This window comes from Phragmites australis, chromosome 24 (genome assembly GCF_958298935.1).
Source record: "Phragmites australis chromosome 24, lpPhrAust1.1, whole genome shotgun sequence".
Taxonomy (NCBI): Eukaryota; Viridiplantae; Streptophyta; class Magnoliopsida; order Poales; family Poaceae; genus Phragmites; species Phragmites australis.
The window spans coordinates 8,561,750-8,633,566 of NC_084944.1; the positions used below are offsets into that span (position 1 = coordinate 8,561,750).

The following is a 71,817-nucleotide window of genomic DNA, read 5'->3' on the forward strand; positions in this document are numbered from 1 at the left end:
GGGCAGTGGCACTGGCGGCTAGGTCTGGCACCCTGATGGCGAGGGGCGCGATGACATCTAACCGGGGAGGCACTAGGGGCTCAACGTGCAAAATAGGTCTCGTTTTCTGGTCAGTCGGTCGGTGAGGGGTGGTCGGCGGCAGAGGTAGGCAGCAGCCGTACTATGGCGTGGTGCGTGCATGGGAGTAGGGAGGACGAACGCGAAAATTGGCTGGCCGAAGGCAGGAGAAGTTGCAACGCACTGAAGTCGACCAGGGGGGTCCTCAGGCCGAGGGCCTGGCCGACGGCGGTAGCTGAGGCACAGTGGCGCTCGATTACCGCGGAGACCGGTGCCAGCAACAGGCTAAGGACAAATTGATACGCGCCAAAGTATTGTAGTGGGTCAGAGAAGCTCACCGAGCACTTGTTGACCGGGATAAGCTATGCAGCAACTGCTCATCGGTGTGTGGAAGAGGATCTCGCTGACGATGGAGAAGACAATGGTGTGAACATCGATTAGCCAGGGAAACGATCGGATCCGTACGGACTTAGCTTGGGATGCTCTTGGCAGGGGCGAAGCTAGAATCAATATCATGGTGGTGCACGCAGGTCTGAACTAACAGCTTTTGATGCATATAGTTAGATTTGGGTGGTGCATAAGAGGTGAAAACAAGATTCTAATAACTGAAAAATCATTGAAATCCTGGTGCCAGTGCACTCGGATGGACTCACCTAGCTTCGCCCCTGGCTCCTGGCGTCCTCTTATTTGCTTCTGGGGCTTAGGCTTGGCAAAAATCGGTGGCGTCACATTAAATTTGTGCTTAGCGGTGGTTGTGCTCTGCTCTCTATTTTGTTTGGGGAGGAAGGCGGGAGGGAACGTGGCGGATGCTTGATGGCGGCTCGGGAGGACGCGCTATATTTGGCATGTGGGGAGGGTGATTTGGAGGATCTTTAAAAATGGCGTGTGCAATAGCGTCTCTGCTAGAGCATGTTTTTGGCATTGCGCACGCTATTTTGGCGATGGAGGGCGTGATAGCGCGTCTTTTGAAGATGTCTAATATGCTAATCTCGTATTTCAAGTATTTGAAACAACTTATTTTTCAATCACCTACTATAAAGCAATACTGGATTTAGTTTGCGACACTATCAAATGTGCCTCTGTTGAAAACTGGAGGTCTTAGATCAGATGTGACCCAAAAGCCGGTAGAAATGATCCGTACTCCGTTTAGAAGCTGTATCATGCTACATTTGTTGATAATACTTCTTTTTTGTGAGGTGCTCCCTAGATTATTGCCCTTTTGACATGCCAATACAAAAGATAAGCTTCATTCTTGAAGAAGTACAGTCGTACAATGCAACGTGCAATACTGTTGGGCACCAGACCTATCAGCCAGGTCCTTTACTTCTTCTGATCAACCAATATAAATACGGTCGTTGATAACGATCATGTCAGTAACGCGCGTCAGATCACGCAGACAATGCGTAGGCCCCTCTGTGTGCTTCAGCCAGGGAGCAGCCTCTGGCTTCAACTTAAATAGGCAGGCTCAGCCCTTGCACGCATCTTGGAGATTTACACTTGGACAGCTAGCTAGTAATTCCTGCTTATTTCCATATGTATAGTTTGGCGCTGTGTTTCCTCATTGCTATGAACATATTTAGTACCACGTCTCGATTCTAGATGCAGATTCATTTTTGCCATAAAGTGGAACTCCCACCGTTTGTAGGTGTACCATGTTTCAAACATTGGCATGGCCAGGCTCCAATATATACGAGCTTGAGCAGTACCTTTTAAATGAAAATGGCAATTAAAATTACAATACATATATTATGAAATATTTTTCGTGACAAATCCATGCTTTCTAGAACGTTAAAGTTCCACTTATGTTACTAGTTAAAGTTAAAACCGCACCTTTCTAGGACGTTAAACATTTCTGAATGGAGGGCACATTGCGTGTTTACAGCAATGCATGTGCTGCCTGTCCTGCTCCTTCACATACCTTGCCGAAATACTACTGCAGATTCACCCGTTTAGCAGGATAAGAATTTAGTGCCCTGGTCATTACATCTAACGAAGGACCAGAACATGGTCCTGCTCCCTGCATGACCCGGTAGAGTAATTATTTGTGGTTGGGTGGAGGTTAGCGAGGGTATTTACCGGCTGCTGCTCCTGCTGCAACGAAACAAAGCTGCTGCTGATCTGCAGTCTTAATTCTGAACCAGCCTGCAGCTGGTCAAAACGGAACCACGTGAAGCCTGGAAATGGTACTCCAGCTGCCATTGCATGCTCTGTTGCATACGTCCAACGTAGCACGGTTGCATGGCTCCATTGGCTCTTGTAGCCTCAGAGGTTTTACCGCAGTTAAATCTGATGAGTGCATGCATGCATGCATGCATCTGTCTATCTATCTAATGAATGACCAACCCAACTCTGCAGTAGTAGCAATCAATATGATAAGGGACAAGCCCTTGTCATACTGCACATTGCCATTGCGTAACAAATAAAACGCTATAAAGATCGCCATGTGTTTGCTGCTTAGTACTGGTACTGGTACCATTCACGGCGAAATGCAATGTATTCTGCGGATTAAACAGTAGGAAATTAATAAGGATCCTACTGTAGCATGCATTTGGGTTTTAAATATGCTTTTTGATACATTGTTCGTGATTAGACAATAAGCATTCTCATGTAATTAGAGTACGCAGGAGTTTGGCAGGAACATTTGTGGGCTTTCGCATGAAACAGTTGAATTCCACGATCGAAACAAGGCCTTGATGCTTTTTGGATGTCAGGTGCACCCGGACACGTACGCGCTGGTGGTGAGCACGGAGAACATCACGCTCAACGCGTACATGGGCAACAACCGCCCGATGCTGGTGACCAACACGCTCTTCCGCGTCGGCGGCGCCGCCATCCTCCTCTCCAACCGCCGCGCCGACCGGGCGCGCGCCAAGTACCAGCTCATCCACACCGTGCGCACCCACCGCGGCGCGCACGACCAGAGCTTCTCCTGCGTCACGCAGGAGGAGGACGACGCGGGCCGCGTCGGCGTCTCCCTCTCCAAGGAGCTCATGGTAGTCGCCGGCGAGGCCCTGCGCACCAACATCACCACGCTGGGCCCGCTCGTCCTGCCCATGTCGGAGCAGCTCCGGTTCCTCGCCACCGTGGTCCTGACGCGCGTCTTCCGCGCCAAGGTCCGCGCCTACCTGCCCGACTTCAAGCTGGCCTTCGAACACTTCTGCATCCACGCCGGCGGCCGCGGCGTGCTGGACGAGCTAGAGCGCAGCCTCAAGCTCAGCCCGTGGCACATGGAGCCGTCGCGGATGACGCTCTACAGGTTCGGGAACACGTCCAGCAGCTCGCTGTGGTACGAGCTCGCCTACTGCGAGGCCAAGGGGAGGATCGCCAAGGGCGACCGCGTGTGGCAGATCGCGTTCGGGTCCGGGTTCAAGTGCAATAGCGCGGTGTGGAAGGCGCTCCGGACGGTGGACGGCGGCGAGGAGGGCAACACGTGGACGCCGGAGCTGGACGGGTTCCCCGTCGACGTGCCCAGGGTGTCGCCCATCGACGAGACCACGTACAAGTTCCCAGACAAAAGCTAATTTGGCTCCTGATCGATCAGGAGCGCACGTTTACATGCATGGTTTAATCAAGAAGCAGCGCCATTATTGCCAAGCTTGATGATTGTGATGGGCCACCGTTAGGGCTTGATTCGGTTACTATTTGCCATGGTTTTTCATGTATATTAATCTCTTCGAACTTGCGAGGAATCCATTTCGATCGACCCATGTACAACATTTGGTCCTAGCAGCTGTCGATCGATCCATGTTTGTTTTTTATTTTAATTATAGATTCTAGCTCCAAAAATAAAAATGAACTGTCACAATATAAAAATTAATTCTCACAATTCACGAATCAATTTGTACTTACGAAATCTCACAGTCTACAATCTGAAGAGAAAGAGATTTCACAGATTCTACAAACTAAACTAGATTCTCACAATCTAAAACTAAAACAAACAGACTTTTAATATAACTAGGTAACTCTGGTAGCTTAAGTATGCACTATATCAAGCATACAAGGCACGAACTGGATGAAAGGTGAGATGGAATGAAGGTAGCATCATGCTTATATAGCCAAGAGAAGCACCATCTGTGCATGTACCGCCAGGAACAATATTATAAAAGATAAATAGTCAGTAAGTGATGTGATATGAAGCATCACTGAATGTAGCAATTTAATATGACATGACAGAACACTGGATACATCAATTGATAGCAAATGTGGGATGGGATGTTTCACGCTGCCTGTAAAATTGTACGAATCTTTAATACCGATAACACTAAAATGATTGGTTGAATGGACAAAGCTATAAACTGAATCTGTCATAGAGCCATTAATTATTACTAATAGAACTGATTAACCAGTAGTAGTATGTACTATTAGTCAGTAAGTGATGTAATATGAAGCAGCACTGGATGTAGCAATTTAATGTGACATGACGAAACACTGAATACATCAATTGATAGTAAATGTGGGATGGGATGTTTCACGCTGCCTATAAATTGTACGAATCTTTAATACCGATAACACTAAAATGATTGGTTGAATGGACAAAGCTATAAACTGAATCTGTCATAGGGCTATTAATTATTACTAATAGAACTGATTAACCAGTAGTTGTATGTACTATTAGTTTATGATTTCCTCTTATATCTTAAAGGATTGTGATGAATATTATAGGATATTTAGAGGAAAAAATAGAACAAACACATATATGGGACACAAACTAATCCAAATTGCCATAGTGTCAGACTAAATTGCACTATTCTAAAATTGCTGCTTGTCAAAATCGAAGCCATAATTACCGTCTACTAATGTGTTTTCATACAAGAAAAGGAATTAGTATTAACGCAAATTACATTGAGATCCGCAATTGTCTGTAACGACTAACAAACATCGCCTTTAGCTTTCACAACTTGCCAGGTAGCCTTTAGCTTTCACGAGTTGCAAGGTAGTAAAAAAATGGCGCCTTTTGAAGAGATGAGGTGCATCCAGTGTAAATTGTTTGGCCGTATCTCACGTACTAAATTGATGAACGACTCAATTTACTATCTGCATGCCTCTCACGCGGCTTGTAAATTGATGGGACACACATTCAATTTACACATTCAATTGATGGGATGTTTCACGTAGCTTGTAAATTGTAAAGGTGATCATTCATGTCAATCTATAGCATCTTCAGAACAACAGCATGTTAGGAAGAACGCTACAAATTATGAACAGACTGAAATTAATGTGAGGTGAAGCAACACTGCCTTGTCAAACGCTATGTCATCAACTTGTGAAAAATAAAAAATTGTTGAGGCCGCAAAATCGGCTGCACCGCACACATCACATCAGACGGCTCGAAAAATAAGACAGACGTGGCCACACCGAGAGGCCGCAAAATCGGCGCGGCCTAATACTTCTAATATAACTTGGGTTTTCATTGCTTGAGACTAAAAAGCAATGTTGCGCTCCATCGATTCCCTATCCTACCTTCCATCAAATCCAATCCTCCACATTGTTCTATTTACTTATCTTCTGTAATGGAAGGGGTCAAATAAACAGTAAGGATTTACCCGTGATTAATCTTTACCTCATCTCATCTCAAAGTGCGCCGCATCATTGACATTCTCATGAATCATGGATCAAACATATATAGGCGACCTAGAACCAGGGTTCACAAATGCAGTACAACACCGAAATGTGTTCCCCAGCGAATTCTTCGAATATCACGAATATTGATAAAAAAATTCAAAGAATTCAGTAAGAATTCAGCAAGAATTAGATCAAATTTTGTAATTTTTTGAATTTGAATTTGTATTCAACCGATAAGCAACGGTTTCGAAATGCGAGTGCTAGCGAATCGACCGATGCACCGATATTTGCGGTATGCAATCACATTTTGGAACCCTGCCTAGAGCAGACTCAAATCACATAGTAGCTTCTTTCCCAGCCATTGGATAGAACTCCAAGCATTCCTGAGGCGTCCATCCCACCACCACCTTCATTCGCCGTATACACTATATAATTTCACCTCCTTATGCCCCATCTGGAGAGCAAGACTGATCTTGTAGGAACTTTTAGCAGGTTTATACTGTTTCTGACGAATTTTCTGCATAATTTCTGCATGATGACGTTCATGTGTGCCTAACCATCCTTCATTGCTCTGCCATAGCTTTTTCCGCATAAGGCCACTCCCAATACCAACAATGTCTTAGTCTTCCACTCGTTCAGAAACTAGTGTAGATATAAACTCTGGTAATAGTTAGTGTCTATTAGTGAGGCGGATCAATAAATCTAGATACTCTATCCATATCAAAATAGATGATATTTTAGCCTTTTCTACAATGTTCAAAATATACGATGTTCTACAATTTTGAGGTCACTTTTGTCTAAATTTTTTAGTCTTACCTCTTCATTAATTAACTTCGTTTCCAATACAAGTCTCATTTTTTATATAATTAATAATATTAAAATAGGGTAAGATGATCATTTTATCTTTTCACTTAATATTCGTGTTCAACTCTAAAATGTTATCTATTTTGAGACGGATGGAGTATTACTTATAGAAACTAGCCTTCATCCCAATACATTATTTTGCCTATGTCTTACCTCTTGAATTACGTGCTAGAGCTCAATGCGTTTCTTAGTTATTTCTTCATGTTAGATTTTATGCATAGCTTGTTTCTTATGAAAGACAATAGCTTCTTCTCTTTATTTTTTAATCACTTATCATATCATCTTTTATCCTATGTATATGGCTATTTAATGTTAAGACACTAGCATTAGGAGTGACCTAAGTTTCTGAAAACTCCATTACCAACAACAGCTTTTTTCCCGTCCAGATCTCTGTAAATATCATTACCAACAACAGTGTGCATGTTCTAGCAGCACTGCTTTGCACTGGCAATTAACTGCATTCAACATATTTCCCCGGCCCTATGGCCGATGAGGGACCAATCTACTTGGGATAGGAGCTGCTCTCAGGCCACACACCACATGCTTGGTTAGTACGTTCAGAGATGTTTTGGTAGTCTCTACCCCAGATCGGACCAAAGCAGGTAGCTAGAAGTGTTGCTCCAGGGAACGACTAGATAGACCCTGCTTTAATCATATAGCATCGGAGCATTCGCGCCAACAAACTGGGAGATGATTAAATAGAGTGGAGTGAGATTTCTTGGGATGCTTGTTCTGCAGTCAGTGGGTGTAGATGAGGAAGTGAAAGTGAAAATACTGCATGTTTTCTCCAATATACCCAACTGACTTCGTTTATCTCAATCACAAATCAAACACAACTTCACTGACCACATATCTGCACCTAAATCACAACAAATCAACTATCTATATACCCAACTGAGGCTTCCAAACTAAATTCTAAAGAAAACAACACCTAATTCATGGGCAACTAGCTCATCAGGTGTCTCTGCAACAATCAAACATAAAAAGTTTTGAGCTCTGTAGGACCGATAACGGTGACAATAGAAGGGTGGATAGACGTCTCATAAATTTCTTACGAAATTGATGATCATCTTATATTTAGACCACTCAACTCATCTCAAAACTCAAGCAGAAGCAAAACGGAGAGAAACTTAGTTGCTATAAAAGTTTTCAAGAAAGAACATGACGCTCATGGGTGTAGATGAACACTAGGTTTCATTTGCATTTATCGCATACATCATTGCCACAAAAGATAGCAACTTTAACGGAATAAAAACTTAGAACCAAATAAGAGAGCACTGGAAAAAGAAACTCTCCGAGTTGATGATTTAGAGGCAAGAGAATTCAAGACCCACTTTTATACATTCCTATGTGAATTTTATGCCTCTAACAACAAAAAGAATAACTTCTCAATGTGAAAAAATTTTAGCTTCCAAGCAAAAACGAAAATCATAATAAAAAACTCACAACAAAGTAAGGGAGCCAATAGAAAGAAACTAGAAGGAGATGAACATAAACATCGAAAAAAATAATCTCTTCATTTTTTGCGAAGGACAGCCTTCTTTTTGACAGATTACATGATGTTTTTCTCACAAAAAGCGCTCACCTATTACAAAGGCTAAGCTCCCATTTCCTTTCCTCTAAAACCTATCTCTCAATGCTCAAATGGTTGGCTCATCTTCTCCCTACATCTCTACTCCTCTATTTATAGACCTAGTGAGGTAGCTTAGCCCTTAAGCTTCCTTGTTCCCATACCTCTCTCTTTCAATGGCCTCCTACTTAACATCGGGGTATTTTGGTCTATTTTTCGCTTCGTCCATTGAACGGTTGTGGCTTCTTAATGACTTAGCTTCGCCTCAATGCATGCTTCGTGATGACGCCATGTGCACTCCATCTTTCCACAGTTTTGAGGTTAAACCGTGAAATCGCCTCACACGCTTCTCAAAGCATGACTTGTTGCTACCTGCTCTCACCTCAAGCAAGTATCCCGATGTCAACGTGTGTACTCCGTCTTGCAATCTTGACCATCAACAAGTCTCTCCCGCTCCCGATCCCGATCACTTGCACCGGCATCCTCTTTGCTTGACTTCGTCAACACGCCATCTTCATCGTTCCTTTCATGCTTTGCTTGAACTCCATGTGCATAGCTAGGATCACGCTTGACTTCGCCCGCTTCCTTGGTCGTTCGGCACCAAGAACCTTGCTTAGCTCTGATCATCCCGTCGTCGGCCGCCAAATTGCATCCATCACATGCACAATTTTAGACATGCAAAAATATATCCTAATTTCATCTCCAGTTAGCTCAAAATTAGAATTCATAATTCAAAGCACATCTCAGAGAAAACGTGAATGCCAGATATTCCGATGTGTACCCCTCCTGAGCACTGGACCATCCGGCGTGTGCAAACCATCAGATCGATCAACTTTTGATCCTCTCTGCAAGAAACAATCTAGCGTTCTCTTCACACGATCGCTAGACCATCCAGTGAGTAGCATTCACCCAGAGCCATTCTTCAACCTCTCTGTAGGAAATGCTCCGGCGTTCATACTCAACATCGTCGGACCATCCAGCGCATGTAAGTCTACCAGAGATAACTTGCACCCTCTCTGTAAGAAATGCTTTGACGTTCACAGTGCCCATCGTCGGACTATCCGACATGTACTCCATCCTTTTCTTCTGAGTTGAAATGCTTTGGCGTGTACACCATTTGAACATCGGACCATATGGTGAGTTCAAAATCCCAGGCATCAAGCCATCCGGTGTGTGCAATTTTTCTGGACTCAGAGAAAAACACATCAACTCTATTTCTTCTGTAACTTTGGTTAGTCATGATCATAATTGCAGTACATATACATACACTTGCAATCCAACAATCATCAAACCAAATGCACAACCTTGTCAATCATTCATCACATATAAACCAAGGTACATTTCAACTTGTTTTCTTAATCTCCCCATTGATGAGTGCATTGACAACCCTTAAAACACAAAGATTTTGGTTTGAGGAAGTCCAACAAGAGAAGCTTGTCCAAGTGACAAAAACTCAATAAAGAGCAGAAAATATTACTTGGCATTTAGAAGGAATGCAAAAACTCAAGAGGGGCAAAGACAAGTCAAAAGCCTCAAAAGTCCAATAAAAGCATAAATGCTCTCTCTTGATGAATGCATATTTTTCATATTTTCTCCTATTATCATGCAAGAATCTTCCTTCTTTGTGGTTTAGTGCATATTTTTCTCCTCTTTTGGCAATGCAAACATCAGGGATAAAACTTCATGAAATGCATAAATATGCAAACCTAATGATCTTTCTCAAGTATATCACTAAGCATTTGCACAAGCTGAAAATATCAAATGGCTAGAGAGTAGAGCATGGAGCTCAAAATGCATAAAGGCTCAAAAAGATACTGTGGTATAAGAACATAAAGCTTTAACAAGCTAATCTTGAAGAATTAGTGGTGTATTTAAGTTCAAGTAGACGAATCATATTAAAAGTGACCACCACGTATAAACCACATGTTAAAAGGCAATCGTTGGATCAAGCCTAGGGCACTCAAACCAAAAAGCAAATCAAAACTCATATGCTCTAGTCTCATATACCACATTCAAAGCTCAGAAGAGGGTTGAACAATTAAGCACCGAGAAGAACCAAAAGACTCAGAAAAATCAGCTACAAAGACTCTCTCTGCTCAAGAAATCTGACAAATCAAAGCGCTCGAGGGATCAAGAACTCTAGAAGTATCGTGCTTGAAGCGCACTTCCAAGTCCTCATCCAACAACTAAGGTACAAAAAGCAAATTGTATCACATATGCTCCATCAAAGTCACATCTTTGAGAGTGAAACTCTTATTCACCTTTATCATACATTTAGCTTTCACCCTTCCTTTTTGATCATCCCCGAAAGTGATGTACTAATGTCGCTTCGTCTGGGTGAAGCTGAAGAACCATGATGCATCTCCGGTCATATAGCACAAATAACCGGAGTCGATGAGCCACTTGTTCTCCAAACCTCCACCTGCCACCTACATATGACAAGAATAATAGGTGGATGACTCAGTACTGGGGTTAGACAAAAATCTCTTGGGAATCTGGTACTGGGTCATCTGCTCAGAAACAGTAAAGGTAGGTACATACAAATCAACACTAGTTCGCTGAGGGCGAGTGCCACGATAGGAAAAACATGGTCTGCTAAAGCGCTGCAACTTAAAACCTCTTACACGTGAACCAAAACCATATGAATCATGGTAAGTTCCACACCGGGCACAACCTCTAAAAGGAAACTGAAGAGAGTTAGAACCTCATGGGCGAGAGCGAAAAAATGACTTATGTACACCAACAAAGGGGTGGTACACGTCCTGAGTACTCCACTCTCACTCACGGCGCTCATCTCTCCTACGACAAAAGTAAAATCCAACCAGGTGACCCTCTCTCTAGCAGTAGGTGCAATGGTAGCGTCTCTCGGGAACTCGACTGTCGGTCACTCTAGACTCTCTCACATGGGCTCTCATCTTGGTCTATGGAGCTCTCTTGGGTTCTAATGTGGATTTCTTCTTTGTTGGTTGTGAAATGGATTTCTTGATGGGTTATGGTGTGACATTAATTTTGAATTTCTCAGCTTCGAGGGTATTAGATGAGGTGAAAATAATCTTGCCAACCCCATTGTAAGCCACCATCTCAAAACCCAACCCCAAATCTAAGCCCGCCTTATCGGTACACATCTTAATCTTAGCCAAGATCAAATCAATTTTTCCTTTGCCTTCTGAGCACTTCTCCACAAGAGAAAAGAGATACTCATTTTCGGCCATGAGCTTCTCAACTTGTCCTCTAACCCAGCTGAGCTTGTCCTTCAGAACGATGCAGGTGGAACAGTTTGGCTGCACATCTTTAGAACTCTTAACACTCTCCAATCTAGACTCTAGCTCCTTTATTACACATCAACATCATTTGAGAGCAAAGGACAATTCTTGCAAGCGTCTAAGAGAGTAGGTCTAGACTTCTCCTCAAGGAACTTCTTCTCAGCAGTCTCAACCCGACTGGTGACTTGAGCATGCAAAGTCTGAAGCTCGGTAAGCTCACTCATGACCACAAGATAGCTATCACACTCCTCATCCCTGACTCTAGACCTAAGCAACTCAAGCTTAGAAGATGAACATTCTAGCCTAGACTTGAGTTCCTTGACTTCACGAACCGCTTTTTTAAGCAATCTGTTCTGGCTAACAAGCACATCATTCAAGGTATCAACTTGAATAGAAAGTTGGTCATAAGAGGGTGATACATCTTAAGAATTAGGCTTAAGGTCATTGTCGTTGTCGTCCACCATGAAGTAAAGGCTGGTGAAGTCCTTGTTCATCTTCTTGTTCTTCATGGGCAGCTCCTCCTCCTCCGAGCTCTCCTTCGAGCTTGAGGAAGTGTCAACGTCGCTAAGTGCTGCCACAAAAGCTCGAGATGCTACCATGATGCCTTCTTGGCCAACTTGTCATAGTTCTCGAAGAAGTGCTTCTTGTTCTTCTTGTGCTTGTCGTGGTCCTGGCTGTGATCTACCTTCTTATTGAGCTTTGGGCAATCCATCTTGAAATGAGTGATATCAAAACACTCATAACAAGCCCTAGAGCCACCTCTCCTCTGATCTCTTCTATTGTTATAGAAGCAAGTGAACTTCTTCACAATCAAAGCAAAATCCTCATTATCAAGTGTGTCCACTTGCTCCTCTGTGATAAAAATTAAAGAAGACAAAGCAAAGCTACTAAGTGAAGGGTTAGCATAAGAAAAGCCAACTCCACCAGAACTACCACCACTAGGTCCTAAAAACTAATACCATGTACTGAGATAGGGAGCTTCCTAGGTCTATTATAGCCGTCTTAGCTATCTCGATAGATTTAAGCTTGCTGAAGAGTTCATCGCAAGTCAATATATCATAACTGGATGACTCTTTAATACTCGAGATCTTTCCTTTCCATATGCCATGATCAAGAGCATAGAGAAGCTTGATCACCCTCTCATGATCAGAGTAGGGCAAAACACTAGTGTATCTAATGTTGCTAATAATTCTATCAAATCTAGTAAATATAGCATCTAAAGATTCTACGGGTCCTTGCACGAACATCTGATATTCTTGGTTGTACGTGCTCTAGCTCCGAGCCTTGATTTGGTTAGTGCCCTCATGAAAGACACTAAGAATAGCCTAAATCTCTCAGACAGTACGGAGGTGCTAGACTCTATCAAGCTCATTACGACTCAGGCTTGTGAACAATATATTTTTAGCCTTGTTGTTAATTTCATATTGTTTGATTTGGACATAAGTAGTACGAGCAGCAGAGATCTTATAGTTGGAGTCCACAATCTCCCATATTACACTTCCTTGGCTCCAAAGGTAAGCCTCCATGCGCATCTTCTAGTACGAAAAATCTCGACCTTCAAAGAGAGAAATTTTCCCATGTCTCTCCATTATCGCATACAGATCACAAAGCTGGTAAATGTCAACAAGTGATCAAACCAACTTTGATACCAATTGTAAGACCGAGAATGGTGACTAGAGGGGGGGGTGAATAGGTGTCTCACAAATTTTTTACGAAATTGATAGCCTTCTTCTATTTAGATCACCCAACGTACTATAAAACTCAAGCGGAAGCAAAATAGAGAGAAAAATAGTTGCTCTGGAAGTTTCTAAGAAAGAACATGATGTTCATGGGTGTAGATAAATACTAGGTTCCATTTGCACTTATCCCATGCGTCATTGCCACAAAAAAATAGCAATTTTGATGGAAGAAAAACTTAGAACCAAATAACAGAGCACTGGAAGAAAAAACTCTTCGAGTTGATGATTTAGAGGCAAGAAAATTCAAGACCCACTTATCTACATTCGAATGTGAATTTTATGCCTCTAGCAACAAGAAGAACAATTTCTCAATGTGAGAAAATTTTCAGCTTTCAACAAAAAACGAAAATCATAACAAAAAAATAAACACTCGCAGCAAAGTAAGAGAGCCAATAGAAAGAGACTAGAAGGAGATGAACACAAGTATCGAAAGAAACAATCTATTCATTTCTTGCGGAGGATAACTCTCTTTTCGGCAGATTACAAAATGTTTACCTCACAAAAAACACTCACATATTACAAAGGCTAGGCTCTCATTTCTTCTCCTTTAAAACCTATCTCTCAAGGCTCTAATGGCGGGCTCACCCTCTTCCTACAGCTCTATCCCTATATTTATAGGCATACAAAGGTAGCTCAGTCCTTAAGCTTCCTTGTTCTCAAAATACATCTCTTTTCAATGGCATTTTGGTCTATTTTTCTCTCCGTCCATTGAACGACCGTGACTTCTTCATGACTTAGCTTCACCTCGATGCAAATTCACAATGATGCCACATGCACACCATTCTTCCATGTTTTTGAGGCCAAACTGTGAGACCGCCTCACACGCTTCTTAAAGCGTGACTTGCTGCTACTTACTTTCACCTCAAGCAATTATCCCGATATCGACGCGTTTACTCCATCTTGCGATCTTGACCGCCGACAAGTCTCTTTCGCTCCTGATCCTTCGAACTGCCTTATCACTTGCACCTGTATCCCTTTTGCTTGACTTCGTTAACACACCATCTTCATCATTCCTTCCATATTTTTCTTGATTTCATGTGCACAGTTAGGATCACCCTTGACTCCGCTCGGCTTCCTCAATTGTCCGGCACCAAGAACCCCGCTTGACCCCGATCATCCCACCATTGGCCGTCAAGTTACATCCATCACTTGCACAACATTAGACAAGCAAAAACATATCCTAATTCCATCTCCAGTTAGCTCAAAATCAGAATTCACAATTCAAAGCACATCTCAGATAAAACGTGAACGCCGGATGTTCCAGCGTGTACCTTTCCTGTGCGTCGGACCATCCGACGTGTGCAAACTATATGACCAACCAACTTATGATCCTCTCTACAAGAAATAGTCCGACGTTCTCTTCACACGATCGCCGAACCATCCAGCGAGTAGTATTCACCCCAGAGCCATTCTGCAGCCTCTCTACAAGAAATGCTCCGACGTTTATACTCAACATTGCTGGACCATCCGATGCATGTAAGTCCACTAGAGTCAACTTACACCCTCTCTGAAAAGAAATGCTCCGACGTTCACAGTGCCCATCGCCGGACTATCCGGCGTGTACTCCAACCTTTTCTTCTGAGTTGAAATACTCCGATGTGTATACCATCTAAATGCCGAACCATCCAGTGAGTTCAAAATCCCAGACACCAGACCATCTGGCGTGTGTAATTTTTCTGGACTCAAAGAAAAACACGCTAATTCTATTTTCTCTGCAACGTTGATTAGTTATGATCATAATTGCAGTACACACATATATATACACACACACACACATATATATATATATATATATATATATGCACATGCAATGCAACAATCATCAAACTAAATGGCACAACTTTTTCGATTATTCGTCATATATAAATCAAGGTATATTTTAACTTAGTTTCGAATTAGGAGAAAAAGGAACATAGTCACCTTGAGAGGAAGAAAACTTGACATCCACCGAACTCCAGACAAGATGCCACAAAACCAGAGAAGTCACCAGCGAAGAATGGGATGTTGAAGAAAAACACACCATCCACAAATACAAACGATGGAGAAGTGATCGGCAGAGGCACCGCTCTTCGGTACAGCCTCAAAAACTCCAACAAAAGGACGTGGCTTGGTTGCTGAAAAAGAGAAAGCATTCAACCAAATACAAAATTCAGGAACATGAATGGGTAGGACAAAACAATGTCAGGTTCGAATTCAAACCTGACAACAAGTTCGGACCTGGCGAAACAAATGAATCTCAAAGAATTTATGAAGCATCTAACAAAACGTTCAACTGCTATTAGAATTTATGAACAAATGAGCAGCCTGACATACATGCCAAATACAGACCGGTCTAGCAACCATGATTTTGGAAAAAGAAAGGCAAAGGAAGCAAATCATACGGACTAGAACAGAAATTTAGAGGTGCTAATAATGTGGTCAATCACTAGATACAAATTCTGCAGAATGAACAATTTCAAGAGCACATACACTATCTGAAGAAAGGGTCACACGCATAGCTGCATTACAGTTGAGATTTATTCTCCATTCTTTCTCCAGCAATCTATGACATTTTATTTAATACTAGGACTGGGAAACAATGAAGCTTGCTAGTAGCTACCGGCGTTGGCCAGCAGTGCTTGCGCTTGTATCTCGTACTTGAACCCTTGCCTCCTAGAATGATCTGCAGCCCAGATGAAGATACCGTAGAGCTTTCCCTGTGACTGCAGAGTCTGGCAAGCGGTCAACGATGTATTAATCGGCACCGATGTCGTCGTCGGCGCCGTGGTGAAGCTGGCCAGGATATTGCCTCCAGGGTAGTTGACAATCTGGTTGTCGAAGTAGTTAACATACTGCGACACGGTTGTGCTCGCGCTGTATGCGTAGAACTGGAAGTTGATGTAGTCTATCACGCTCCCATAGCTCGCCCACAGGGCTTGGTAATGGCGCTGCACGTCGGCGTTGTCGTACGGCGCGATCGACGCGAACTTGATCACGCCGTTGCTCTTGAGCGTCGTCACCAGGCGGCCCACGCACTCGGCGAAGGTGGCAGGGTCAGCCTGGAACTGCTCGTAGTCGATGTCGATGCCGTCCAGATTGTACTTCTGGATTATGCTGGTCAGGGAAGAGACGGCGTTCTGGACCCAGGAGTCGACGGAGGTGATGTTGAAGAACACCGGCCTGCTGTTCACGGTGGCGCCGCCGAGGCTGACGGCCACCCTCACGTTCGGGTTGCTCTGCTTGATCGCAGCCACCGCGGAGGCGGTGAGCACCGAGTCCTGCCAGAAGATGTTGAACTGGCCGTTGGTTGGAGAAGGCGGCTCCGTGGCGGTGGTGTAGTCGATGACGAAGGCGAGGATGAAGTCGAACCGAACATTCGGGTTGATGGGCACGTCGGAGAACTTGACGCCATTGAAGATGGCACCGATGTAGTCCCGGAAGAGGTTGGAGTTTGCTGCTGTGGTCATTGGGGCATGGAGGGCCAGAAGAGCTGGGAGAAGAACAGCTGCAATGAGCTTTGACGAGCCCATTGGTAGCTTTTGTAGAGGAGAACCGGTTTGCGCTGCTTGGTTGGAGGAGGTGCAGCTGCAGAAGGATGCATTTATAATATGTGATGTGATGCAGCCGGCAAATGTCAAACAAGTTTTTTCAAACAGAAAAATAAATGGTGCTGAATGTTGAATGGACTTTTCTCTCCAGTTTGAATGTTGGAGATAAGGTCAAAGATCTCAGCTGCTTCGATTAGTGGAAGCAGAACGTACTCCTCAACAACTGGCTCCGGATTCGTCAGGTAGTAAACGGATATGGAGGATATAGAATACCAAACTTATCAATATCTATATCCTAACGGTGGATATGAGAGGCTCTGCTACTGTAACAGTGGGTCCTGAATACGTATACGTGCATATATGTATATATATGTATACATATATACCTATATGTATATATATACCTATACGTATATATATACATATATGTATATGTATATGTATATATATACAAATGTAATTTTTTTTTCAAAAATTCTAGAAAAATATCGAAATGAATAAAATGCAAAGAAAAATATCTAAAACTCAAAAAAAATATGAATCAAATTTTTTAGGTTAGTATTTTAAAACTATGTGCATGCATAAAAGTACTATTGTTTTCTCTATAATTAATTTAATATGTTTAATATTAATAATTTTATAAATAAATATTGAAATGTACAAAATTTGTGAACTTAATTTTTTAGTCTTCTTTTGTCATGCTCTAGAAAAATAAAAATAGGCGCGGCGTAGCATTAATAATTTTATAAATAAATATTGAAATGTACAAAATTTGTGAACTTAATTTTTTAGTCTTCTTTTGTCGTGCTCTACACAGCAAAATAAAAATAGACGCGGGGTACGCGCGCCAATCAGACTAGTAACATTCTAAAGGTTAGGTGCACTGCTATCTTTGATCTTTCATCTAGCGAGTGTGAAGAATTTAATCCAGCGTCACGGCCTCTTTGGCTCCCGCGACCCTTCCCATCCCTGATGCTCACTACCTCTATGGCCCCACGCTGACACCTACTGTAGGTCCGACAGCCACCTCCCAGGCTGTGCCCTCATCTTCGACGCTGGCCTCTTCCCCTCCCAAGCGCCGGGCTCCCCATTGTCACCGCTGGCGCAGCCTTTCTACCCGGTGGGTCGTTCGAAGGTGCAACGTTGGCGTGACGAAAGTCGCTCCCTTCCTTCTTCTAACGAGCCTCGCATTTCCTATCAAGATGTGGTGGGCAGGTCGTCTCTGTTGGTGGCAGCGACGGCCATCCCGACCGCCCCAGCAGTGGCACCTTCATTCAAGGGCGCGGTGGGCGGAGGTCGGCATGTTCCCTCACAGCCGTTGTCCAAGCTTTGTACCCTTGTCCGTTTACAATCCCAGTTCGTCACCGCCCATCCTTATAGTCCTGTAGGGGTTGGGTGGTAGTTGGTTGAAGGCCAGCGTGCCCGGCAGAGACGTCTTTGCACTGAGCAACGGTCGTGCAAGCAGGTTCTGGCGGACCTCCATGGAAAGTGCTTCAACTGCTTCTTTGTGTTGCACTGGGTTGCTCAGTGCAGACTTCAAACTCGCTGTTTCCGCTACCGTGCTTTGGAATAATCGTTCTTACAAGTGCATGCGCGTCTCAAGGTTCTCTTCATTGCATCCAGTGATGAGGAGGTTTGGTTGGCGCCGTATCACGCCACCGGCTATGGCTAGGCGGAGGCAGCTTCTTTGGCTGGTGATGCTCTAGTCAAGGTTGGTCGTGCTGCTTGTGATGGGCATGGTGACCAGGGATGTCGTCGCCCGCGTTGCCAACCTCGCAGGCGTCGCCCTTCTTCTAGCTCGGGGCCTTTGTCTATGTCGCCTTGTTCGGAGGATGTTCCTAGGTCCCGTGCTCCTTCTCCCGGGCTCAGGTCTGATTTCGCAGAGGAGGTCACCACTGACCCACCTTCCGGGGATATTTGCATCATTGATCATTCTTGGAGATTGCCAGGGCCGCGGAGGATCTCCATCGTGTTGTGTTTGTTTCGGTCGTCAGCGCCAGGCCGCTAGTTTCTCTACAAGTGGTGACGGAGGCTATTGCGGAAGGCTTGCTTTAAATGTTAGTTCCCTATCCATTCATCCTGCTGCGCCAGAGGATTTCTTGGTTATTTTGCCTGATGAGGCTGCAACAGAGGTGGTCTACAATGGAGGTCATCCGGTTCGCGCTTCTCACCTCACGTTGCTCATTAAGTGTTGGACGCGGCAGGCTCATGCGGAAGGGCGTTCCTTGCAGTTCATGGTTGATCTTTCTCTCAATGGTATTCTGGCGCATGTGTGGGATTTGGCGACTGCGGAACGGCTCCTAGGAGCGTTCTGTTGGATTCAACATCTCCATCCTTCTACAGCTAATCATTCTGATCTGTCTATTCTTCGTCTCACTGCTTGGACTCAGTTCCCTAGACGGATCCCCTCCTCTATGAACTTGCTCATCGCTAAGCCAGTGGTGCCTAGGGCCATTGATGATCCATTGGTGAAGATGGATCTTGCCTACAAGATTGATATATCGGTGACTGTTGTCCATGGGTTCTCTTGTCACTCTCTGGATTCACTGTCTCTGTTTGATGATGACGACTTTGATGGTAGGCGATGCCGCCGCCGTACTACCTCTTTGCTGGATCCTTTCTAGCTCGGTTCCTCCGGCGACTCCGGTGTGTTTGGCGGCGTTCCTCCTTTGGCCCCGGTAAAGTCACGGCTGGGTCCCACCAACGAGGGAGGCCCTGTGGATGTCGAGGCGGCATTGTCTCCCTCCATTGCTTTGTAAATTGCTTCGTGCCTTAACTGTTCTCCGGCTGATTAGGTGGAGCCCCCCTAGGACTTTATTTGCGGATATTGGAGCAGTCGAGGTGGACATTTCGCACGATGCGAATTCTGCCGCTAACTGCTATCTATCTGGATCTTCTTGTGTTGATGTCCCCTTGCTGCATGAGGGTTCTAACGGTTCTGATTTTGTGGCTTTGGAGTCTAGCTCCCCTCTTATTGGGCTGCAACCCTCTGGCGCAATGCCTTGCCAGGATGGGCTTACTTCTGATACTGCTCGTTTATCTCTTCATGGGCCTTCCGTGGTGGAGCGTCTTCCATCTTCTTCTCCCGCTTTGCTGGTTGAGAAGTTGCTGGGGTCCCATGTCCCTTCCAAGCCCTTAATAGTTTACCGGAGACAACAGTGTTGACCTATGAGGCCTTGTGCCCAAGTGTCTGGACCGGTCTCCAATGGTGTCTCTTCGCCGATTGGAACATCCTCTATGGCAAGCTAAGATGGATTTCCTTGCTCAGATTTATAAGCATGTGGATTGTTTGCATCCTCCGCCACAAATTCTGAAGAGAAGAGTCAAGAGTCCGTCTCCTGGCTCGTTGCCCAGACAAAGTAGGCGCCTGGCCGGTGCCAGGCCGTGGTCGCCAAATTCGGAGGTTCAATCTGGCAAAAAATTAGTCATGCGTTAGCTCGGCTTTCTTTCTTCAGAGGCGATCACTTAGGAAGCTTTGGATAACTATGACTATTTGTTTGACAAAACTCTCCCCCTGGCTCATATTGAGGCTTTGGCGGCTCTCTTCCGATGGAATGCATCGTCGGATGTTGAGGCCCGCTCCATAGAGTTCTCTCTGTGTGTTGAGCTGGTTCCTCTCTGCTTTCGAGTCGTCTTTCTTTGGTTCCTTGATGAATAATTCTAATGTGCTGATTTGTGATGAGGTCGTTGCTTCTAAGGCTAATATTATTTGTTTTCAAGGGACTAAGCTTTCTCTCATCAATCCTCACTTGTCGATTTCCCTGCTTGGGGCTGAGTTTGAGATTCCTCTTATCTCCCGGCCGCTGGTACACGTGGAGGTGTGCTGATTGCTTGGAAAGGTTCGGTTTGCCAGTGTATTTCTGCTCTGGTGGATTCCTTCTGTCTCCATTCAGTTCGCTTCTGCCAGCAATGAAAATCTCATCCAACTTAATGTTTTAAAATCTGGAAACAGCTCCGGAAAAATGACTAAATCTTCCAAACAGATCTTAGTGGGGCACTTCCAGAAGACAAAATTGCAGGCTAGGTACATAACCCAACTTACAGTTGACAACCAGAGGTCAAATACATCGCTATCTTGGCTTGGAATTTAGCAAAGGTACCAAGAAAAAAAAGTTCTTCTTTGATCTAGTTGTGCAGTTTTCGGTATGGGGCTAAAATTGACAGGAGAAAGGGAAGGACAGCTACTATGTTAGACTGTTTCAATGGATCACCCGTGAACCGAGATATAAGAGTAGGTCTAAGAGTTTGGCCTGCTTTTTGATATATATATATTCTGGTTTCAGGCTACCAACTTTGACTCAGAACATGAAAAACAATAAAATGGAAAGGACATGACAACATTACTCAGAAAAACAAATGAAACCATGCATTTCTACGATGACTTGACAAGATCTGCACTAAATGAAAAGCTGATGTATCATGTACTGATTGGCAGAAACAGTACTTACCTGAAGAGGGCCCTCAGCATGGTTGCCTCACGACATAAAGAGCAGATCCTTATGAAAATTGATTTATATTTAATAATTGCCATCACAAGCTAATAACCTTGACCACGAAAGCTGCCTATTTGCTTTGCATTTTGTGAATTAAGCCCACATGATTGTATAAAAACCCGAGAGAGAACAAAAGAAGTACATGTCTCATTTTGCAGCAGTACTGGTGTCATCATGAAACCGTAAGCTGGAAGAACATACTAAGCCATGTAAGAGATGCTTCTAGGAAACGAAATCTGATAAGGCAATAATATATGAAGAATATAGCATATAATCTACAACAATAGGACATGGCTTTAAAAGCAGATAGCATTTGAGTTTTGGTTGGTCTATCACATACCGACTATCATATACGGCCTATACTGAGAGGCACGTTACCCGTTTTAGACTTTTAATATAAATAATCTCATATTTCTATGTGCGTGTGATATTGTATTCATATGAAACTGTGCTTTATAAATTCAAGATTGAATGAATAAAGTTACGTGTTTTGATTACAATTGTCTCATGTTCTTCGTATACAATGGTATATTGGTACGTCCGCAATACATATACAGTTATATATACAACGATTCGAATACACGCAACAACTTTGTTTCGAATCCGCGGAACAATAAGAAATACATCGTAACGAGGAGCTGATAAAAAAAAAAGCCAAGTAGACTGGCGATGAGCCTCTCCATTAAAGATGAAGATAACCAATGAATAAACTGATGACCACGGTGAGAGGGAGGGATATGATGCAGACGATAACCCTGCCTCGTTATCTAAACGAGCTAAAACTCTAGCTCGGTTCGTTAAATTTTAGAACGAGCCGACCCAGATACGAGCTAAGCTAACTCGTGAGTTTCGAACTTTTCGTACGACCCTAATAATTAATGTGAAGCAGATCAAATTGCTAGACATTTACTAATTTGAAAGCATTTGACCGCAAAATTTCACAAGTTGACCACAGATTTTGAACAGGACTTAATTTCAGACTAATTTAGGTGCCCTATACTTTATATAGCCTAATATCCGCTATATCAAGCAGTATATGCAATAAACCGAAGTTTCAAAAATGACATATTCAGTGTCATAAGAAGCAGAGCGCAGTTCTTATACCCTAACCCAACCAGCTTAAATCAAATACACTCCTTGGCACCATATAATACGGCCATTACAAACTTGGAAGTTGCAACGGAAAGTAACAATGATCGGACTATTTGATGCATGTATTTCGAGTTTGGTGGCTGTCCATTACAAACAGCCCACATGCTGATAGCTTCCAACCAAGTTGTACCCTAAATTTGTCTTCATTTCGGAATCCATCAATGCAGTTGGGCACTGCCGACCGTTTGAGCATCTTGTATACTGGAAAACAGCACTAACGTCCATGGAAAATTGGAGACAATCAGCAAGGAGCAGCAGTGTAATCGAAAACCCAAGTGAGACTTTTCCAACATCCATCTCGATGTGATTTTGATGCAGCAGGGGCACTGCTGTGCTTCTGGAAGCGTAAGAGCATAGGGTCTACGGGTCGATGCCGCCACATCAGTCTAAAAGAGCGACAAGAAGCCCACCATTGCTGCCAATCAAATCGCGTAAAGGTAGTACAAGTGCAATACATGATTATCTGGAAGGAATTTTTTTTGTTAAATACTACCCTGAAAAAGGTTTTGTTTTTGCATCGTTTAGCTAGTTTCTTGCAAAAACTGATGAACTAAAAATAAAATGAGAAGGTCAGTGAGCTCAAGGGATTCTCTAAAGAAACTGAAGCAGCCATAAGTAAAACAAAATATGCAAGATTCTTACATCGTTGCCCCATTGGATCAGATACGAAGATTTGGGGAAACAGGACGGCTGCAGATTCTTGAAACATCTGCATTCGGTGTGGAAGCAGGAGGCTGTCTTACAAATGCTTCCCTGAAACAACAGGACGGCCCACGGCTGCAGATTCTTAGAACATCTATATCCTGAATGGAAATAGGAGGCTATTTTACAAATACAACAACAATCGTCTTCCTCCCGAGCAAATTATGATAGATTAAAGATAAAACCCATAAAATCTAACTAAAAAATGATAAAATAATAATAAAAAAAAATAAGAAGATTGATGTGTAAATTATGATCCTAACATGTAAATTGCTAAATTAGACACGTTTCTATCGGTGGATAGTTCTTTAGGAATATTCTAATCCTTCAAATTTCTCTTTACAAACTCCTCTCATATTAGATTTATTCGATCCCTACATCTCTTTATATTATCAATGTGTCTCAGTATCCCGCTATGCATAGGTGACTCTGAAAGTCTCCGTTGTATATGTCCAAACCATCTTAACCGATGTTGGATAAACTTTTCTTCAATTAGTTTTACACATACCATATCATATATATCATTATTTCGGATCCGATTCTTTCTTGTATAGCTATAAATCCATCGTAGTACATACATCTTTACTACACTTAAATGTTAAACATATCACCTTTTAGTTAACCATCATTCCACATCATATAATATCACATGTCAAATCGTCATCATATCAAACTTACCTTTCAGCTTTTCTATTTTACAAATGCTGGTATGAAATTTACAGGACTCGTCGGTGGCGGACGATCTCAATCTGAACGGAGAAGAACTCGTTACCGGATGGACTCCTCATGGTGCCGACGCTGCCGTCCTGCGGCATCAAGCCCACGAGACTTGACGCAAAAGGCAAACATTTAAGTACTTAACGTATTACAACCTTCCGCCTTCATGGGCAAATCAATATAACCATATTTGTATGAGAAAATTCCTTATTTGTTATTGGGAGACAAGGTAGTTTATTATTTGCCATCTTACAAAATGAATTTCTTTTGTTGTTGGTTTTAATTTTTATTCCTTCATTGCTAGTGTTGTCCATTGACACATAGAGAACAGCGGCCTTAGACACGGCCGTCGATAGCTAATTGAAGTTTAGAACTAGAATGTGATGTATTAAAGATTTGTAAATAATTTTTTTTATGTTTTTATAGAGTTTTTGAGCATTGAATTTGGATGAATAGATTAAGATTTAGAAGTCGTGTTATTTCTAAGCATTATGGGAGCTTTATAGTTATATCGTGACTATGATTTGGCATAGCAAAATCTAAAGTTATTTTTTGTTGTGAATAAAAATGATGTAGAAAAATTTATGTAGATAATTTTAGTATGCTTATTTGTTGTGTTTCATATTATAGAAATAGATATGAAAATAACCAGGTGACTGAATTGCAGTGGATGTATTAGTGTCGTGACTATTTTTTTTAAATAAAATTTAGTTTAATATTCATAATACTTTTTAATTAGAAAATGTGGTCTGTTAATTATGTTTTCTGTATAGAAGTTGTCACATATGGATATACTTTTTGTTGCAAGTTTTATTTTCTATAGCACGTGGATAGCAAGTTGTTTAATGTGTGTGGCGGAAAATAATGAGTTTAGGTATGTTCGCAAGGCCGCGGTTCTCGATCCTAAGTATAAATATGTTTTTTATATAGGTCAAATGGACGATAGCGATGATAAAAAATTAAAATTAAAAATAGTAACAAATAAGAAAAATAAAAAAAATTCATTTAGTAGGATAACAGATAGAGTATTACCATATCTTCTGCTGGCAAATAACGAATTTTAAAAGACTGGAGCTGGATCCCTACTGCAGTGACAAGCCCATTCACTGCGGTCCCACTTGCCAGTGAGACAACCAGAGCCAGTAGCGCTTTCCTCTCCTTCCGCATCACGAACATCGGACGACCTCGGAAGCTTCCAGATCTCCGCGAAACCCTAACCCCCAGAACGTTCTAGAACCCGTTCCCGCGCATGGACGGCCTCGCGACGCCCTCGCCGTCCCACTCCGGAGCGACCTCCGGCGGTGGCGCCTCCCACCGCAAGCGGAAGCTCCCGCCGTCGTCGCTCTCCGACGCCACCGCCGACGAGGACGACGACACCACCGCGCCGTCGTCCCCCTCCACTGCGCCCTCCTCTCCATCTCGACCGTCGTCGCCGTCCTCCTCCCACTCCGACGACGACGACGACGACTCGCTCCACACATTCACCGCCGCGCGCCTCGACGCCGCGCCGGGGTCCGCCTCTGGCCGTCCACCGAAACCAGATTCCTCGTCCGTATCTGCTTCTGCCGCCGCTGCAGCCGCGGCGGCGGCGGGCCCGAAGCCTGAGCCCGGCTCCGCGGCCGCCGGCGACGGGAAGGAGGACCCCAAGGGGCTGTTCACGGACAACATCCAGACCAGCGGCGCGTACAGCGCTCGTGAGGAGAGCCTCAAGCGCGAGGTCAAGACTTGAATTTTACTTGGTTTCACTTTTCGCGGGCGTTGAAAGTGTCGGTTGATTAGAATGTGGCTGAGACAGGGGAACTTGTTATGCAGGAAGATGCCTGTAGGCTGAAATTTCTCTGCTATTCTAACGATGGGGTTGATGAACACATGATCTGGTGCGTATGCTAGCTAGCTCATTTGGCATCTGCCCCCCTAGCGCCTATCGTGGTCTACAACACTGTTTGGTAACAAGCCGGGAGTTTCTGTTAACTGGTGTCTTCCCCAGGTTGGTAGGTTTGAAGAACATCTTCGCTCGTCAGCTTCCTAATATGCCCAAAGAGTATATTGTTCGTCTCGTTATGGATAGGTAATTCCCTAAGTAAGGTGCCTATGCTTTAGAATTTACATGTAGCTGCTGTAGCTAAATTTTGTAAAATGGAAATAAGATGAAATCTATTCGATGGCAATTTAAAAGGTAGCTAATGTATTGTTTTTTGCAGAACTCACAAGTCAATGATGGTTATCAGGAATAATATTGTTGTAGGAGGCATTACTTACCGCCCTTATGCAAGGTAATGTTACCACTTCGGTGCCACCATTTTTCATGATGATATTAAATGTGTGCACTTGCATGGTGAATTCATCAAATTTCGTATGTGCTACTGCTACCTTTTCTGTTTGAAGATCTGAGAATTTTGTACAACTGAAAGCAAATGGCCGTGAGCAGCTATTAGTTCCAATTTACGTGAGTTATTATTGACTTGTAATAATGATATTGCATTGAACAATCAGATTCACTCGTGGATGGTTTGATGATCTTAAAGTAGTTGGCAGCTTGGAATGTAGGATAGAAATATCTGTATGCTGTTGTTTATCTCGCAACTGATTTTCTTCTATTGTAATGTATTGTCCACGATATTAGATATGTACCTTTCTGCTGCATAAGATAGTGTCCTAACTGTAATCTTTAAATGAAAGACTATTGTCCTAATTATGCTTGTGGAACTTGTAGCCAGAGGTTTGGAGAAATAGCATTTTGTGCCATTACAGCTGATGAGCAAGTTAAAGGCTATGGAACAAGGTTAATGAATCATTTGAAGCAACATGCCCGAGATGCTGATGGACTCACACATTTCTTAACCTATGCAGATAACAATGCTGTTGGCTACTTTGTAAAGCAGGTGTGACTATCTGACCTTGCTCTTGTATATACTCAGTTTCTTACAGTCTCATTTATTATGTGTTCATATTGAAAAGCTTCTCTAGTGACATGTAGCACATACACCTCAACCTCGCAAAGCAGATACAATTCATAAAAACTGACAAATGTCTTGATGGTTTAGAAGGTTATTTGACTGGTTGGGATTGAAGGTTCTTTGTATGCAATGTTGTACCCAACATTTCCTGTTATCTTTTCATCAAATGAGAACTTTAGTTCTTCAATTTACCTGCAAACAGTTTATTTTTATTAGCTATTGATCTCTCTTAGGCATGATGTCCAAAAACATTTTTTATTCTTAACAACAGTTTCTAGATGATGCAACCTCCTGAGATCTTCAAGTTCGACAACAACAAAGCCTTCAAGTTCGACAACAACAAAGCCGTAGCATTAAAAAAAAACCTAAGCCATATTCCCTCTTGAGATTTCAGATATAAAAAAATACAGTTAACTTATTGGCAAAAAACTGTATTTCAAAAAAAAAAATTGGTTTATTTCATCTTTGTTATTGGCACTTTGTAGGGTTTCACAAAGGAGATCTCATTGGAAAAAGAAAGATGGCATGGGTAAGCCTGTTATGCAGCATATCTTTATCGATTATATGGATTTACTGTGTTTCTTCAAGAGTAAAAATCAGCTCCGTAGCACTTGAAAAACATGTAACTATGATAGCACTACTTGCTGTTTGGATAGCAGGCTAGCAACATGTTTTTTTCTGGGTTCCATGCGACCGAGATGTATTATAGGGTATTATAGGGGTCTACTTTGTCAACGTTAAGCTAACAGTTTGCTGGTTCTAGGTACATCAAAGACTATGATGGAGGAATTTTGATGGAGTGTAAAATTGATCCAAAGCTGCCATATGTTGATCTGGCAACAATGATCCGGCGCCAGAGGCTGGTAAAGTAAATAGTTATTAGGTGCCCTAAACATAAACTGGATGCAGTCAGTTCATACTTTTTTGTATTGATTTCTTCACCAAATTTGCATGTAAAGCATTGGTTAACCCTGGATCATTAGTGCACACAGCTTTCTTTTTTTGGCAATTGACTCATTCTTCTACAGGCCATTGATGAGAAGATCAGAGAGCTTTCTAACTGCCATATTGTTTATTCAGGAATCGATTTTCAAAAGGTTAGTTTTTCCTTCTAGGCTGATGTCGACGTGTTTCATTTAAATAACCTCCCTTTAGGTTTGTTCTGGGGAGCAACTTAGTGGTGGGGAAAACTGCTGGGGGTGATTGGTCCAAAGGGACTCTGTAGTTGATATCCTTGAAAAATGTCTCATCTCTATTACCCTATTACCCACTCTTGACATGGATAATTCCGTTTTGTACAAGGAATGCATTGCAGGAATAATTTAGTTTATCAGTTCCACAAGTTGACATGATTCTTTTTTCTCTATAAGGAAATATATATGCCTTGTTATGAATGAGGCATGCTTGCACCATGTATCTTGTTAGGTAATGGCAACTTCTGGGAAAATATGGGAATTAGTTTGCGGTCACTAGTTTGTCTCATTTTATTTTTGTACCTTTTGGGCTTAGCCAGATAGCACAAAAATATGCAGTGAAGATAAGTCAGATATAGTTTGTCGTTTAGATGCAGCCTTACCTTGTTACACACACTTTTGATTAGTCATGTCGGTGCAAACATGGTGTTTAACAAGTATATTTCATTTTTTGTAGAAAGATCCAAGAAGACTGATGAAACCAGAAGACATCCCTGGTCTGAGTAAGTTACTATTCTATGCAAACCTGTCTACGTTGTTCTCCCTGCATGGTCATGCTTTGATATTTAGGACTATCTTGAATGTTCTTTGCTTAATTCCTGCTTTTCTAAACATGCTGCACTTGTCTTGAACCATCTGCAGCTGATGTACTCAAAATGTGTTCCAAATATCCAATTGAGTGGTGGCGAGTTTTGAAAACCTTAAACAAATAACAGCTTTGTAAGCAGTTCACACCAGGGACTGTTAACTGTACTATTATCTTTTGTAAGAAAAGAGATGTGCATCTATCTGTTTCTAACTTTGGCATATTAATTTTGCCTTTCCTGTTGATTTATTAAGACGCAAATATGATCTGAGCCATTGATGTGATGCAGGGGAAGCTGGGTGGACACCTGATCAGTGGGGTCACTCCAAATCACGTGCAGCCTTTTCCCCGGATTATAGTACTTACAGACAGCAGCTTACTAATCTTATGCGTCTATTGTTGAAGGTTAGTATTTTCTTTTTCTGCACAACTCTTAGCAGATGACATGCAAGTTACTTAGTACTTCCTCCGTTTGTTTTTGTGTGACGTTTTTGCAGTCTCCAAGATGCAACTTGTACCACACTTTTTAGTACTTCACATAAATGTATGCTAATAAAGTTACACTTTTATTGAAGCATTTTTAAAGACAAATCAAGTATCTAGTGTAAAACTTGTACAAACATGTCAGATAGCCTTTTGTTTCTAATAAGGACTTCTCATGTTTGCAGAGTATGAATGAGCATCCTGATGCTTGGCCATTCAAAGAACCGGTGGATTCACGTGATGTTCCAGACTACTATGACATTATCAAAGATCCTATTGGTGAGTTTAAATTATAAAGCTACAGTTCCGTTCCCATCCCACCTGCTCTGAGCTATGTCTCATGTTATTTAACTGAATCAGTGTTTAAACACATGCATGTCTGCAGATTTGAGGACAATGTCAAGAAGAGTGGAGTCAGAGCAGTATTATGTGACCTTAGAGATGTTTGTTGCCGACATGAAGAGAATGTTTAACAATGCAAGAACCTACAACTCTCCTGATACGATCTATTACAAATGCGCCACACGGTGAGTACTAGACATTGGACCTTTTCTTCGTATGTTCTCAGTTCTCACAGCCAGGGACATATGTATGTTCCTGTCCAGTAAGTTGGGAACTGGGTTGTCATCGCCTGGTTTCCAGATATTTTTTTCTGGTTAACTGTTTCTTAATTCTTTTTCGTTCACATTATTTTACCAAGTATAATCAGCCATGCCTTGCTATATTCCAAATAGCACAAAATTCAGCTTAAATCTGGTTGATATTGTTATGGCTAGGAAGTCTGGCAACATTTGTTCTCCTCAGGTTTTGGAACCCAAAACATAATATTGATCGATGCAGTTCCTTTTGGTCGTGCAGGCTTGAAAATTTCTTTTCAGGAAAAATCTCATCGCATCTTGCACAAGCCTCGACCAAGAGCTAGACTAGTGTGCTTTCCTCGACATGGTTGCTTGTTGTAAAATTGTTGATTTGTTGTGCGGCTTAGCGATGTAGTGTTAGTATAATATCGTCTAATGATTGTAATCTGTAGCATGAGCGAGAATTAAACATATTTGGGCTCTATTCAGCCTTCACACATCTGTAGACTAAAGGGATTAGCGTGCTTTGAAGAATGTGAAGGCCAAGCTCTTTGTTAAATAACATCGTCGATTTAACAATGACTTCAGCGAACTGATTAACAAACTAATGAACTCAATGAGTTCATTTATTCTTATATAATCATTATAACATATAAGGCCGGTGAATTTCAACATCTGGCATCCATCTTGTCCATGAGAAGCCAGTGACCATGGATCATTGTTGTACCAAGTACACAAGAACGCTCGTCCACAGATGCTTTCAAGTGCCCACGTGATCAAAGACTATATGCGCCTACTTGTTTGACCAGGGGACCACTCGTTGCTGCTTCAGCCTTCATGCCGCTGGATTTGACCTATTTCAGATGCTTCTTGAACCAGACTCCAATGTTGAGGAAGCTCTCGAATTCTGACCGTGGTCTGCAGAGAACAAACAACAAATCCAAAATAGCGGATTCAAATGTGAAAGCAGGGTAGTAAACACACCCTGTAATGGGAGGGAAAAGAACTGAAATTAGCTTACATGTTAATTTCATGTATGTCCTCCGGGAAAAACATAATTTTGACCTCGCCTCCACTTTCCCTCAGGGCCCTTGCGTACTGAAATTATCAGGATGGGCGTGGGGTGTAAACGAATCCGACAAATTGATACTGGATAGGCCAAGGGTGGTAAATTTGGGCACTTGTAATTATGTTGGCTATTACCAAAAAAAATTCAGAGCATACTGAAACTTGAGATCAATTTTCAGTTGTAGAATATACGCTTGCATCTTATTAAATCCGTTATTAGTTCGTTCTTCACGAGTTCAAACTACTGGAGCAAATCTCAACAGTTACTGATGTACCTGTAGGCCATTGGAGACAGGTACTCGAAGATCTGCTCCTCCAAGAAGCATAAGAAGGGGCGCTTTCACCTGCAGAATCAGCAAAGTTCCATGAGACCATGCGCCATCCAGTAATACACTCTTAACAAGAGTCCTTTTCGAGTAGTTAATTACTTGGTTACTCCAATTAACATATCCTAAAATGGTAATAAACCTGATAATCGAGACAGGAAAACATACTTTTGAAATATGGGCAATTGGCGATTTCTGGTAGAAGAGGCGAAGACAATCAGGCGAAGGAGATTCGGAGGCATATTGTTTCGCTTCAGTTCCACAGGCCACTGTGTAACACCAATCTGGGATGTCAGTGATGCCAATCATCAGTGCCAGGTTGCAGACAGGATTCCGAGCAGCTGCCACGACAAATCTATCTGGAGCCTGCAGCCAATAACAAATTACACTAGGAACATTAACAAAACAGCAAGTATCAACTATCATGATTCTGACATCCGATAGGATGCTAACCTGACCGATTAAATGAGTTGTCAAAAATCCACCATGGGAAATCCCGACAACAGCTACTCTAGATGCATCTATCAGCTCTTCCTTGATAACATAATCTAGGGCTGTAAGGCAGTCTTGGACATCCTGCTTAAGATAGGTTAGAAATTAGATTTTTTTTCATGAGGAACAAATATGCTGAATTTAACTGGAGTATGCACCTTTATTATTACTTTTATTTTTTACTATTACTAGTACCTTTATTATCATTATTGTTTTCTTATCATCTTTTTAATTGGATCTTGTAGGTTTTATCTTGAAAGACTGAAAGTAGAGGAATAATCTTTGGTTTGAATTATTCAGGGAGCCGTAGTGGGCTATATATAGTACAATGTGCAGAGGAAGCTTTATCTCTAAGCTGCATGGGCGGGCCACACAGTTGCATGTTCTAATATTCCAACACCCTCCCGTAGTGTCAACTGGGCACCTCATCCAGCATTCCCGGGCACCTCATCCAGCATGGCCGGGCCACACAGTTGCATGTTCCAATATTCCAACACCCTCCTGTAGACAAAGGATAAGGTCGACAACAACTTAAGAGCAAGCATGCATGTTAAGATAGCTTAGCTCAATTAGCCTATCGGTCATTGTGAAACCTGAAGCTTTGAAACGAATAAAGGAATAAACGATGGACTAAGGTTGTGTGCATCTTTGTTATGCAGAGACGAGAGAAACTCTTGTACGGTTGTATCATCTCGGTGTAATGATGAGAGTTAATAAAGCTTCCCATTTCTAAAAAAACTAGCTAGTGTGATTGAACGATCCAATTAAATGCCATGAGCGTGTGCGAGGTCACTGTCAAGTGAGTAGATTGTCTCCGCCGTGCGCCAAGGCCAGACGTAAGAGCACGTGATGCATTAGCAGGGGCTTGAACTAATCAATGAGGGGGTTGGAGCATTGGAACAAGGGATTGACCCTGTAAAACACATCTCAAGTGCTGGAATGTCGGACGTGGCCACCCTTGTGCGGACTCACCTGAACATGTGCGCCTGGTACAGGCAGAAGAGCATGCGGTGGCGGAGCCCGAACGGCGTCTGGCCTAGACAAAGAGGGAGGAGTCCGTCTTGCAACCGCGAAAATCGATGGAGATGATGAAGCTCTGAAAGCGGTTGTACCATGTGCGAGGAGCTTGCTTCAGGCCGTAGAGTGATTTGTTGAGCCAACAGACGTGATTCAGCTTATCGATGTCGACAAAATCGGAAGGCTGTTGGCAGAAGACCATCTCCTCGAGCTTGCCGCTGAGGAAGATGTTCTTGATGTCGAACTGGTGGATGGGCCAATTGTTGCAGACGGCGAGGGAGAGCACCGTGTGGATGGTGGTCGGCTTGACGACGGGGCTGAAGGTCTCGTCGTAGTTGATACCGGGCTGTTGGGAGAAGCCACGTAGAACCCAACACACCTTTTAGTGTGCAAGAGTGTCTTCGGAGTTGTACATGTGGTGGAATATCCACTTGCTGCAGACGATGTTGGCGCGTGATGGAGGAGGTACGAGATGCCAAGTGTTGTTGGCAGAGAGGGCGGTGGAGTTGTGGATCTGGTGTGAAGCTAATTGGGACTGTTGAGGGTGCCACGATACGTCTTCGGGATAGGGGATACGGAGGTGACAATGGCAATGAGGTTGAAGTGCTACCGAGGAACGCGAATGCCATCCTTAGCGCGTGTGACCATGGGATGGCCAACCGTGCCTACTGTCGTACCGCTGGTTGACGTTGCACTTGTTGTGGCCGCGGCGTCTGCCACCACTACTGTTGTGCCTGATGCGGCCAAAGCCGAGCTGGTCGGGACCGAGCCGACCGGGCCCGATCTAGCCGTACCCATGCTGGCCAGGCTAGAGCCACCCAGGGTGGAGCCAGCAGTGCCTACGCTGGCCAGGACTGAGCCAAGGAGGCGCGCCTCTCGCCGTCATTGAGCTGCCAGTTGCGGGGGCCGCCGCTGGTGCCGCGCCGGAGCCAATTTCCACCACCTTGGAGCCGCCTGATGCCGAGCCATCGTGTGCACCTATCGCCATGGCCGCCGCTACTAGACGTGGCCGGTGGCTATATATGCGGAGAGGCGATGCGTCGGGAGCCACGCCGTGGTTGTCGCTCGCCGTGCAGTCGTCCAAGCCAGTTGCCGCCGCATTGGATCCGCCTGCTGCCGAGCCGCAAGCCAACATCGTCGGGGCGTCATGTGCACCTACCGCTGCTGGCCGGCGGCTATACGCACGTAGAGGCGACACTTCGGGGGCCACGGCATGGCTGGCAACCGTCATGCTGTCAGCTGAGGAAGATGGCACGTGGAGTGATGACGGGCTGGTGTTGACTGCTGTTGGTTCATCATCTGCATCAAATATGTTATATGTGCTAGGTGAGGTTGGCGTGTGTGATGCAAAGGGGAACGTCGCTTCGTCGAAGACCACATGACGTGATATGATGATGTGATTGGTAGCTAAGTCGAGACAGCGGTATCCTTTTTGGTTCTCCAGGTAACCAAGAAAGACACAGGGAGTAGAGCGATGAGCAAGTTTTTGAGCCATGGTGGCGGAGAGGTTGGGGTAGCAGAGGCAACCGAAGATGTGAAGATGGTTGTATGTGGCAGGATGACCAAACAAGACTTGGTATGGAGTGGAGGGAAGGGCTTTGGTGGGCATCGGTTGAGAAGATAGGTGGTGGTGTGGAGCGCCTCGACCCAGTAAGCCTGCGGCATGGAAGCTTGGAAAAGCAGTGAGCGAAGAGCGTCATTGATGGTGTGTATCGCGCGCTCGGCTTTTCCATTCTGTTGGGACATGTAGGGGAACGAGAGTTGCAGGTGGATGCCGTAGGCGAGGAAGGTGCGAGAAACATGGTTAGCGGCGTAAGCATGAAAATAGCAGGCAGAGTATCAGATTTTAACTTGAGAGGAAAAAACCAATAATAGTCGTAAAATCATCAAGCATCACTAAATAATATTTGTATCTAGCAAATACTAGGCATAGGAGACGCCCAAAGATCACAATGAAGAAGCTCAAATGGGTGACTAGTGCTAGAAACAAAAGCAAAAACCGGGAGGCGAACATGTCGCCCGAGCTGGCACGCATGACAGAGGGATGGTGCCGATTTATTGATGGTCATGGAGATGGCATTGCTGGCGCGAAGACTGGCGAGGGGCTGGATGCCAAGATGACCCAAGCATTGGTGCCATGTGGTGGTGGAAGGAACGATGAAGGCGTGATGAGGGCTGATAGGCTATGCAAAAAACGGGTAGGTCACCAGAGCTGTTGTACCTAAGAATCACATTCCTGGTGCGGAGATTCTTCATAGAGAGACCAAACGGGTCAAACTCGACAGAACAAAGAATGTTAGTTGTAAATTTACTAACGGAAATAAGATTGGTAATAAGGTTGGGGGAAACCATAATATTAGAGAAAGTAAGAGGCCTGGCTGTGCGAAAATCAGCACGCCCGGAGGCCGTGATAGGAAGAACAGAGTCGTCACCGATGATGACCTGTGTTCTGGATTTAGGAAAGAGGTGAGAGAGGTTACCTGGGTCAGCGAACAGGTGGGAGGATGCACCTAAGTCTATGAACCAGGGTACCTACTATTGCATCGACATAGCGTTCATGGCCTGGATAAGGAAGGCCTGATCCCATGATGGGGGAGGAGCAGTCAGGATGCTATACGAGGCTGGTGTAGTGAAGGCGTGCTGAGCGTTGGGTGTCGGAAGCCGTGAACCGCGGATCCCCTACCCATCACTAGAGGTTGTGACTGGTGGCATGGCGCCCTAGGGCCAATGAAAGGGGGGGGGGGTGCGGCGCCCCCAGTGCCGCTGCCGCCGTTTCCCCTGCCGCTACCGCCGCAACGATTGTTCTCGCACTTGTTCTTCTTGTTACTGTTGCCATTGTTGCTGCTAGAGGGGGCAGTGCTGGGGTTCCTAGTGTTGGCATTGTAGCCAGTCGAATGGCCATAGGAGTCGTTGCTGGCTGACTTGGTGATGGTGGTGATTTTGAGGTCGGCCTCCTCAAGGATGGAGCGAGCGTCGAGGAACCTTGGGAAAGGTGTCTTGGTCTTGATTTGCGGAATGGTCCAGACAGGCTGTGCAACATGGTGAGGACAAGAGTGTCCTTATACACCAGTTGCCCAAGGTCGGCGAGGGCGTAGGCGAAGGCCTTCAGATGCTGGGAGTAGGCAAGGATGGTCTGGTCGCTCTGAGCGAAATTGCGAAACTCAGCTTCGAGGGAGAGGACTCGTGTTGTCTTGTTGTCGCGGAATAATCCCTCCAGATTGGTCCAAACAGGATGCGCAGAAGCACCGGGCATGAGGACGATGGTGAGGATCTCTAGCCTACCCCAACTTGCTTGGGACAAATGTTTTATTGTTGTTGTTGTTGTGACTGGAGTATGTACCTGAGATCCAACTTTTCCAGGAAGTGATTGCAAAGCCTCCTCTCCGAAACCCAGTGTACCTCTTTTTTCAGATAACAGTCAGATGATGACATGCATAACTAAAGCAAACAAAGAAGTCCCAACAAACTTACCGATAATTTACAATAAGCAGGTTAAATCCAAGTGAAGCAAGAAATGATGACGATTTTGAATAGCTGGATACAGACAATGAATGTGGGCCACCATGAAGGATTACGACAGTCGGACTGTGTGAACTATCCTTGCTGGACACAAAGATGGCCTCAAATGGAAGCTTGCCACCTACAAAACAGGAAAAATATTAACTGCATAGAAATACCAATCTAGCATACAATATGTCTTGTTTTCACGACTGTACCATCAGAGAGGTCATCAGAGGGGTTATCGACTGGAATTTTAAGTATACTGACACTGTGATGCGATAACAAGGACTTAACCTGCAGCAGATGGAAATGCAACATATGAGAATACATGGAGAGAATTGCACTCTTGAAAGCCATCAAGAAGACAATACATGTAATTTAAACTTCACAGCCACTGAGAAGCTAACCTTATTGCTGGCTGTTGTCCACTGACTACTAACTTCATCCCAAGTCCATCTGTGTGCTTGACCCTCTGGTGTCATTTGGCGTCCATACCTGATGTGAGGAGGGTCGATGGGACTACTTGACACTAGATACCAGACAAAAGCACAATGTTTCAGCATAACAAAATGTGATGCTTGAATTTAATGACAGTTTGCACCTACCAGCAAGAACATTGTCGCCACCTATTGCTAGAGCACTCCATGAGTAATACGAGTCTTCCGGAGTTATTCTAGTTACTTTGCCACTGCAGAATGAGAGAAAAAAATAGGGTATCAAAGTGATTTTTTACCTCTGGAATGGAATACGCCAGCAACCTTTGATTACCTTAAAACATCTATTGATATTATCACTTCAGTACTTCTCCAAGCAGATGTTAGTATCATTGTGCATCCATCAGAAAACCAAGGATTGGATAGCATGTATGAACAGTAAATACCCGGAAAACAGTCATCTTCAGGGCACATTACAATAGGAACCTGGCACAATTCAGAAGCTGAATAAGCTGCAGAACATAGTGAAGAATTAATCAAGACAATAGATGGGCATACCACTTCTGTAACATCGAGTTGTTTATCCATTTTCCAATCAGAAGGCCAGTTGATCTTATACAGAGAATCGGTTGCATTATGTGCTCCACTATCTACAGCATGTTTTGAAGATAGAAACACCAGAAGCTTTCCATCACGACTGTTCACAACAATTTGTGCTGTTCAGAGAAAGGGTCTCACAGGGTTCAATATCCCTTTAAAATACGCAGAAATACTAATACAAGCATACCTGAACCGTGGGAAGAAAGCACTGCTTATGCTCGCAGTTAAGTTGCACCCCATTACAGCAGAGTATGATTTACCATCACTAGTACAAAGAAATAAAATATTACAACCATTGGTACCAGATGATGCTACCAGGCCAATACTGGTAAATGCACGACCAACATAGCAGTGAATAAGAAGATTATGTAACTGTACAAACTACAAAGTTGTGATTTTAATGGTGGATGCTCACCTAATTGGTGTATTGTCAGCATCTGGTCCTTCAAAAGGGCAACGAATTGCATAAAGAGCACATGGCCTGTTAGAACAGTACTTGATACCTAGTTTCCTAGCAGTGTTCCGAAACCCGTTGTGCTCTAACCATCCAACAAAGACCAAATACTTTTGACAGCCACTTGAAGATGGTGGAGCCCAAACAACTTGGCCAACACTCAATGATCTTGCGATGCCTTCAGCAGCTAGCACTTGTCCACTGCATACACCAAAGCACAACAACAGGTCTTAGGTTTAATAAGTCATTATAGGATCTAGAGTCTATAAATTGCTGTGCAGATCAGTATGCTTGGGAAAGACCTGGAAATGTTGAGAACGAACAATGAGGGTCTCCCTTTTTTGGAGTATGTTTCACCCCAGTCCTCTTCCCAATCTCCTTGTCCTTCCCAGCTATTACAGTCTTTCTCAGAAGAACCTTCCTTTCTGTATCCAGAAGCAACAAAAGCTGGTTTTGGTTGGGGTGGTGCTTCAGCAATATATGCTATCAAGGTCTCTTCTTGATTCCAGGAAATACCATGAAACCTGCGTCAACAAGAATAGTGCCGTACTGTCATGACACCATACTAATGGATAGAAAGGGCAATTGTAACGAAAAATGCAGCTCTAGTGTTGTACTTTTAGTTTTTTCTTACCATTCTTCGGTATAAAGCGGACCATGTATAGACTGCTTTACATGTATCTCCTTATCCACATGTGATTGATCAACAATTTCAAGCTTTGTAGGGGAACCTTTTTCTCCATTTCGCACTACAAGAAGCTTCGATCCCGAAGGGGATGGAACAATGACCGATACTCCAGTCATTTCAATGGGAAAAGGAGACCATTGGAAATCCAGAGAGTTAGCATCAGCTCTCGTAATGTGAGAATACATAATGTATTTCCTCTTGCTGTTCGCCAGTAGGTTTGGCTGGCTGATGGAAAACATTGCTGTGGATATGTCTTCTGCAGTCATGAAGCTAGCATTGTTTTATGCCAACTTGATACAAATGTCAAGAAAATTAAATGATGATTATGGACAGATCATAATTGAGAAGCCTGTACCACTGTTGGTTTTGAAAACCCAAGCATTGTCAATGCTCGGGACATTGGTGAATTCTTTCAGTAACTCGGTTTGAGAAGCATATTCTTCAGATGTCACTGCATCCATTCCCGGCTGATTTTCTTTCTCCAAAGCAAACTCACACACTTCTGTGACTGATTGAAGGGGCACAATGTCACAATCTATTTGCCTAGGCTAAATCTGCATTTCCATAAAAATAGATGTGTTATGCATATCGCTGGAGGGCTCAAGTATATTTTGATATTGATGCCATAGATGAGATGAAAAAGAGAATTGAAACATGAAAATCAAACACAACCAAAGTATGAACTACAATTCATACCATCACTGCCTCGAGCACAGTACTCAATCTCGCCTCACCTGTCTTTCTAAACTTCCTACAGTCGCTTTTGAAAAGTTGGTACTTTGATGCATTAAGGTCTGATCTAATTTAATTTCACAGATAAACATGAGTTCCAGTTCTTCATGACTTCCATTGACAACAACGTACAAAATTCAAGAAAAAAACTCAGAAGCCCGAGACATCTAAGCTGACAATTGGGAGGGTATGAAATGCCTGCATGGGAGTAATCCAATTTCATTCATTGCACCCGACCTTCTCAATTTCACCTACATCATGAGAATAAACATTAGTAGAACTTAGATGCCAACTAATTCTACTCACTGGGCCAGATTGATCATAGTAGACGTTGACTCTTGTTGAATTACAGTAAGCAGATGAGCAGACCAAGCTGAACAAGTAACACTTGAGCAACAAAATTGTGGAAGTCCATAGCATCAAAACACTAAAATCGAACAAGAAAGTGTAGCAGCCTTTATGGGAGAAAAAGGAAAGAGAGAGTGCTTACACAATGCTTTCTGCTTTTGCAGTGAAGTAGGAAGGACTGGCCAGTGGTTGAGTACATCAGTATCTTTGGAAAGATCCCCTCTCCTGTTAGATATTCTCAATAACACCCGGTCATAACATTTGATCAAATGTCAGCTTGCCACCAAGGTCTTCAGATATTGATTAAAAAATAGCAAAAGGAATATTAAAGTAATAATGACCATGCATGCCTCCACAGGTAAAAGACAAAGAGAATGAAACAATTGGTGGCGTCAGATCTGAATCCACCACTCCTGAAGAATGCACATGAATACAAGATGCCTTTCGAACTTCATCTTCTTGTCCTCTTCTTTAGATTAATGACATGTTGCACCAAACTTGACAATTTCAAGGCATATTGATGCACCTTTGCTAGCCATATAAGTTTAGAAATTTATATATAGATAAGTAGAAGATGAACATGAGAGTGAACAGAAGTGAGCTGGATCATGTAATTCTTTTTACATTCAAAAGTAACCACTCTACAGATACGCAAACATAAAACTGTGCATTATCTCGGACGCTATAGTACAACATTACCCAGATACTACAAGGTGGGTTATTAGAAGTTCATAAACAAGGCATAATTTGTTCTAGCGTTCAGAAGTTTGGTAATCCATAATCCGTACAAGGATGAGCACAATCTTCTGATCCATAAATCTGCATCTTAAAGAATTATTCCAGTTTGGCAACATCAGAATGGGCAAGTGAACAATGCTCTCGGCTGCTTTGACCCAATGACAAGCACTATTAACAATAAAAGAGTACATGAGAATGTGGTAAGAGAGCCCTAATGTTTATTTGCTCATGTGCTTCTTGAACCAAACCCCTATGTTGAGGAAGCTTTCGAAATCAGACTGTGGCCTGTTCCAGGGGAGGGGATGATTTAGTCAGATGTTGTAAGACATTGTGTGGTAATCACGGAATAAAAAATTAAAACTAGAAAGCAACTAACTTGTCAATTCCATGGATATCTTCCGGGAAAACAATGGTTTTGGATTCAATTCCCCTCTCCTTCAAAGCCATTGCATACAGAAAACATATTGCAACAAGAGTTTGAATAATACGAGACAAGAGTTCCCTCATTGTCAAATAGTAATAGGAATGTCACAAGTAGGTATTCCACAAGCTAAAAAATCAGGACCTCCTTTAGCCTCTACATAGAAACATAAATCACGCAAGGAGATACCTGTAGGCCATTAGAAACAGGAACTCGGAGATCTTGTGCTCCAAGGAGAAGTAGTGTTGGTGTCTTAACCTGCAGATTTGCTACAATTGTCAAGCACTTGACTACTGATAACTCATAAGGTATCTTCCTTTGCAGATGTGAATCCTACTCCTCTCATGCATAGGTTTCAGATATGGTTCCTACGAAAATGCAGAACCCACGCCTGTACCTTTGAAATATATGATATTGGCGACTTCTCGTAGAACTGACAAAGAGCATCTACTGAAGGAGACTCTGAGAAGTAGTTTCTCCCTTCCTTTCCGTAAATCTCAATAAAGCACCAATCAGGGATGTCAGTGGTACCAACCATCAACGATAAGTTACATACTGGGTTACGAGCAGCCGCAGCAAGAAATGTGTCTGGAGCCTGCAGTCAATGAAATATGTACAGGTTAAAAATATGGTATCCCAGAAAACTTGAGAACCATGTAATGTATATCAGTCTATGCACCTTGAGCTCTATAAGTCCTGGAATTTGAACAGTGCCTTACCCCTGGAGGCAGTAGTAATTTTTTATTGTTTATGGCAAGGAAATAATCATGTGGCACCAAAAGCTGATACAACAGGCATGTCACCACAATTCAACTTGAAGGGGTGGTTGTAAGCTCCAGTTTTCTGAATTCTGGTACACATCACAGCATTTCTTTGGGACACTTACCCGAACTTAGCATTCCACCGCATGATATTAGTGATACAACTCAAATAATTTGAGCTGATATCATCCTCATTTTGTTATAAAATTAATAATCTACTTCACTGATCATAACTCAGCATGCACAGCTTCTATTAACCTGTCTGATACCCTTCACAAATTACAAGCTTGCTCGCAAAATTATAAGTTTGAATATACTTCTGAAAACTAGTCATGAAGTCTATCAGCTTTATAAAACCAGCCAGAGACATTACTCTCAATTAACAATATCCAAACTCCAAGGACATAAATGTAATTCAACATGTGCAACAAGATAATGGTGAAATACTTTCGCAAATGGTTAGGCAACAACAATATAATAACCCTAATTGGTAATATGAACAGTGGCACAATTAGTGATTGCATAGACAAAGAAATACAGAGGAACAAAGGAAGTCAAAGAACCTGGCCGATCAAATGAGTTGTCAAGAAACCTCCATGTGAACCTCCAACTACAGCAACTCTAGATGGATTTATTAGTCCTTTCTTAACAACAAGGTCCAAAGCCGTCAATACATCATTCACATCCTGCTCATATTGGAAGAGTAAAATGGTTCGTGATAATTTTTAGGCGTCATGTAAGAATAGTCTTAAAATATGGAAATAAAGCAATAACACTGCACCTGAGAACCAATATTGCCAGGAAGGGATTGTAGTGCTTCTTCCCCAAAACCTAATGAACCCCTAAGCAACAGTATAATAGACTTCCATATTAGTGTTAAACAGAGTGTATTTTCCATGCAAATAGAAAGGAAGAGAACACACAAAAGAGATAATGATCAAGTTATTCATCAGCTAAAATATGCAAATCACTTGTACGATGAAAATTAAAAGCTCACCTGTAATTTACAACAAGAAGATTATATCCTTGTGAATAAAGAAATGCCAAGGATTTTGAATAGCTTGATGGATAAACCGAGTGTGGTCCACCATGAAGAATGACAATTGTTGGATTGCTTGCAGAATCCTTGTGGGACACAAAGATAGCCTCGAAAGGCAGCTTAGCACCTGAATAGATATGGAAATATGTGGTGAGACAGAGAGACCATTCCAGCAAAATTCTGCAGAAATGCTTCGGACAAATTAGCGAAGGAGTATCAAAGAAGTTCAAAATTAGCAGTCAGTTTCTTATCTATTTCAAAAATAGTCAGCCTTAAGCTAAGTACACGTTGGAGACGCAATAACCAAGTTGAGTTAGGCTATCATAAGCTAAGAGCTGTTCTTAGATAATTAGAGCTGCCTTTATTTGATACAGTTCAGATACATAGTATCACAACTCACAGTACAGTCCCTCCATTGGTTTTGTAAGGTCCATTTTACTTGGCACCGTCTCCAAAAGTGAACTTTGTCTGCTAATTACTTTTACTAACTACAGAATCAGAATCATGTGTAGTATGAGCCTAATGGTACCACTTTCCTGCCACTAAGCATATATATATATTGTTGGCCTAATTGTAAGTTAAATATTATAAAGTTTGAAATCTTAAATGTGTAGGTGCAATATAAAAACCAACGGAGCAAATACCAGCCTATCAGGATACATTGTACTAATCTCAAGAAAAAGAACAGAGCCCAACGAAGAATGCAGGAATGGTTCAGAAAGGTAAACCAACTTCAGAGAAAGAAAGAAAAATTCGACTATAGAATATTTTACTACAAATTTAATCTGCAAATGGAATAAGTATGATTTAGTTGTTCACGTACCATTTGGAAGTTTGTCGGAAGGATTGCTAATAGGGATTTTGAGTATACTGAACTGATGCTCTGTTAACATGCAGTTGATCTGTCATAAACACATCACAAAATTGTTTAATACTCACTTTACATAAAAAAAAATTAGGATAAAAAATGGGCAGCCACTTTTTAGCTAAACCTTATCAGATGATTTTCGAAATGGAGTTGAAACTTCCTGCCACTCCCACTGGCATGATTTTCCAGTCTGAGAAGCCCCAAACCCATAATATACTTGAGGGAGTGTAATAAGGCTGCTGGAAACTGGAAAAAGTTGGAGAAAGCATAAATATGAAAAATTATTCCACAGAACTATGGAAATCTACTGTAGTCCTGTACAAGTACGGGGTTACCTGCAAGAATGTTATTCTTGTCAAGTGCAAGAACATTCCATGAATAATCTGAGTTATGAGGACTAACTTTTGAAACTTCAGCGCTGCAGAAAAGAAAAGTGATTTGGCAAATAAATATACAACTTGCTATCAGTCTACCAGAGGACAGATAGATGCTTGCAATCACCTCACAATGTTTACAGAAAGTATTACTTCCTTACTTCCCCAAACAGAAGATAGAATCATAGTTTTTCCATCGAGCCATGGATCCCTAAGTAAACTAGAGCAGTACAGCCCAGGGAAACAGCCATCTTGAGGACACATCACAATGGGGACCTTCATAATAATAAAAAGCATGAGTATAGTTATGCAGAGTTCCAAACCATGGACTTGAAGCTGTACATGAGAGCTGAAATCCTTACTAAAACTAAATAGGCCTATTAAAGAAACAAAAGAATTATCTCATACCACATCAGCAACACTAAGGCTCCCATCCAGTTTCCCGTCTGCAGGCCAGTCAATTTTGTGCATTGAATTTGTGGCATTGTGTGCACCACACTATCTACAGCACTCTTCGCAGATATGAACACAAGATACTTCCCATCTGGACTGTGATTTTTTTTCATTATTTCGCAACTGTTAATTCCCATGCATCAAAAACTAAATATTTTTTTCCCATGCATCAAAAACTAAATATTTTTTTCCCATCTGAACACAAGATATTTGTTTCTCGAACAACGCAGGAGATCTGCGTGCTTTTTCATTAAGAAGGAAAAGAAGTGGTCCAAAAACAAAGGCATAGAGGCCACCAGAAAGAAGAAACCAAACAGGAGAATGAGAAAAGAAAAGAAGATAAAACAAGAACACAAACGGTATCCGGTCGGAAGGAAACAACAGACCCTAGGCCGACCATAACTCTCCTAGCCTCTTAGCACCAGCTAGGATCCACAACCTACCTTCCTCCTCAATCTCTCACAGCACCGTTTCCACCCTCGACGATGAAGCCCCATTAAATATGCAATCATTACAATGTTTCCAGAGCCACCACATGCCAAGAATGATCAAGGAGTTGAGGCCTTTCCAACGCTCTATGCCAGCTCTTCTCTGGGCTTACACCACCAATGTGAAAATCATATCAATGCCATCAGGTGCAATCCGCTGCAGGTCCACCCTAGTAAGCAGGTGGTGCCACACTTCACGGGTGAAGACACAAGAGCAAAGCAAATGCTGGAGAGGGCACTTTGCCAGGTGGGGCATGCCACGCTGGACAAGGCGATCAGCAGTCCAATATTGATTGAGGATTGCCAACCATACTGTCGGTGTATCAGGAATCGGGGGTCCCTGAGTCCCGAGGCCAGGCCAGCCGTCCGCCACGTATCACCATCCTGCGAGGTCCCTCCTGCGGGATGAGGAAAATCTAAGTTCCAGGAGAAGGTGCTCGGGGCCACAGCCTCTGGTCCCCGAGCACCCCAGTTCCCCGATAACCCGCATAGTCCAAGTACCGGGAAGAAAGTGCTCGGGGAGGTGCCCGTTCGCCCCCGAGTACCCTAGTCCCCCGAGGGTCAGTACAAAAGTGCTCGAGAGAGAGTGCTCGGGGCTGCACGTGGCAGCCCCCGAGCACTCGGTTCCCCGAAGGATCGTACAAGAGTGCTCGGGAGAGAGTGCTCGGGGCTGCATGTGGCAGCCCCCGAGCACTCGGTTCCCCGAAGGTTCGTGCGAGAGCACCTGATGCCCCGACGACCCAGAAGGGCCCCCGAGGGGCCCGCCGACGAGGTGTCAACCAGTCAGAGGTCCAAGACCACATTTAATGGGCATGCGCGGCCTGACATCCTGACATCCCCAACTGCTCCCGCAGCAGTGTCAGTCCCTGCCATGTTTCGGCAGAGGGGCGTGAGGCCATTAATTGCACGGGTCCCGTCCCGTATCATCCGGTGTATCTCGGGATAACGTTGCTAGGATCAAAGCGTTTCGCCTGCCACCCTGCCCTGGCAGAGGAACAAGACAGGGTGGGCGCGCCGGGTGCCTCTGTGGCTGCTCGGCGGGCCCTCTCAACGGCGCCCGGCGCCAGGGCGTCCATAGTGGCGGGTGATCGGACGCGCGCCGCGTTTTTTCACCGCCCCTGTCACTTCGTCCAGAGGAAATGATGACGCATTTCTCAGTCGTGGCGTCTTGGAACATGTGCCCCTTCTTTCCCGTTTGGGGTATGTCGTGGCCGGCGAGTGCATAAAAGGATGGGTATACAGAAAGAAGAGCACGATCGAAAACATCACAGAGAAAGACGAAGACACCAGATTAACTCGGAGCAACCGACCGTGCCACACTTAGACAAAGAACACCGCAAGCAAGATCGAGCAGAGCTAGAACAAGGGAGCCTCAAGCTCTTAGCTATACAATATATTCTTGTAACCAGACATATCCCTGAGGGATCCCCCTCAGGGAAGGATATTGCATCCACACAGGAGTAGGGTATTACGCACCCGTGCGGCCTGAACCTGTCTAAACCCCGGTGCATTTATTTCTCCCTGCACTAGGTCGATCATCCCCCACCACCGGTCGTTGCATTTATTTCCACTTCCATTTATTTCTCCAACGAACTCATTCAGGATCATCCCCCGGCCGAATCTCTAAAGAGGGGTCTCTCGGGATCCCTGCGATAGGAGTTCACCCTCCGACAGCTGGCGCGCCAGGTAGGGGGGAACATCCCTGAATCTGTTTGTTTGTTTTCTTCCACAGGAAAAGATGGCCGGTGGGCACCGTCTCCAGCGTTCCGGCTCCACTTCCAGTGACGGAGTGCTGCCCGACGCCCAGGAGGCCCCAGTCGCTGCTACGTTCCAGCAGCAGTCACTATCTGCGCGCGCGGTTTTTCCCTCTCAAGGGGACCAAGGCGCTGGGCCCAGCAGGGCCGCCGCCGCCGCCGCCGGCGCACCCTCCGACCCCCAGCAGGTGGTCGAAACCCCGGTCGCCAGGTCCGCCTCTGGACAACGACGGGTGCCACTTCGGCGTAGACTCGCCTTTAGCGAGGTCAGCCTGGGGAGCGCGCTGCTTGCGGCGCATGCTCTCCTTAGGCATCCGCCAGTCCTGAATAAGAAATTGTCCTGAATACACCGACCTTGGACGAAGGCACTTTGATTAGGCGACACAATGGAAGCGATGCGGGGGGGGGGGGGGGGGGCAGCCGGTTTTCCATCAACTTAGCAACATGTTTCTGAAACTATGAATTAAGTTGACGGGTCTATAGTCTTTCACCTAGATCGCATCCGTCTTCTTGGGGATTAGAGGCAAAAATGCAGAATTAAGAAGCCCCACTGCAAGGGAGAGATTTCTCTCATCAGGTCTTCTTTTATAATACTCCAGCAAGCATGATAAAATCTGCATGTATAACCATCAGGCCTCGACGCTTTATCCAAAGGGAGGTTCCGAATAGTGGTCCAAACTTCCTCCTCTGTAGAAGGATCATCCAAAGAGGAGAGATCATGGGCCGGCTGAAAGAAGGTGTCAAGGTTCAAAGTAGATGTCCGAGCTTTAGGCCTACCTAGCAGCCCCTCATAATACTCAAACATGGCTTGGTGTTTATCCTCCTATGAGGTGATGATCCGGTCTCCTGAATGCAGGTTGGGTATAAAGTTTTTCCGCTTCCTGTACCGCGCATGGAGATGGAAGAAGGAGGTATCCGCATCCCCCTCCTTGGGCCAGGAAACCCGGGAGTGTAATCGGGAAATAGTACGCTCAAGAGATGCGAGACTGAGATAGTGCAGTTTCAATTTGCACCTCAACCAAGCCTCTTCCTCTAAGAGCACACGGGAATCCTGTGCAATCTCAAGATAGATGAGCACTTCCTTCGCAAGATGCAATTGGATCTTAACACAACCAACCTTCTTCTGGATCCAAGATTGCAAGCTCCTGATGAGACGCTTAAGTTTAATGGAAAAACATTCCAATGGCCCAGAAACAATAACAGGAGCAGACCATGATGTAGCCACAACCTCAAGAAAGCCATCCATTTTTGTCCAAAAACTTTCAAAGAGAAAACAGGGCTTCCCCTTGGCATTATCTTTGGGTCCAAGAGCTAAATGGTAGTGATCAGAAGTACCCGTGGCCAGACTTCGCAACAGGCTATTTGGATAGATGAGTTCCCAATCAATGGTATAGAATACTCGATCAAGACTCACAAGGGTAGGCACCTCCCTTTCATTTGACCAAGTGTACCTTCAGCCGAGAAGATCAAGTTCCTTGAGCTCAAGATCATCGAGCAGACGAAAAAAGCGACCCATCATGGCCCGGTCAAGATTTGAATTATTCTTGTCCTCGGCACTATAGATTAAATTGAAGTCACCCGCAATAGCCCACGATCCCGGGTAGGCCGCCCGCACATCTCTCAATTCCTGCAGAAATAAAGGCTTTGTAGGGATCGGCGACATCCTAAGAGGGGGTGGGGGATGAATTAGGACATTTAAAATTATTTCGGCTCCAAACAACAATACAAGATAAATCTATATCAATTTCTATCTAAATGTACTCTAGGTTTATCTATTGTGTCTACTCTACCGATCAAAACACTTGGTAAATTGCAAGTAAGTAAATGCGGAAACGTAAATAAGGTAGTGTCGGTGTATCAGGAACCAGGGGTCCCCGAATCCCGAGGCCAGGCCAGCCATCCGCCACATGGCGCCATCCCGCGAGGTCTCTCCTGAAGGATGAGAAAAGGTCAAGTCCCGGGAGAAGGTGCTCGGGACCACGGTCGGTGGCCCCCGAGTACCCTAGTTCCCCGATGATCCACGGAATCCAAGTACCGGGAAGAAAGTGCTCGGGGAGGTGTCCGGTCACCCCTGAGCACCCTAGTCCCCCGACGATCAGAAGAGCTAAGTTCCGGGAGAGAGTGCTCGGAGCTGCGTGCGGCAGCTCCCGAGCACTCGGTTCCCCGAGGATCCGTACAAGAGTGCTCGGGAGAGAGTGCTCGGGGCTGCACGCGGCAGCCCTCGAGCACTCGGTTCCCTGAGGGTCCGTGCAAGAGTGCTCGGAGAGGTAAATAGTACCCCTGAGCACTCGGCACCCCGAGGACAAGGATAGGCATTCTCGGGAGAGAGTGCTCGGGGATGTGAACAGTACCCCCGAGCACTCGGTACCCCGACGACCCAGAAAGACCACCGAGGGGCCTACCGATGAGGTGTCAACCAGTCAGAGGCTCGAGGTCGCATTTAATGAGCGTGCGCGGCCTGACACCTCCAACTGCTCCCGCCGCAGCATCAATTCTTGCCATGTTTTGGCAGAGAGGCGTGGGGTCATTAATTGCACGGGTCTCGTCCCGTGCCATCTGGCTTGTTTCGGGATAACGTCATAAGGATCAAGGCGTTTCGTCTGCCGCGCTGCGGTGGCAGGGGAACAAGACAGGGCGAGCACGCCAGGTTGCTCTGCGGCTGCCCGATGGGCCCTCTCCATGGCGCCCGTTGCTAGGGCATTTATGGTGACGGGTGACCGGGCGTGCGACGCATTTTTCCACCCCCGGTCACTTCGCCCAGAAGAAATGATGACGCCCTTTCTACTTATGGTGTCTCGGAACTCGAGCCCCCTCCTTTCGTCCGGGGCATGTCGCGGCCGGCGAGTACTTAAAACAGCCGGCGGCACAGAAGCAAGGGGACAACGAAAAGTAGCGACGGGAGAAGATAGAGAGAAAAGGAGAGAAAAAAAGACAAGAGACAAAGAATAGCACAACAGAGACCAAGAGCAGACATGAAGAACACAGCGCAAGAGAACACTGTGAGGAAGGCTGAGCCCAGTTCCAGCCGAAGAACAAGGAGCTCCAAGCTCTTAGATAGGCCCATATTCTTGTAACCAGCAACATCCTTGAGGGACTTCCTCAGGATAGTTATAGCATCCATACAGGAGTAGGGTATTACGCCCCCGTGCGGCTCGAACCTGTCTAAATTCCGGTGCATTTACTTCTTCTTGCACTAGGTCAACACCCCCACCACCGGCCTTTGCATTCATTCCCATTTATTTCTCCGACGAACTTATTCAGGATCATCCCCCCGGCCGAATCTCTAAAAAGGGGTCTCTCGGGATCCCTGCGACAGGAGTTAATCCTCTGACAGGTAGAGAGAGCAAACTCAGCACAATGATTTTTTCCCGTGGTATCGATGGCATGAATGCTACCCCTATAAGCTCTAGTCACTCACTAATCTTGTGCTTAATCACCTTAGATGATCACTTTAAGCACTTTGGTGGCATGAATATCTTCTCAGGTGTACATGAACTTCTTTAGGCTCCAACCCACTCAAATAACTGAGTGAAGGGGTATTTATAACCTCAAACTCACCCACTAGCTGTTAACCCAACGGCTCCTAAAAGCTATTAACACCGGATGATCCGGTGAGAACAGTAGTACTAACAACGAATCATCCGGTGAGTACTTACACGTGGACCAAAACCATATGAGTCATGAAAAAAATCCACGTTGGGCAACACCTCTAGGAAGAGACTGAAAAACGCTAGGGACTTGTGACTGGAAGCGAGGAAAAGGCTTATGTACACCTACAGAGGGGCGATACATGTCCCGGGTGCTCCACTCCCACTCACGCTGCTCTCGTCTCTCCTACGGCGAAAGCAAAACCCAACCAAGTGACCCACTCTCTGGCAGTAGGTGCAGTGGTAGCGTCTCTCGGGAACTCGTCTATCGTTCACTCGGGGCTCTCTCATAGGCTCTCATCTTAGGTTGTGGAGCTCTCTTAGGTTGTGGTGCGGGTTTTTTCCTTTGTGGATTGAGGAATGTGTTTCTTGATGGGTTGTGGTGTGGCACTGATTTTGGACTTCTTAGTTTCCAGGGTAGCAAGTGTGGCGAATAAGTCTTACTCTCCCCACTGTAAGCCACCATGTCAAAACCCAACCTAAGAGCCAAACCTACCTTGTCAGCACACATCTTGGTCTTGGGCTGCACATCCTTAGACCTCCCAGAAATCTCCAATCTAGACTCTAGCTCCTTCAAATGTTTGTCTTTTAGTTCAACATCCTTTGCAAGAAAGGGCAATTCTTACAAGCATCTACGAGAGTAGATCTAGACTCCTCCTCAAGGAGTTTCTTCTCGGTAATCTCAAGCCGACTAACAATTTGAGCATGCACATTACAAAACTCGGTAAGTTCAGCCATGATAATCAAGCAACTGCCACACTCCTCAACATCGAGCCTAGACCTAAGCAATGCAAGTTCAGTAGAGACAGACTCATATTTAGGCCTAAGATCCTTCAACTCACACACAACTTTCTTAAGTAATCTATCCTGGGTAACGGGAGCATCATTCAAGGTATCGACTTGGATGGAAATCTGATCGTAGGAAGGTAATACCTCGAAAGGATCCATCTTGGGGACGCTATCATCGTTGTTGTCATCCGTCATGAAGCAGAGGCCGGTGAAGTCCTTGACTTTCTTCTTGTTCTTTGCTTGTGGTTTATCCTCCTCCAAGCTCTCCTCCTTGCTAGAAGAGGTGACGATGTCGCTGAGAGTCACCATGAACGCTCTAGAAGCCACCTTGGCCGCCTTCTTGGCCATCTTATCACGGTTTTTCTTGAAGAAAGGCTTATTGTTTTTATTCTTGTGCTTGTTGTAGTCGTGGTCGCCGCCCTCCCTTTTCTTGAGCTTAGGGCAGTCCGCCTTGAAGTGGGTAGTGTCACCACAGTCAAAGCAAGCAGGAGAAACACCCCTCCTCTGGTCCTGACGATTGTTGTAGAAGCGGGTGAACTTCTTCACAATCAGCGCAAGTTTCTCATCATCCAGCGCATCCACCTGTTCCTCTATGACAGAAACCAAGGAAGACAAAACAAATCCACTCGATGAAGTGTTATCACAAGAAAAGCTAACTACAGACTGATTGCCACCACCAGATTTGGAAATCAACACCATGTTCTGAGATAGGGGATTTTTAAGACCAATCCGAGCCACCTTGACTATCTCGGTGGACTTAAGCTTGCTGAAGAGCTCATCATAAGTCAAGTGTCATAACTTGGAGACTCTTCAATGCTCGAGATCTTTACTTCCTATATGCTATGGTTAAGAGTATAGAGAAGCTTGATCGCTCTCTCGTGGTCAGAATAGGATAAAATATCAGTTGATCGCAGATTGCTAACAATCCCATCAAAGCGTGTAAACATCGCATCTAAAGACTCTCTGGGTCGATGCACAAACATTTGGTATTCTTGATTGTATATGCTTTGACGTCTGGCCTTAATCTGATTAGTGCCTTCATAAAAAACACTCAGAGTATTCCAAATCTCCTGGGCAGTACGAAGGTGCTGGACCCTTTCAAACTCATTCTGACTTAGCCTAGTGAACAAAATATTTCTGGTCTTGTTATTAGCCTTGTACTGTTCGATTTGAACCTGAGATATTTGAAATTCCAAAATCTTTCCACTTCTCTCATATCGCCTATGGATCACAAAGTTGGTTAAGGTCAACAAGCAATCAAACTAGCTCTGATACCAATTGTAGGATCAAGAATGACGACTAGAGGGGATGAATAGCTACCTCAACAAATTTCTAGAAAAATTGACACCCTTCTCCTATTCGAACACCCAACGCACCTCTACAAGAGAATCATAACAAAATATAGTACAAATACGTAGCGGAAAAACTACATCTACCCAGAAATTCCGGACACTCCGGAGAAAGATCAAAAATCAAACTAGAAGATTCAACAAATAGTGGGTCTTATGGTTGGAATCGAACACTAGGTTCCACAGCAAACTAATCCACGACTCATCCCTGGACAAAGGTTGAATCTTGAGAAAAGATCACTCAAGGAACAAGAGATGAACACTGGGTGAAGAAGATCTCCAAGATGATGGTCTAAAGGCAAGAAAATTCAAGACCTTATCACATATGCATGTGTATGTGAATTTATGCCTTTAGCATAAAGAAGAACAACATCTCAATGTGTTAAAATTTCAGCTCAAAAAGAAAAATAAAAATCAACACCAAAGAAGAAAAACTTGCACACAAGGTAAGTAAACCAAGAGAGGGAACCAAAAGAGGAAAATTAGAACTGTACATCCGCCCACGATCCATCTACATTGTACGGAGTAAATTAATGTTAAATCAACCTAATAAAAGAGAGCAACCAAGCTTTTCATAAAAAAATAGAGCTACCATACATGCATGCATGAATGAACCATACAAATGACAATTAATTCGAAAATAATTAATGATTACCTTTATATTATATACGTGAATATCTAAAAATAAGGGCAAACATTAATTCAAAATTTGTCGTTAAATACTATAGTTATTGATAATTTTATATTTATATATCAAAAACCAAAATTTATCTACAACACTAGATTAAAGCTAGTCATTTATAGTATCACATAATTAAACCTTCATCTATACTTTGAGCTTTATATATATCTAGAAGAACTAATATATTCTAGATTATTATGAAAAAAAATATAAGTCTAGATGTAGATATAGTTGATCTCTCAAGACTAAATTAGAACACAAATCTAAATCATCTAATGAATAGAACAAAACTACGTCATTATGGAAAAAAAATCTAGATCTAGATCTAGCTAGCTCTTCAAACCAAAATCTATACCATCTAAACCAAAATAGAACATAATGCTTATCTTGGAAAAAAAATGCCAATGAATCTTCAAGCTTTCACCGAAATCTAACAATTTTTTTTTTCAAAATTGTGCTCTCCCTCCAAAAGCTGTGCTGTTGTTTACTGTTCGAGCGCCACTGCTCTCCTTCGACCCGGAGGTAGGGGATGATGTAGTTTTCTAATAGTACAGACGGCTTTATGTTTGGAGCCATCTGTAATAAAGTGTCCCACCTCCCCCCGGTAATTTTCTTAGGCGACTCGAATTTAGAGCCGTCTGTATTAATTATATGGATGATTCTTGTTTGAAACTGTCTGTGATATTCTTTTATTACAGACCACTCCAAATACAAGCAGTATGTATTAATACTACAAACAACTCCAATTTAAAGACATCTGTGATACTAGTTTTATTATAGATGGCTCATAATTAGAATCGTCTGTAATATTAATACAGACAATTCCCAGCATCAACCGTCTATATAAAAGTATCCCACCACTTCCAGATGGGTCTTATCATTATCACAGATGGTTCTTGTTTAGAGTCATCTGTGATAATTTTTACACATACGGCTCTACATAACCGTCTATACAGGAACATCCCACTAAATCATTTTTTATAGTGATCATATTTACAAGAATTTGTGTTGCTATGGAATGAGGTGCACGCTACAGAACTCAATCTGGCGAACTCAGATAGCATCGCAAGGCAGTTAAACTTGCATGGGTATACATGGTGGATTCGGCATACAGAGCACAATTCGAGGGATCTAATCTGACAACTTTCAAACCTTTAATCTGGAAAGCTTGGCCACCATCAAAATGTAATTTTTTCACGTGACTGGTTATTCAAAATTGTATCTAGACATCCGACAGGTTGGTATGAGGGGGTGACCTCATAGCCGCTCATGCCCACTATCCCGGTGTGCGCTGAAGACGGCGCACACCACCTGGTAGCTGAGTGTCGATACTCTAGGAGGGTATGCGAATCCATTGCTACATGGATTTCGCAAACGCAGGTCCACCCAACATCAAGGCCTCAAAACACCTTGGTCCATCAGCGCAAGGAGTGCCAAGAAAAGCCGTTCGTTCACTGATTTTGCTCGTAATGTGAGAGCTATGGAAAGAAAGGAACACAAGAGTGTTTCAGCGGAAGGAAACTTTGGCCAACGCCGAGAACATGGGTTTTGGCGGGAGCAAGTTTTTTAGCGCCTCTCATTTTGAGAGGGTAGCGGCGAAGTTTTTTTTGGGGGAGGGGGCAGAGGAGGTGTACGTTATACTTGTGCATGGCCTCAAAGGCATTTATCTGTAAATATCTGCTTTATAAAATGAAACAGGCACCATCTTATGTCCGTTCGTTAAAAAAAATATACAACTTGTGATAGACAATTCTTGGTAGGGTGCTTGACACCGGTGGGGTCATTGCATCATATCATAAATATCTTCTCTCCAGAAACATTCAAAATGCCGAAATTAGGTCATTCTCATTCTAACATTACAGTATTGATTCATTTTTAATTTAGTAATAAAAAAACTCGTTTGTTAAGATAAAGACTCTAGAGAATAAGACATCTGTATCGTTCTGTAAGAACAATCTTTTTTTTTGAGGTTACTGTAAGAACAAACTTTTACGTGGGCTGGAATACTAAAGTAAGCGATTCTTGTAACCGTGGGCCGTCAGATGATGACATCCGTATCCGGTGACCCTGTTGTGTTGCTGCTTGCTTACGCTTTTGTAGCGAACATATATATATATATATATATATATATATATATATAATTTTAGTCATTAATGATAATATAATTAATGAGACTAATATATTTGTCAAGTATATATTTTAGTATGTCTTATTAATGTAATGTATAAAAAAGTCACCATAGCCGGAATAAAGATCGATTGAATTGGAGAAGTCACAGGAAAAATGAACTCACCGGATGCTCTGGTGTTCAGGAATTTGTACACACCGAAATGCTTTTTTACTCAGTAGAACACATTGGATGATCCGGTGTTAAGGTGACGTGCACACGAGAATGTTTTTTACTCAGAAGATATATTTCAGACCGGATGATCCAGTGTTAAGGAGAAATGCACACTGGAGTATTTTTCAAGAGCAAGTTTTCCGTGCAAAAGAGCTTTGAACTCACCGGATGGTCCGACGATGAAGAGAAGAATACACTGAAGGCTTCACTGGAGGATTTTCCAGAAGATTTTTAGATGCGTGAGAAGTTGTATATACCGGATGGTCCGATGATTAGAGGGGTTATACACACCGGACAATTGAACATTGAGAATTGGCTCGATCAGGCTAAAGTATACACACTAGATGGTCCAGTGACGGAGTTAAAGTTTACACCGGAATATCCAGTATTTACAAATAGATTTGAGTGAAGTTCCAATGGCTAGTTTGTATTATTGTACACACCGGATGGTCTGGTATTGGTACTGCTATTGACATCGGATCATCTGGTGTTCACAGCTTGTTGGAGCCATTGGAGTAACAGGTAATTCATGGGGTTGAGGCTATAAATATCCCCCACTTAGTCATTTGATGGCGCTAAGACATCTAAGCCCCCAAAGTGCTAATAAGCACAGGATTAGGGAGCGATTAGTGCTAATATGCCTAAAGAGAGTTGTTGCTAGGCGTTACTGTCTAGAGAAGGGATTAAGAAGTGATCCTACATTGTACCAAGTGGTACGTTAGCACCTTAAAGTCTTGGTGACTCGCCGGTAACTTAGATTTTGGTGGCTCAAACTTATTGACCCTATGACTTGGTGTAGAGTGATGGTAAGACTTTTGTACGGAGACGTGAAGACTCTTGTCTTAGTAGTTTAAGCTCTAAAGTGAAGACGATGGTAAGTGACCGAAAGAGAGTTGTGGTGATGCCTTGTCTTGGTGGCATTACCCATTTGAAACCTTGGTGGCTCAAGGGTCATGATCGGTGTTATTCAGGAGCTATAGCCTAGGTGACTACTCTAATATGAACTAGGGTGATGTTTATTTTATCGGTACCACGTGATGAAAATCTCTTGTGCCGAGTTTGCTCTCTCTACCTTATTTATATTTCCGTATTTATTTCTTACAATCTATCTTTGCATGTTTATCTTTATAAAGTAGTTTACTAGAATTGACTATAAGTTACAAATCTTTAAACGATAGAAATAAACCTAAAACATATTATATAGAAATTGATATAAATTTATTTTATAATTTTTTTGAAGCTGATTAATTTTAAATATCCTAATTCATCCTCAAACGTTATCATCCTTTCAGTTTTTTTTAAAGGAACATATTATATTCCATTACTACATCTCATCATGCCTGCAGATGCCATTATTATCATATAGCTGCGGTTGCAAGTACAGCTGTCACTGCTGTATTGTGCCAAGAACCAAAATGTCTATACGCTGGGCATGGGCACAAAATTCCGCGTACATCAGCTGCATTTTTAGCTGATGTGGCCTTGTGATTATTAATTAAGTACTGACCAGTTAGCTAGTGCAACATGGTTACTGGTATATCTCTAATTTTGTTATGAGTATCTTGTAGATTGAATCATTTCCCAGGTATTTTGTTTCATACCCGTTGTTCTTACAAATGGGCCGCCTAGCAACAGTTAACCCGTACAAGCAGTGTTCATTGGTCCGATCTTTGTTTGAGCTCTGCTTATCTTATTTCGGTCTCAAAACCTTTTATATAAGACGCTCATTTGTCCGTATTTCAGATGTGTGCTTCGTGGCTATTCTTTTCAAAGAAATTGCCTGAATATGCATCAAGGTACACTCATCGTTTGAAGAGAGTCGTGGCTTTAGGTGGATTTATGAGACTGATCCAAAGCATGACTGGAGGACTCTGACAACCAACAAGAATTTAGAGTTGCAGCGCCTCATGAAAATTCAGACGAACAAGCTGAAGAATTCAGCGGTTACTATAATTGGAGGCCATCGAAAGGTTGGACGAAGTTTGTATATGTAACTTTGCTGAAAGGATTGATGCAGTAATAACAGTGTTTGGTGCATTATCTGTTTGAAATAACGCAGATTGTCGATCCACATACTGTCAGTGTGGACGGCAAGCTTTACACAGCCAAAAACATACTTATAGCTGTTGGGGGTCGACCGTCCATGCCAAGAATCACAGGAATATATCATGCCATTTATTCTGACGCAGCATTGGATTTGCCTTCCAGACCTGAGAAGATTGCAATACTGGGAGGTGGGTATATTTCTTCAGAGCTTGCCGGTATTTTAAAAGGCTAGAAGAGTGACACTCATGTTTTTGTCCGGCAGAAGAAATTATTTAGAGGCTTTGACTAGAAGGTGATCAAGTATCCATAAGGGGAAAAAAAACTTGGATATCATGATTAAAGTGCTATGCTAAAATGGGATATCTGAATTAAAGTGCCATTCCTTGAGTTATATTCTCATTGCTTGTGGATTTGTAGGTCAGGAGTTTTGTTGCCGAACAGATGTCTTTGAGCGGTATCACATTTCATACATAACAGACTCCTCGAGCAGTAACTAAGTCAGATGACGATTTGCAGTCTCTGAAATCAGTGGGTTCTCACATGTCATGTTCGCAACAGGTTGAAAGCTAGACACAAAGGTTAATATCATATTACCGTGTCATTTCCGTCCACTTATCAATCATTTCTTGGCATACATGCCATTTCCACATTTTATTTACCTTCAGTTTATCCGTTTGCATTCATTTTTTATTGCTTAACTAAATGCTCATGATGAGCACTGGGAAGATGTCATATAATTCAGATATATTTGACTACTGAAAGAAAGAAAATATGATACCAAGGTCTTCAGTTGGAAAGCCAAGCTCTGAAGTAAAATATAAAACAACTATTCGGACTACTAACAGGTGCTTGACTTTTTGGCTCATGTTGCTGCAGTTCTGTTCTTTTGAATGTGTGCCTGTCTTATTGCTGACCCATCCTGACCGCAGAAAACATACTACAGTTTTCTGGGGCATATTACCTGTGGCCATTGGTTCATGATTCAAATGAAGAAATATTAAATAAACAATTGTTAATGGTGAAATTGCATTGTGCATTCTATCCTACAAGCATCTCTCACACAGTTATTTAGTAACTGGGACTGTTATGCTGTACAACTTTTTTAGCTTAGTGCACACCAATCGATGCCTCTTTTCTGTGCAAAATACAAAATGATGCTTCCTTCTGAAACTATGCAAAATTTAGAACTGTAATATTACTATGGCCCTATTTGACACTGCTAAAATTTATAGGTTTTTATTGAAAAGTTGTTTTTCAATAAAACTGCTTATAGCTTCTAAGAAAAATTGTTATCTTATGGTCTTAATTTTTAGGCTCTCAGTATACAACTTCTTAAAAAATTCACTTTTAACTTGTTTATCAGCTTTTAGTTCATTTCATCACAAATTAGCTTATCAGCTTTTTAAAGCCAATATAAACTCTGCTTGTTTAACACAGCTTATGGCATGTGCCAAACAGGGCCTATGACTAGGTACTAAATTGTGCAATTCCAAGTCTCAGCAGGTGGTGGTGTTGCTTTATGCTATCATTATTTGTTCCTTCGCAGCAGAAAACAGAAGGTGATTCGCTAGAAATTGCATTATGGACTTTGCTTCTGTTGGAAAATATGTACTTTCAGATTTAATTTAATTCAATTCTTAAATATAAGATAAACAGAAATAGATGCAAACAACAAGACCCAACTAGTTTTCTGAGAAGGATTCCAATTAGATTCGACAAAACCTAATAAGATCTTGACAATCCTGACAAACTTTCAACAAGCTCCGACAATGTATCTAATAGATCCCAGTGTGTGTACCTGGCGGCAGCGTGAAATGCAGAAGCCCCCATAATGGCGATGCAGTAGACGATGTTAAAGATGAAGTAGATCGCGATGATGTAGAAGAAACATATCGTGAGCGGTCGCGCCGAGCGCTTCCCAAAAACCTTATTCGCCTTCTACTGGTGTAGTATCTCAAAAGCGATGGGTTCCAGAGATCTGCTTTCCTATTCGTCGGTGCACGTCAGCAAAGCGGGATAGAGTAAACTACGTGCAATGACGCAGTAGAGAGAAAATAAGCAAAACCCTAATTATGTGTATATTTTGTGGCGGTGGTTGGCAGATATATATAGAGGGAGAATCGCGCGGTTGAGATGCGCCACGATCAAACTCCATACGTGTCACGATCGGATTCTTAACCGACACAATTTTTATATATTTGTCTGTTTTTTCACACAGCAAAAATAATAAAACTATAAAAAGATGTTGCACCTACGCAAGCAATTGGATCCGATTTCGGCAGATCATTCAAGCAGGTGCCGTGCGCCCACACCCTCCGCCCCTGCACCGAACGCAGTTGCAGCCTTGGCCCGGCGTGACGAGGCAAGCGAGTGCGCATGTGTGTTCTCCTAGTCCTCTCATCCACACATGCTAAGTGGGTAGAAGAGATAATTCTTTTTAATTTAGTCTTTCTCCACCTCCACTAGTAAGGTGGGACTAAAAGATACACATCCACCTCCATTTGTTGGGCTTTTGAGATTTATTTAGAATTTCCTTAAATATATTGGGCTAAAACCATGTATCTATAAATCTCCCATCAGATCCCAAAGTCCCGCGAAGATTATCTTTTTTCAATACTATTTGATATACCCGTATTTCGATGGAGTCATGTTAGTGTTGAACATCCACCTAGAACATTAAGCTACATTCATTCATAACTTGTACAATAGACTATGTCTTGAATTGCGAGTTTTGCACAAATAAGTTTCACTTAAAATCATAATTGATACTTAGCTACCAGTAGGCTACCCCTCAGGTGAAGCATATAAGTTGTACTCTATGGTCTCTTCATGAATATATTAGACATCACGTCTCATAGATTGTGACCAACTTTCAGGCTCACATATATGTGCTTTTTTTAGAATACCCTGTAGGATATCATCTCACTAATTAAAGCCAATAAAACACATTAAGACAATAGCCAACCTGCTTTATAGATTTCGAGAGTATTGCATCTCTACTCAAGTGCATTGTGTGGCACTCTCCTTCAGTAACCAATAGCTTATTCTTCCTACGTCATAATTCATGGGATCTCCAATTACATAGATTGAGTTACTACTATGGTATAACTCACATGGGTCTCATATCTATCTCTTTCGATGTGTTATCTATTACATTCTATGATAGTTTGATCTGTCAGGTTTTTAGCCTTTAGATATAATCCAACACTATCACTCCAGAGTTTTTCAGTTTTCTGACATATTTCAATCTTCTCTTTACATGTCTTGAGGATTTCATGTTGTCCTTAGAACTGTTCATTTTGACAATAACATTTGATTATCACAGTTCATAAGGATGGCCGGTATCGATTTTCCAATCACTAGCAAATCCATCAAGAACTCACGTAGTCATTCTGCCTCAACAATGGTTGTGTCTAACGCTATGAGTTCTGCTTTTATGGTTGACCTCGTCAATATAGTTTGTTTGCAAGACCTCCATGAAATAGCAGCTCCGCCAAAAGTGAATACATATCCACTGTGGCCTTGATCTAATCAATATCGGATATCCAATTTGAATCAATATAACTCTTCAATATCGATGGGTACTTAGTATAGCGAAGTCCACAATTCGTAGTACCTAGCAACAAGTCATGACTCGCTCAAGCGCATGCCAATGATCATCATTTGAGTTAGAAGTAAACCAGATCAATTTACTCACAGCAAATGAGATATCAGGCCTTGTAGTACTAGCTACATGAGTGATCTGATTATCTAGGTGTATCTCAGTTGATCCCTAGCAATCTTTTTATTCTTTCAAAGTATTAACTTAGTATCATAAGGTGTTGGAGCGATCTTGCTACCCATGTAGCCAAAGCTATTCAAGATCTTTTTCATGTAATGAGATTGTGAAAGTGTAATCTCATTCCCACCTCTGATCAACTTTATGTTTAAGATCACATCAGCCTCTCCCAGATCTTTCGTATCAAAATTTTTAGACAAGTATGACTTAACTTCATTAACCACATCAATATTTGTCCTAAAAATTAGTATGTCATCAACATACAAGAACAAAATAACTCCTTCACCCCTACTATGATGATAATACACACATCTATCAACTTTATTAATTGAAAAGCCCGCATATATTAAAGTTCTATCAAACTTCTCATGCTATTGCTTAGGAGCTTGGTCATACAAAGATTTCAATAGCTTATATACCTATTCTTCCTGATCTTCTACTATAAACCCATCAGACTGATCCATATAAATTTTCTCATCCAACTTTCCATTAAGAAAAACTGTCTTAACATCCATCTAATGAACAAGAAGACCATGTGAGAAATCTTCATCTTGTTTTTGGGTATAACCCTTGATAACAAGCTGAGCCTTATACTTTTCAATAGTATTATCAGGCCTAAGCTTCTTTTTGAAGACCCACTTACAACCTACATGTTTACAACCATAAGGTCGATCTGTGACTTTCTAAATCCCGTTGGCGAGAATGGAATCCATCTCGCTATGAACTACCTCATTCCAGTAGTCTGCATATGCTTCTGAAATAGACTTAGGAGTATCATCCACAAGGTACACAGTGAAATCATCATCAAAGGATTTTATTATTCTTTGTCTCTTACTCCTCCTTGGAACCTCATTGTCATCCTCCTTAGGAACTAGCTCATGTGTTTATTCAGAATACTCAAGTGGTGTGGTAGGTTCAAGAATTATCTCAGAGGTTTGACTAGAAGTGTTATGTATATCTTTCATGGAAAAAATATTGTCGAAGAAAGTAGCTTCTCTGGACTCTATAATTGTATCAACAAGCATGTCAGATGCCTCAGATTTAACTATAAAAACCTATAGGTAGTGCTTCAACAAGCATATCCCAGAAAGACACAATCCACCGTTTTAGATCCCACCTTTTGCTTTTTAGTTATTAGTACATTGGCTTTTCCCAAGCATCCCTAAGTGCATAATAAGAAAGTGATGGTTCTCTCCCTTCCCATTCTTCATAGGGGTTTTCTCTTTATTCTTAGTAGAAAATCTATTTACAACATGATACAATTCCAACAAGACCTCCCTCACCATGCCTTAGATAATCCTACAGTGTCCAACATATAGCCAAAATTTATGTGACATAACTATGAGTGCTAAACACTAGCCTCATCTCCATTAATATTGCTATAAATATGGTTCATAGAGTTATTGCAGAAAATAGAAAAGGAAAAAGGAACAAGCCTTTGCACTCATAGTCTTTACCAATAAAAAATCCATATTTTAACACAACTACTTTATTGAACTCAAATAACACCTTAAATCTGTATCTACAGAGAAGAGAACTGCTAACTAGATGTTATTTATTTAAGGGACATAATGCACGTTCCTCAGCTACACAACCTTTTTAAGTAAACTTCAGATCTACTGTGCCAACACCATGAACAGAAGCATGAAACCCGTTCCCCATTAAGACGGAAGAATCATGTGCGGCCTGTTAAGAAGAGAATATTGAAATATCAGTACACATATGTACATTATCCCTAGTATCAATCCACCAACTGATAGACTGATTCACTAAAAGAATAATAGGTAAATTACCATACCCACTAACTCCATCTCCAGTGTTACCAATTGTCTGGACCTGTCCAAATTAAATTCGATTAATCATTAGGACGCTCATTTAGTAAGATGAGAGCTAGCCCGCATCCGTCTCTTGATGAGTCATGTGCTAACTCACATCTCACCACAACAATCGTAGCCACTGATGATTAAAGCGAATCTAATGCCGGCAGTCCCGGTATGTGTGATCTGGTAATTCCTAGAAAAGCTATTACCCACACATACCTTCCCAACATGAATATCACAACATAACAAAACTAAGGTTCAACAAATTACAAGGTGATACATTAACAAAGACAAGGTTTCATCTAGAGTAATCATACATAAACCGTAGTGAAAAACAACTAAAGAAAATAAAACCAGTGGTGCCATTTGCCCACAAGGCAACCGACCAGGGTTAGAGTAGCCGGCACCTAACTTCACCTGAAAAGAAAATAAACAATGTGAGTACGAAGGTACTTGCAAGACTTAATCCATAATAAGTACATATGAATAACCTGACTCTAAGGAGAATGCATTGAGATATTAGCAAGCAATCGGCCATATGGTTAAGTAAATTTCATAAGCTAAATGCAACTTGACATACACATGTGAGCATCTATACTTAACCACATGTACCATTCTATCACATAATCACCACAAGAACATATGTAACTGGCACCATAATAAGCATATATGTAAATAGAACCATCTCAACCATAACTCAACATGCCATACCACACCATCCCACATTCATGACTCTACGACCAATGCAGATGGATAAAAGCATGCTCAAGACCGAGAGCGCGGCAATTCGAATTGATTTTACACCTTATAGGAGGGTACAACTTTACCCACACAAGCAAGGTCTATCCTCTTGTGCCTCAAGATAACTTTTCTCATACCCAGAACTACCCACTTACACTTGCCCCTATGGCACCGGGGTTACTGTGAGCGTGTCTCGGACACATCCGGCTCCCCGTCACCTTGATTTTCCTTTTCTTTTTTTCTTACGTGTCATAGGGCCACAAGGCAAACATCAGCACAACGTATGATACTCAGCTCATTCGTCTATTATTCGAATATGTGGTTGTACGAAAAGTGCTAAAGCCAACGATACTGATGGACACTGCTTAAACGATGCAAGCGGTCTATGACATTTGTCCATTATCCGCCCACATCTCACCTCATCCTCACCTCTCATACAACCCACATAATTATCATTATGTTTGTAAACAATAAATTAGCCCTAAGTTCACGAACAATGGTTGCACGATCACTCAACTTCTACCAGGGTCCTATGCATTACTAAGCATTTCGAATAACTCTTAAGTTGGACATCAACAATGTTATCAAGGCTGTAAGGATATGGATCATCAACAACTTAAGGTACAAGTAATGCAAATCAGCATAGGTTCTACCCATCTAAACTCGAAAATAGACCCACTACTCATGCAAACGTACATGAAGTGTAATTTATCAAGTTATACAATACGATATCCAAAGTAGTAGGTTGAGTATGCTTAGATGCTTGCCTTGTTGCTTTGCTTCAATTCGAGATCAAACCCAAAAACCTTGTTGCAAAAATCCGTTACTTTCTGGCTCATTAATCACTAAAAGGGGAAGAATGCAACGCAATAAGCATGATGAAATGCTATAAAGGAATTTGCATGATGCATGATTACGAAATGTTTGTAAAAGAATGCTCGAACGATTAGGATAAAGTAAGTTTAAACGTCGACTACCTAATGCTTCAGAGTTCTTTGAAGCTAGCAGTCAGACCAGGAAGGTGGCGGTCAGACCGAGGAAGGGGTGGCAGTCGAACCGTTGGGTTTCTAAGTGGTCGAGCTATCAGACCGGTGTCTTGCAGAGCGATTTGGTGTCTGACGATCAAACCAAACCCTAGGATGGTCAGACCATGAGGCTCGATGGTCAGACCAGCCCAATGACGGTCTGACACTTGATTGTGGATCTTAACGTGAAGCTGATTGGCTAAGTTTCATCTCGGTGGTCAGATCGGCCAAGAAGGTAGTCAGATCACTGGGGCCTACCGGTAGCGCCTTGGCGAGGCCGCCGATGAAGGCTCCGGTGATGCCTTCAAATACGAAGGGTACCAAAATGTTGTAGGAGACTAGTGGAGTGCTTCTAGGGTGGTTTGAATGACATTCACTGAGCCAAATTTGGCAAGCTCCATGAACAAGCTCTAGGCTAGGGTTGAACTCGATTTACAGCTACGAAGAGTGGGAAAAACTTAGGGGGAACTTGAGCAAAGGGGTTAGGGAGCTTCACCTTGGCATGAAGAATCTTTCTTGTGGAGGGGTCCAATTCGGGGAGACTCTGATTTGGAGATTGAGTTCGAGGTGGTTTAAAGCTTGAGGTGGATGTTCATGCTTGGAATCCTCTCTGATGAAGAGGATGAAGGGGATGAGCTCGAGTAAGTCCTCCGGAAGCTTGAAGAAGTCATCTTCATCGATCTCTGAACATTGTGGTGGTCGAGGTGGACCTCTTCTCTCTCCTCTAGCTTGGGGCTCGCTCCAGTGATGAAGAAGTTTGGAAACGAGCTCAGCGACAACATAGGGGAATCATGGATGACCTTCTTCTTCTCTCTCTTTCTCGGTGGGGAAGAATGAATGGGGGTGGTTGAGCGGATAAGATTTTGGCGATGGCTTTAAGTGGCGGTTTTGAGCAATGGCGGTCAGACCGTGAGCCTGGACAGAGGCTAAAATTGCTCTTCTTGCCTTTGGCAGTCAGACCGGCGATGGCATGGTTGGACCGCCAGAGGGGCCTTTCCTTATCTCTTCCTAAAGTTTTGGGTCTTCCTAATCTTTGCTAAACCATTTTTGAAACATTTTTAAATCCTTAAGACACAATTTTAAGATGTCATGATGCTTAGGCATGCTCATAGACTAAATTAGTATTTTTGGGACATGACACCAATGGTCACGTTGACATTCTTGGTGTTTTTTCCTTAATTAACCCTCTTCCCTTTGTAGTTTTGGCAATATTTAGCTCAATAGCCAACCTCGCCGCACACGAAACAAGGTTTATCATCTTTGTTCATCTTCTTCTTCTTGAAGTTGATGGTTTGTTTGGCCTTATTATTTTTTCCTTTGAACTTTCCGTTACAGGACTATTACACCACATTTGTGCTAGAGTATGCATCTTCTCCTTTGTTATGCACACCCTTAACCCGGGCTTTCTCCTCAAGATCAAGAGATGCGATCAAACTCTAGCTTTCTCCTCAACATCAAGAGATGCGATCAAACTCTCAATAAAGTCTCTTGTCTCTTGTGTTTTAGAGCAGTGGCAAAATTGCTCCACGAGGAAGGTAATTTGGCAATGATGCCCCCAGCCACAAATTTGTTGGGTAATGCACACTTTAGAAGTTCAAGTTTCTTTACAATGCATTGAATCTCATGAGACTGCTCAACTACTGACCAATTATTGGCCATCTTGTAGTCATGATACTGCTTCATGATATATAATTCACTGCCTGTATCTAATACACTAAATTTTGCATTTAATGCGTTCCACAACTCTTTTACATCCTTTATGTGCATGTGAAAATCACAGAGACGATTGGCATGAGCGCTAAGAACAATTCCTACAAAAAGTGTGTTGGCTTTCTCAAACTTCTCCTCATTGAAGGAAAGAGTTCCTTCAGGCTTGCTAGACGCAACCCAGTACTAGTTCATAGCCGTAAGCCATAGAGTGGCTTTGACACGCCATCTCTTAAAATACACATCGGTAAACTTATCCAACCTTAATGCATAGACAAAATTAGCCATCTTTAAATCAAAGTGACTATAATAAGGTTTCTAGATTGTTGGAAAAATAGCTCTTTCAAATTTAATTTAATTCAATTTCTAAATATAACATGAACAAAAATAGATACAAATAAGCTCCGGCTAGCTCTGATGAGCTCTAACTAGCTTTCTGAGAAGGATTCCGACTAGATCCAACAAACCCCGATAAGATCTTGACAATCCTGACAAGGTTTCGACAAGCTCCGACAAGGTATCTAATAGATTCCATTGTATGTACCCGATAGCAACATGAGATACAGAAGCCCCTGTGATGGCGATGTGGTAGACGATGTCGAATATGAAGCAGGTCATGATGATGTAGAGGAAGCAAATCATGAGCAGTTGCGCTCGGGCCAAGCGCTTCCCAAAAACCTTATTTGCCCTCTTCCGGTGCAGGATCCCAAGAGTGACGGGTTCTAAGGACCTTCTCTCCTATTCATCGATGCATGCCAGCGCAGCAAGATGGAATAGAATACGTGTGACGATGCAACAGAGAGAAAATAGGCAAAACCCTATATTTTGTGGCGGCGGCTGGCATATATATAGAGGAAGAATCGTGCGATTGGGTTAAAAGGAGGCTGCACCTGCACAAGTAATTGGATCCAATTTTAGTGGATCATTCACGCAGGTGTTGTGCGCTCGCACCCCCTCCCCCGCCACGGCTATGGCCCAAGCGAGGCGAGCGATCACGCTTGTGTGTTCTCCTAGTCTTCTTATCCACACATACTAAGTAGGTGGAGGAGAGAATTCCTTTTCAGTTGGTCTTCATCCACCTCCGCTAGCAAGGTGTAATTAAAAGATACACCCCACCTTCACTTATTGGGCATTTAAGATTTATTTATAAGTTCCTAAAATATATTAGGCTAAGCCCATTATCTAACAGCTTCATGTTCCCATTGATCACTAGGTGACCACCTCATCTTTGAAGCTTCTCAAGTGCAATGGGCTAATGGCTATGTCTAGAATCTGTGGCCCCTGAGTGGTTACATGGTGTCCAACCACCAAGGACTTGCAAACACATCTCTTCAGCTATGAGGAGCTCGAGGAGGCAACCAATTGCGCAACCAATTGCTTCAATGACAACATAGAGCAGTGACAAATCAGAAAAGCAGATGAATGAATCAAGTGATTGTGGGTGGGGTGGTACACAGGTAGCCGAACCTGAATGAAATCGACGTGGGGTAAAACCTTCTGTAGCGAAAAATGGTCCTATTAGGTCATGATTGTGATTTTGGTGATTAATAACAACATAGTCATTGGGACTAACATGTTTATCAAGTATATACTTTAGTAGGTCTCATGAATGCAATACATAAAGAATCCACCACATCCAGGACAAAGATTGACTGAATTGGAGAAGTCCCAGAAGAATTGCTCTCACCGGATGGTCCGATGCTCTCTGTGTTGTACTCACCGGAGCATTTGTGACAAAGGGGGAGAAAAGATTGAAGACTTCACCGGATAGTTGCTGCTCAGCAAAGTGTAGCACCGAAGCTTTATCTGCAAAGAAGAGCAGAACTGAAGAAGCCACCGGATAGTCTGGTGTTGGTGAAGAAGGTGCACACTGGAGTATTTTGGCTCATGATAGAAGAAGTTAAACTCACCGAAAGGTTTGGTGATCAGCGGAAGATATACACCAGAGTATTTCTTGCATAGGCGATTATGAGGGTTGAAGAATGAGGATGAACTGATCGGATGGTCCGGTGTCAAGAGGAAGTGCACTAGAGGTTTACACTAAAACAATTTACACAAAGAAGCTGAAGAGGCTCGGATGACTCAGATGTACTCACTAGATAGTCTAGTGATAGAGGTAAAGTATACACCAGAGTGTCCGGTGTTCACAGAGGTTTTGAGTGGGGGTTCCAACAGCTAGTTTCTAATGATATACTCACCAGATGATCTGGTGTCAGTACTACTGTTCTCACCAGATCATCTGATGTTAACAACTTTTTTGAGCTGTTGGGAAAATGGCTAGTTGGCAGGTTTGAGGCTATAAATACCCCTTCCACTCAGTCATTTGAAGGTGTGGCTATCCAGAGAAACCCATATACAATTGAGAAGACATCCAAGCCACAAAAATAGTTAAAGTGATCATCCAAGGTAATTAAGCACAATATTAGTGAGTGATTAGTGCTTATAGGCCTAAAATGAGTTGTATCAAGGAGCTGTAGCTTGAAGGAAGGATCAAGAAGTAATCCTAGCTTGTACCAAGTGGTACGCTGACGCCTTGGAGTCTTGGTGACTTATCAGAAACTTGAGCTGGAGTTGATCAAGCTTGTTGACCCTCTGACTTGGTGTGGAGCGGCGACAAGACATGTGTATGGGGACACAGAGACCCTTGCCATGGTGGCTCAAGCTTCAAAATGATCACGGCAGCAAGTGACTGGAAGAGAGGCTAGTGGTGAGTCCTTTCCTTTGTGGCTTGGCAGCTCATCCGACTTGAGGCTTTACCTTAGCGGCTTGGTGGCTCAAGAGCTGTGATCGGGTGCCGATCGGGAGCATATTGTTGGTGGATCTCCAACATAAACTATGAGTGCAATTAATGCCATCGATATCACAGGATAAAAATCTCTTATGCCGAGTTTGACTCTCTACCTTATTTATGTTTCTGCTTTTACATTCTTGCATTTTACCTTGATAGAGTAGGTTGTAATCTTCTTGAGTGGTAGAGTAGACACACTACATAAACCTAGAGCACATTTAGATAGAAATTGAGATAGATTTATCTTGTAAAATTTTTGGAACCAGTTTAGTTTAGGTTTTTAAATGTCCTATTTCAACCCCCCATCTTAGGATGTTGTTGGGGGAAATGCCCCAGCCCATAGGCATTACCAGGAAGTCGCCGGCTGGTGCCACTCCAGAGCTCTAAGGCTTCGGGCTCCCCACCAAGATTATAACCTCTAGAGATCGTAAGGGCTCATCAGGCCACTCCTTCTCCAGGCAGGGGAAGTAGCTAGCCTCTGGAGGAAATATCAGCAAAGAAAGGATACCCCCTGTAGTCATCTGATATGAAGTGACCAGCAGTTAATGTAAGTGCAAGTGGAGGCTATCCTGACACCCAGGATAGTGTGGCACCGTGCCGCAATTGACGATCGGCTTAGCATCGCACCATTACATTACTTGCACCACTGTATTTGCCATAATAGATATTATCTTCTACGTAGGGGTAAAAGTATTTTTACCAGGGCTCGAGCTGTGTAAGTTCGACCAGTCCTAAGCCCTACACTATGGCAGTAACTTGTATCGTTATTTCTATATGGGCATACTTGTACGTTTATACCCTGAATATCACTATAAATATAGACCCCTAGCCACAAGACCAGGTGGACACAAAAAAATCCTTTAATGATCAATACACAAGGTGTTCCTTCCTCTTCACTTCTTCTCCAACCTTGAGCCATTTGTATGAATGTGCTCTTGTTGTGCTTGTTTGTGGAAGATATTTTCTTTCTCCAACAGTGACGCTGTTCGTGGGGATTTGAATATAGAAATACAAAGAGAGGTAAAACCACCAAGACGCTGGCCCTAGCAGCCGTTACCATTGCCACATCCATGAAGAAATATGCAAGGTAGCTATGACCAAGCACACCATGTGCCCCCGCTAGCTTCGCAGTAGGTGGAACGGAGACCCTCCAGCCAATGTTGACCCAATAGCATGGGTTGTCAAGGAGGTCTAGGCTGGCACGAAGGCCTTCCAACAATGGTGCGGCAAAGATCTTGCTGCACCATGGGAGGTTACGACCGAAACCGCAGCCACACAAGTTGCTCTCCAATGGTATTCATGCCAGGGCCCAACTCCAAGGAACCTCTTCTAACAACACCCAGGACAACCTTGACGAACCAACATCTTCAGAGAGTCTAGCTGCCTGACATCCTCCTCAACCCCCTCTAGTGGAAGAGGATTCCAAGGGGGACCAGGACTTTGGGGCTGTAGACCCCGCCAACGCCATCGACATAGCAATCACTATGTCAACCGTGTGAAAGAGGCTCCGAGTCCACCCCAGTCGAGAAGGTATAGTCAGGACTACTCCGGCTCCAAAAGTCGGTTCGCCCGACCGCCTCGCCAACCTACCTGGATGGAAAAGGGATCTGGGGAAACCACAAGCTCTGGTGCGCACAGCCCCCATCGACGCCCTCGAAGCGACCACAAGCTCCAGTGCCACTGGAAGTTTACAGGTGTATCCTGCATGGGCTCGGGCATGGACACAATATAGATGACTATCAGACTCTCATAACTTTTCGGGAGGAGCACGTCGGAAGGTAGGCAGGACACCTGTTAGGGGAGAAAGCCAGTGATGTGTGACACAGGGGTTGTAGGATTGGAGTGGGCCCTCGAGCAAGTCTCTGGGCCTCTGATCCTACTCTCCGGCTGCCAACTCTGCCACCGACGATAAAATACCCCAGTGTTTAGGGTTGAACCTCCCCGACAGCCCTGACCATAGTGGAGTCCAATAGGTCACGGAAGCAAGGGGGCCCCACCTTAGGCTCCGGACAGTCAGAGCTCTCAGTGGGCCTCCCCTGTCGGGCTCAGTACGGGCAGGCTCGACTGGGGAAAAGGACGCTTTCCTAGCAAGAAGGCCCAGGGTGCTTTGAAGGTTCGCAAGACCAAAACCTCTAGTGAACGACTCAGGCTAGAAGGGCCAACCCTTGCCCCTCCCCACTTGGAGCTACGAGGCCTTCTGGGCCTCCGACCTTGCGGTGGATACCTTATTTTGGTAAAGGTACTCCTATGACCACCTAGCTATAGTTTTCCTAGCGAGTATCTAGCCTAGTTGTTGTAAGTCTCTACGATAGATAGCTACTAGGTAAAAATTGTAGAGCTCAAGTTATATCTCTGTTTCCATAGTAGATAGTAAAGCTTAAGTTATATTCCTGTTCACAATATACAACAAAACTTAAGTTATATCATAGTTTGGCATGTGCTGAGAATAGTCATTCGACCTAGTCATCACTTGTGTCGTAGCTAGCATTTCGCTGACAACAGTAGACTGTCAAACTTAAGCTATATCCTTGTTCTAAGAGTAGGTAGTAAAGACTTAGTTTAAGTTACACCTTCGCTTAAATAGTACACAACAATGAAAGCCTACACACCAGCAGGCGCACATGCCCAGATCACCTGGAAGGCATATTGTGCCTATGCCACTTGAAAGGGATTGCATAGCCTCGGTAGTGTAGATGCCAAGCACCAAAGGGACATACTCGGTAGCGGAGATGCGACGCACCTGAGGGACCTTGTCGGTGGCGGACATGCCCACGTACCGTAGGCAAATGTTTTGGAGCTTTGGATTGCCCTGCCTTAAGAGCCTAACTATAGCTAAGGGCCGAGGGGGTCGTGGACCGTCTCCCCCAGCCTAGCCATCGGCTTCACCGACCTTAACTCCTCAAGCGCACCGCCACATGGCTTTGGGTGATCCCGCCTCTGGAGCTTGTCTGTTGAGCTCCGGGTGGATCGCTTTGAGTCGAAAATCTATGACAAATTTGGAGAGGAGTCTAAACAGGCATCGGATAGAAGAGGGTATATCATGCTTAAAGCGCACAAAGACATGTCTGGCCACATATTTGGAGAATCGTCATACACTTCAATCCG

The 71,817-nt window shown here is 43.2% G+C and overlaps 4 protein-coding genes and 1 pseudogene across 12 annotated transcripts in view; 2 read left to right on the plus strand and 3 right to left on the minus strand.

Annotated features, from left to right (window-relative positions):
- Window positions 1–3,821, plus strand: part of LOC133908083 (probable 3-ketoacyl-CoA synthase 20) — a 5,199-nt gene extending 1,378 nt beyond the window's left edge. The window contains exon 2 of the mRNA XM_062350210.1: window positions 2,769–3,821. Within this exon, the coding sequence (XP_062206194.1) occupies window positions 2,769–3,578 (810 nt within the window). The 3' untranslated portion in view covers window positions 3,579–3,821. The remainder of the gene's footprint in view (window positions 1–2,768) is intronic.
- Window positions 3,822–15,440: 11,619 nt separating this feature from the next.
- Window positions 15,441–16,625, minus strand: LOC133907921 (chitinase 2-like). Its single transcript, XM_062350043.1, has one exon. It carries the CDS (start codon window positions 16,562–16,564, stop codon window positions 15,644–15,646), a length of 921 nt encoding a protein of 306 aa, XP_062206027.1. The 5' UTR covers window positions 16,565–16,625; the 3' UTR covers window positions 15,441–15,643.
- Window positions 16,626–24,722: 8,097 nt separating this feature from the next.
- Window positions 24,723–29,977, plus strand: LOC133907273 (histone acetyltransferase GCN5). Of its 2 annotated transcripts, XM_062349271.1 has the most exons (13): window positions 24,724–25,363; window positions 25,459–25,523; window positions 25,634–25,714; window positions 25,848–25,919; window positions 26,360–26,528; window positions 27,089–27,132; window positions 27,367–27,466; window positions 27,632–27,700; window positions 28,254–28,299; window positions 28,672–28,787; window positions 29,051–29,144; window positions 29,251–29,392; window positions 29,724–29,977. In XM_062349271.1, the coding sequence occupies exons 1-13, from the start codon at window positions 24,896–24,898 to the stop codon at window positions 29,785–29,787; spliced, it is 1,530 nt and encodes a 509-aa protein (XP_062205255.1). In that variant the 5' UTR covers window positions 24,724–24,895; the 3' UTR covers window positions 29,788–29,977. The 2 variants fall into 2 exon arrangements, 1 of the variants encoding a protein (XP_062205255.1); XR_009907944.1 differs by lacking the exons at window positions 29,251–29,392; window positions 29,724–29,977 and adding an exon at window positions 28,439–28,481 and having other exon boundaries at window positions 24,723–25,363.
- On the minus strand, window positions 29,975–39,463 carry LOC133907271 (acylamino-acid-releasing enzyme 2-like). Of its 8 annotated transcripts, none has more exons than XM_062349263.1 (19): window positions 39,246–39,461; window positions 38,720–39,006; window positions 38,379–38,577; window positions 37,970–38,279; window positions 37,638–37,859; window positions 37,297–37,536; window positions 37,069–37,206; window positions 36,840–36,978; window positions 36,616–36,767; window positions 36,453–36,535; window positions 36,255–36,376; window positions 36,063–36,141; window positions 35,818–35,986; window positions 35,687–35,747; window positions 31,291–31,413; window positions 31,006–31,203; window positions 30,787–30,855; window positions 30,465–30,541; window positions 29,975–30,361 (listed from the first exon to the last, which is right to left on the minus strand). In XM_062349263.1, exons 3-19 carry the CDS (start codon window positions 38,482–38,484, stop codon window positions 30,298–30,300), a joined length of 2,352 nt encoding a protein of 783 aa, XP_062205247.1. In that variant the 5' UTR covers window positions 38,485–38,577; window positions 38,720–39,006; window positions 39,246–39,461; the 3' UTR covers window positions 29,975–30,297. The 8 variants fall into 8 exon arrangements, with proteins under 8 accessions (XP_062205247.1, XP_062205252.1, XP_062205248.1 ...); XM_062349268.1 differs by having other exon boundaries at window positions 37,069–37,146; window positions 39,246–39,459; XM_062349264.1 differs by lacking the exon at window positions 39,246–39,461 and adding an exon at window positions 39,106–39,243.
- Window positions 39,464–39,787: 324 nt separating this feature from the next.
- LOC133907163 (acylamino-acid-releasing enzyme 1-like) lies at window positions 39,788–51,134 on the minus strand (annotated as a pseudogene).
- Between the last annotated feature and the right edge of the window lie 20,683 nt (window positions 51,135–71,817).

Bases quoted from the DNA above. Each gene is read 5' to 3' on its own strand.
- LOC133907921 (XM_062350043.1), bottom strand. From the start codon at position 16,564: ATGGGCTCGTCAAAGCTCATTGCAGCTGTTCTTCTCCCAGCTCTTCTG.
- LOC133907273 (XM_062349271.1), top strand. From the start codon at position 24,896: ATGGACGGCCTCGCGACGCCCTCGCCGTCCCACTCCGGAGCGACCTCC. The intron at 26,529-27,088 runs GTGTGACTATCT...GGCACTTTGTAG, and splicing joins TTGGCTACTTTGTAAAGCAG to GGTTTCACAAAGGAGATCTC. The intron at 28,300-28,671 runs GTAAGTTACTAT...GATGTGATGCAG, and splicing joins AGAAGACATCCCTGGTCTGA to GGGAAGCTGGGTGGACACCT.
- LOC133907271 (XM_062349267.1), bottom strand. From the start codon at position 38,484: ATGGATGCAGTGACATCTGAAGAATATGCTTCTCAAACCGAGTTACTG. The intron at 36,768-36,839 runs GTATGCCCATCT...GAATTGTGCCAG, and splicing joins AACTCGATGTTACAGAAGTG to GTTCCTATTGTAATGTGCCC. The intron at 30,856-31,005 runs GTATGTTTTCCT...CTGATTCTGCAG, and splicing joins CAATTGCCCATATTTCAAAA to GTGAAAGCGCCCCTTCTTAT.